This window comes from Diaporthe citri (genome assembly GCF_014595645.1).
Source record: "Diaporthe citri strain NFHF-8-4 chromosome Unknown scaffold_3, whole genome shotgun sequence".
Lineage (NCBI taxonomy): Eukaryota > Fungi > Ascomycota > Sordariomycetes > Diaporthales > Diaporthaceae > Diaporthe > Diaporthe citri.
This window is the reverse complement of record NW_025064848.1, coordinates 3210144-3261287: the sequence shown is the minus strand read 5'-3', so window position 1 is coordinate 3261287 and position 51144 is coordinate 3210144. Positions and strand designations below refer to the sequence as shown.

The window sequence follows — 51144 nt, the reverse complement described above, 5'->3', positions numbered from 1 at the left end:
GGTAATATTTGATCCAGATCAGCCAGGCCCCAATTTTTGGTGCTCCGACTGTCCTCATGGACCTCAACCGCCACATGTAACCCCCCCATTTTTTTTTTGAACTTGTGCTGTGTGAGTGAGCCGTCTCTGGTCACTTCTCGTGGCGCCGGCAGGAAACGACAAGGTCGGCGCCTCGTTCCCTCCAACTCTCACTCTCTCACTCTCCCATCCTGCTTTGGACCACGGCACCCTGGCCACAGCCGTCATCATGGCTCCCAAATCCCAACCACATCTCGCCGGCACAGAAAGTCCTTCACTTCCCACCGCTGCAACATCATCCAAAGAGGGCTCCGAGGCACCCATCTCCAGTAAGCAATCAGAAACGCCTCGCCCTCGTCAGCTACCGGCGTGCCGCCCAAGAGAGCAGGCTCTGAGACAGCATCTGGCAAAGCCGCATCCACCTCTCAGCCGATGACCAAATCTTCTTCCTCGTCGTCAGGGTCAAATCCCCCGGACGCCAAGGACGCAGCCACTGGACCATCGCCATACGGCACACGCTCCCGCAACAGGACCGGCCGGGCACGCCCTAATTACGCAGAGGACAAGGACATCGACTCAGACCTCTATGATGCAGCTCCGGAGCGAAAGGATGATGGCGATGCCAAAAGATCCACGCGACAGGCAAACCCCTCCTCCACCACGGCCCAGGACGCCCCACAGCCTGGACCTTCATCAGCCTCATCATCATCGTCGCGGAAGCCTCTGCCGTCCTCTGACGACGGGAAGCACGGTGGCTCCGCGGCCGCCGCCACCAACCCCATCACCACAACCACCACATCAGCAGCCAACAAAGAATCACAACAGCAACAGCAGAATCAAGCTAGTGCAACACCAACACCCGCACCCACTACCAATCCCGCCACTGCTACCCAAACATCCAAGAAGCGCAAAGCAGGAAACCAAGGCAGCTCATCCGTCCTGAACCAGCAGAATGGTGCGGGGCACTCATCGGCATCGTCGAGTGCCGCCCACAGAAAGTCGCTCGGTGGTGGCGGCGGTGTTGGTAGCGCCAGCGGTTATGCCGAGACAAACATGATGAGTTTCGAGGACTGCCAAGGCAGGCCCAAGAACAAGACACTCACAGCGGATGATGGGACCATCCTGGCTGTAAATGGTAAGTGAAATAAATTATGCCATCCGTTATTGAAGCAGCACAGGCTGATGCACCCGTCCAGACCACGTCTACCTGATCTGTGAACCGCCTGGTGAGCCATACTACATTGCACGGATCATGGAGTTTCTGCACTCCAAGAACGATGCATCGCGGCCGGTAGACTCCATCCGAGTCAATTGGTTTTACCGACCCAAGGACATTGGGCGCAAAGCACAGGATACGCGGATGTTGTTTGCTACGATGCATTCCGACATTTGCCCTCTGAACTCGCTGCGCGGCAAGTGCACGGTGAGGCACAAGGCAGAGATCCCCAATGCGGAAGCTTACCGCAGGAACCCAGACTGTTTCTGGTGGGACAAGATGTACGACCGCTACATCCAAAAGAACTACGACGCCATCCCCACCTCGCAAATCATCAACGTGCCGGAGCGGGTCAAGAAGGTGCTGGACGAGCGCTGGAAATACATCCTGGTTGAGCAGGGTCGTGGAAAGGAGCTTACCAGCGCTGTGAAGTCATGCAAGCGATGCAGCGGCTACTGTGCCAGGTACGTACCCTCTCCCAACCAACAGCCAGGCTGTCGGTGGACAGAGTCACCACAGTCACCATCCCCCCCCCCCTAATTCCTCCTTCACCCTCCTCTTCCCTTTCCCCGGAAGCCCTGGTTTAGCAACAGGCAGTCCTTGAGCAATCAGTCAGACTAGCAGGCCCCAGCGGGCCCGAAAAAAACCCAGGTGTCACTCCCCTTCCCTGCTGGCAGACACATGAATCCACGCTAGGACCCTTTTGGGCCTGCCCGTCCGCCCCCACCACAGGCGCTAACCACTTTGGGTAGTGCTGATTCGGTTGACTGCGGGTTCTGTAAGAACACCTACCACATGCAATGCGTGCGGCCGCCGTTGCAAAAGAAGCCCGCTCGCGGCTTTGGGTGGGCTTGCGGCCCCTGCAACCTGGCCCAGGAGAGGAAGCTTGAGGCTCTCAACGCACCACATCTCCATGACTCTGGTATCAGCGCCGAGGATGAAGAGCTGCTCGAGGAGGAGGAGGAGGAGGATCCTGCGCAGGCAAATACGAACCGCACCAGTCCTATTGTGGAACACGAACACCCACCACCGACCCCCGAGCAGATATACCAGGCCAGCCTTTGGCCCTATAGGTATCTCGGCATGCACTGCGATATCGAAGATGCGCTGGACTACGACGACCGCATCTACCCTCGCGCCAGTTCCAGGCTGGGTCCTCGGCATCAGGCCACTGTCGGCGACTGGCCAGGTCGGCCCGTGCGGTTCGTGAAACCCCTGGAAATCAAGAAGACCGGCCGCAAGGACGGTCGTCACTCCAAGGAAATCCAAGCCCTGCTTGAGAAAGACAAGCGGGAGCGCGAGAAGCGCCCCAAATGGGTACAGGATGAGCCATTCTCCGGCTACGTTCCGCGAGGGCTGGACCTCGCCGAGGACGACCCGAACTCGACATCAGCATGTCTGTGGAAGCCTGCCGAGGGCGCAGATGGAGAGCCCGTCAAAGATGCTGATAACGATCTGGTTATCTCCGAAGCCGGAATCGACGACTACATGGACAGGGCCAGATCTATGACCAAGGAACTTGGACTCCCCGACCGGAGTACAAACTTGGAGGATATTGCTCGGGATCTCTTATACAAGAACCATTATGACGCGGAGGAATCACTGAGACAACTTGCCAAGACTGACAAATCACTGTTCAAAGAACCCGAATTGACCGTGGCGGAACAGAAGAAATTCGAGGAAGCTGTGGCCAAGTTCGGTTCTGAGCTCCAGAGTGTCAAGAGACACGTCAAATCGGTTCCCCACAAGTGGATCGTTCGCCATTACTACAAATGGAAGAAAACGACACAGGGGAAGAAGATCTGGGGAAACCACCCACAGCGGAAGGGCAAGAAGGAGATCAAGCGTGCGCAAGCAGAGGCTAGCAAGGCTGCGGACGAGGTAGCGGATGATCATGATGATTCGGCTTTTGACACTGGCAAGGCCCGAGACAAGAAGAAGAACTTCATGTGCAAGTTCTGCAACACCAAATCATCACGACAGTGGCGTCGCGCGCCAAATGTTTCCTCCGCGGTTGTTACTGAAAATGGCGGCAAAACCAAGGACAAAGGCACACAATACGTCGTGGCTCTCTGTCGAAGGTGTGCTGAGCTCTGGCGGCGCTATGCCATCCAGTGGGAGGATCTCGACGAGGCGGCCAAGAAGCTCACTTCATCCGGCAATCGATCGCTGAAGAAGAAGATTGACGAGGAGCTGTTCAAGGAGCTGCAAGCAGCAGACGAAAGGATGATGGCGACCAAGTACAGCACGCCCGAACCCTCAGTCGTTCCACCAAATGCAGCAGCAGTCGCCACATCCCAAACGACGGGGCCCCAGGAGCCGCCTCGCAAGAAGCTCAAGTCCGAGCGAGACTCGGAGCCCGCGTTACTGGAGACGGGAGGCGTGGGTAGCGTTGCCGCGGCCAAAAAGAAGGAGAAGGAGAAGGAGAAACCTGTCGAGAAGCCCGCTCCTCCGCCTCCACCGCCGATGCCCAAGCCGAAGACGATGCCTTGCAGTATCTGTCGCCAATTGGAGCCTCTAGGAGATCAGCACCTGCAATGCAGAGAGTGTCGGATGACGGTGCACCGCAACTGCTACGGCGTGATTGACAACAGGCAAAACGGAAGATGGATGCGACATGTGTTCTAACGACAAGAACCCGCAAATCTCACTGGTAAGAAGACGTGTCCATTCCCTTCCATCGAACGGAAAGCTGATTAATTTGTGCAGCACTACAAATGTGTATTGTGCCCGGTCGAAAGAACTGAGCATGACTTTGTGGAGCCTCCGAAGATCTCTCACAAGAAGAAGTCGGAGAAAGAGCGCGAGCGAGAACGGCTGGAGAAGGAGTCCGCTCAGAAGGCGGCCGATTTCTATCGAAAGCTCCAGGAGGAGCTCGGCAGACCGTTAGACCCCAGGGAACCATTGAAGAGGACAGCAGACAACAACTGGGTCCACGTAACCTGCGCCGTCTTCACTCCCGAGGTCAAATTCGCAAACGCGAAGTCCCTCGAGCCCAGCGAAGGCATTCCATCCATTCCTCGGTCGCGTTATCAAGAGGTATGCAAAGTCTGCAAGCAGCAGGGCGGCGCTTGTGTACCATGTCACAACCCAACCTGTCGAACGACATTCCATGTCGAGTGTGCGTACCAACAGGGCTATGCTGTCGGGTTCGACATCACTCCCGTCAAGGGCTCACGTCGGGACCAGCACAACATTGTCAGCATCGGCGGCGAAAGTGGGACCATGACAGCAGCGATCTGGTGTAAAGATCACGTGCCAAAGAGTGTCATTCATCACATCGAAGACGTGGTCGACGAGTCCGGCTTGAATGCGCTGCAGCTCTATGTGCGGAACTTCAAACAGGCTGATCTGGCACTGACAGGCTGTGCTCGCAAGGCCAACCTCATCCCGGCAGCTGCAAGGCCTGTCACTGCTACGACCACGACGCCAATCAACCGCAGGGCTTCTACCACCACGCTTGTCCCTGTGACATCGCCAGTTCAGGTCAACGGAGCAATCAAGGAGGAGGTGCCGTACATCATGCAGCCAGTTGGCAAGGTTTGCATTACTTGCGGCACGGACGTCAGCCCTAAATGGCATTCAATCGACGAGTCGCAAGGCCTTCTACTCGTGAACGGCCATGGTGGCAGCTTGGGCGAGGAGGCTCAGAAGTTCGTGGCACAGCGCAACTATCAGTGTCACAAGTGCAGGAAGGCCAACCGGCGTGTCGAGCCCCAGCCAGTCGTCAAACAAGAGGCATCCCCACCGCCCGTCGAGGCCACGAGGTCGCCCCCTCCTGCAATTCAGGCTACTGCGAGCCCACAAAACTTGATGAGTGTCAGAAATATTGCGCCGCAGCCGTGGGATCACCCTCCCCGCCAGTCTTCCTTGGATGCTCCGGCAACGCAACCGCCGCCGATGGCTGCATCAAGCCACGGACCTGCTTTCGGGCCGCCTCCTGGATCGCTTTCTGTGCAAGCCCCGGCTCCCATCGCGCCCCCTATCGCGGCCCCTATGGTCCAGGCTCCGCAACAACAGCCACAGCCGCCGCCGTTGGCCCAACCCATCGCGGCCCCGTCCCTGCAGTCCGCCATGCCACCGCGAGGCCCTCCGTCTCACCAGTACCCACCACCCCATACACCGCCCTATGGTGAATGGCGTCGACCATCCTCACAGCATGGTTCTCATCCTGCTCCTCCGCCGCCACCGTCCCAGTCACACCACATGAATGGAGCACATCCGCAAATGCCGCCCAGCACTGTGCCACCGCTGGCCCCGCCTAATCATCTGCGCCCACCACCGCTGTCGAGCATCCCTCCGCCCCCACCTCCTTTGCAGAACGGCCATGGGCTTGGACACCATTACGGTTCTCAGCCGGCATCCAACGGTATGCCGCCATCCCCGAGAGGCGTAGGAGGGCCACCGCCTTTACCGAATGGAGGTCCCTACCTGCCTCAGCACCATCAGTCCCACTCGATCCATCATCAGCCTCCTCCGCCTCCTCATCACCTTACAAACGGTGGGCCTCCGCCGCGTGCAGCAGAACACCCCTTCTCTCACGGTCTGCATCCTCAGAGGTCTCCGTTTTCAACCCCTCACGGCAGTCCTCCCGTGACGAGGGATACCGTCATGGTGGGTCGGGAGACAAGTATGCCACCACGCGCACCTGATAACCGACAACCCAGTGGTGCCTCCGCAAGCCCGTCATTGCGAAACCTGCTACATTAGGAGTCGACTGGGTCGAGTGAGTCGTGCTGAGGCTGCCTTGGCAGGCTAGCCGCCGCCTGGTCAAAGAAGAAGAAGAAGAGAAAGAAAGAAAAAAAAAAGAAACAACATTTGAGCCGCGTCTTTAGAAGGAGTGCGACGTCGGCCAACTGCGGGCCTAGCGTCTTGATCACAATTAGCGCTGCTTTATTGTCACCCTGTATTTCAAAAGAGGTCACACAGGTCACTTGTAGAATTATTGCGTCCCAATGAGGTATTCTTAGATACTGGCCATGCTCCCCAGTCGACGGAGGAGCTGGCATCCAGACGAGCATGGAATGGAAACGAGGCTCTCGTGCCACCAGGGGAGGTGACTTCAAGAGGGCTAAGTCAGGCATTGTCTAAAAGAGCCATAGAAGGGTGCCGCCAGTGTTTGGGGCCCAAAGAATGGCAGAGAATCAGGAAAACCTTTACAAATAGGTTGTATCATGCATCAAACCGTGACATGTTAGCTCATACCCGACACCAACACTGAGCCCGTGAATCACTCCTTAGAGTACACCCTTTCCTCCACGCCAATATCCTCGTTCCTACAGCGGACGCTCGATCAGCTCACTACAACGTCATCTGAAAATAGCACGAGAAAGGCGAAACACAGCGCAGCCAGTTCAGGTGAAAGGTTGGTCCAAGGGGAGTGGGAGGGGGGCGGAATGGGTGTCGAGATAAACGCACCACAGCTCAGGCTTCTCGGCGATGAACTTGTCCATCAGCTCCCTGCAGCGCGCGTCGCCGACGACGACGACCTCGACGCCGCGAGAGCGCAGGTAGGCCTCGCCGCCGAGGAAGGTCTCGTTCTCGCCTATCACGACGCGGGAGATGCCGTACAAGAGGCAGGCACCTGTGCACATGTCGCAGGGCGAGAGGGTCGTGTACATGGTGCTGCCCTGGTAGGCCTTCGCGGGCAGGCGGCCTGAGTTGTAGAGGGCGGACGTCTCGCCCTTTTATTGACAGGTGGGTAAGTGGATTGTTGACCAGATGTTTGTTGCGAAGTCTGGGCCCAGCGGAGCGGGACGTCACTTTCTGGGCTGACTTACATGGTGGACTACAGCTTAGTTAGTATACTCTTACTTCTGTGGCTTTCGCGTAATAAGAGAGAAGGGGTGGCTACAGGGAGTGTTGGGAGTGGTACATGGATACGCTCATTTCCTATGCTCCTACTTGTACATAGACATCCCCGTTGCGTCAAGGAATGGGGGGAGTTTTCTCAGGGTGAGCCAGACTTACTTGCCGAGCCCAGTTGGACTCTCTGGTTGTGGCCGCGCCCCAGCAGCTTGCCGTCCTTTGACACCAGCGCCGCACCGATCTGTGTATTGGTTTAACAGTCAGTCAGAATTGTATTAGGCCTGTGAGACTGCCGCCATGCAAAGGTATATCCAAGAATGGCGGCCGTCAGTTCACCAGGCGTGCGACGCCCCGTCTTACCGGGATTCCGCCTTCCGAGTAGGACTGCTTGGCCTCCTCAAAAGCTACGTCCATGCCCTTAGAGTCATCCATTATAACGATGATGCTGGAGTAATACAATTTCAGTGAACCCTAAGAGTTGAAGAGGTTAACATGTCCATGGAAAGATTCTGTCGGCCTCAGGGAAAGCCCCTCTCTAGGTCTTCCCCACCATTGCCCGATGTTATCGTCCTTGTGCTGATAAGAGGCAGATGGCCATGTTGACATTAATTGATAAACGGGCATACACTATGATTTAGATCATCATATATGTATTTGAGAGTGGAATCGTTGGTCCTTTCTACATATTCCAGTCTGATAAGTGGCAGATCTTTGAAGTGCCTGCGAGCAGCACTGCGCTCTAGAAGCCCAAGACGATCCTAGTCCGTGACGGCAGGAAGCGTCGTTCTATGTCGAAGTCGCCCAGCTCACTGGACCAGCAGCAATCCTCTCGTTCCGCATCGTGTGCCACCACCTTGCCGCCCTCCACATGTCGTCGTCCCACCCACCCACCAGGAAATGATATTTTCTCAAAAACCACGGCTTCGGCTCCCAGCTGCGCATATCCCAAGGCCTGCACGCCTCCATGCCCTGGTTGTTCCCCTGCGAGCCCCAGACGATCAGCCCCTCCCTGCTGCAGATGTCGCAGCACAGCTCGTCCTCGTCGAACAGGGGCGGGTCGTGGGCGATGGCCTTGAGCGCCCTCTCCCGGAACGAGGGGAAGGGGATGACGTCCAGGTAGACGTGGTGCTCGACGGTGATCTGGACGTCAACGGGCTGTAAGTCCCTGGGTGCGCCCGAGAACTTGGATCTGATGTCCGCGAGCTGCATCGACCCCTTGCTCTCGATCCAGTCCCTGTTGAACGGGCTTCCCGCCTCGTCGTCGAAGATCGCCTGTGAGCCGTTCATGACGCCGATGGCGAGGGTGTTGTCCATTACCGCGGCGAAGAGGGCGTTCTGCTGCACGAATATCACCCGTTTCACATCCGGGAGCCGCAGGTTCATTAGGTGCTGCATGAACTCCCCGAGGCTGTCCTCACCTGGCAGTGTGCACGGGGTGGTGACTGCTGATCTTGTTGAGTGTGCCAAAGTTGTTGATAGTCTCGACGAGGATGAAGGCGATTCAGCCCTTGAGGCTTTTCCTTTGCCCTTGCTGCTCTCCTGGGGGCTCGAAGGCCCGAGGAGGTACATGGATAGGTGCTGCCCTGGAGTGGTAAAGAAGATATCGGCCTGGCCCATTGTCGTTGCCGTAGGGGAATACCTCGCCTGCGGTCTTTGTATGAGTTCTGGGATCTCCTCATTGCTGGAGCTCTGATCATTGGCGGTATAGCCAAGCACGGATGGAGGACTTCGGGCTAGAGTTGGCAGGCCTGGGTGCGGCTGTGCCATACCAGAAGCGCCATCTTGGTCGACCGAAAAGTTCCACATCGGATCAGTGCTTGGCAGTTGCCATGAGGTATCTAAGGACAGGCCATCTAGGGCCGATGGCTCCACGGCGCCCACGCCTTCACTCAGGGGCTCCGAGGAAGAGGGCTGGACAAGGGTCTTTTCGCCTGGCTCGGCAGAGGTCGCCAAGCCGGAGGGAGGTTGCACGTTTTCCAGCTGAGATGAAGCCGGGCCCGTTGAATTGCTCTCCTGTGATGATGCTGGAAGTGTTTGGTCCTGGTCCTTCTCGAGGAGACGATCCAGTAAGGCCAGCCTCTGCTTCCTCCGTTCTCCTATGATGAGACAATCAGCCCCTTGCCGGGCTTGACTTGCTTGACGAGAAGTTCAAGGTGACAAACTGTATATGCGAGAAGCATTCCTGTTTTGCTCCTTTCTGATGGCGCTGTTCCTCTTGGTCGCCCGAGCTGCTGGGCGGGTCTCACTGCCCCCGGTTGCGTCCGGCCCCATTTCGTATAGATGACCTTGTTGATGATAGTGAAGCCCAAGTATTATACATCAGCTCCTTCGTCACCTGAGATCGATGGTAGACTAGAACATCTTGACAGAATCAATGGGAGAACCGGTCAACCAGAGAGTGGGATCATTTCAGACGTCCCGTCTCGCGGCACATTAGAAGGAAGGCAGCCAGTTGGTGAGCCGTATGTCAGCAAGCGAGCTAGGCGGAGCAAGGTGTTAAGTCCGACGGGAGGATTCGCCTGCTGACTGCGTAGTAGCATGGACAAAACCCGATGCTGAAAGTGTTGCACTGCTTGAACTCACCTTCAGTATCGAGAATTGTTGACAGGTTCATTGTCAATAATGATTCTTGGCTTGGTGAAGACTTCCAAAGTGCCTGCTTGCCTTCCACCCGGGAGTTTGACTTTTGCCTTCCGGGCACCTACTTACTGTACACATACATGTTCACTTGATACCGATAGGTAGGTATTCTACCTTGTGTAGAAACATGTTGGTGTTACAGGCAGACTGCGCCTGCTTGCGTTGGCATCATGGCCGCATGCAGGCCACAATCAGGCTGGCATGGCAGGCTGGCAGGCTGGCACAGAGAGAGGCTTACAGGCCTGCCTTGCTGGTCCCCTGATCTGGAACATGGGAAATAGTGGATCCAGGGTCCTGGCTTGGTGTGTGTCCAGATGCAATGCCACTGGGCAGGTACATAGGAAGTAGGTACCTAGGTACTACCCAGGTAGCTGTGATTTTTATGAGCCTGCATGAGACCAGGGTAGTAGCTTGAAGCGATGCCATTATCTGGCGAGACATTTGGGAGTAATGGCGAGACAAGACATGGCTAGGTGCCTGGTGCCAGGTTGGAGCTCATCCTGCCAGAAAAAGACGAACTGTGCAAAGTTTATCTGCACCTAGGCAGGAGATCAACCCAGAGGAAGGAGCATGTTCTGGTCAAGTCCGGCCCCGGGAAAGTTCAGGACCCCTGCGAGCTGTGCAGTACCTGGGTACAGTAATCTGCAGTTTCCGGAAACGACGTAATGGGTGCAGGGCAGCCAGCCGGGCGGGACTTAGCACCCTGCAGCCTGGCAACAGTGAACTCTTGAGGAGAAACCCCGAGGGCTGCGGGGCATCCCTGCCTGTTAGCAGTGACTGAGGCTATTTTCAAGTTTGCCCAATTCACCAGTCCACCACACACTGCCAAGGCAGGCACGGCCCGGTGGCGGAAGTCACCCACTAACAGATCGAGCAGCTTCTATGCTCTTCCATAGAATGGATTTTCGATGGGCGGGCTGACAATCCGGTTGGTCCTGCGACCTGCCTGCCTGCCTCTGCACCCGGTTCTCCATCTCAGCCTCCTCTTACCGTTGCCGTGCTGCGAGTCTGTGTGTTGCGTGCAAGCTAAATTCATTTCAGCGTCGCCACGGCCGCCTCGTCCATTGTCCACTGCCTGACCAACTACTACCGACACTTTTTTTTTTTGCACAACACCAGCAGCAAGTCAGTCTTCCCAGGGATTCATTCCCCTCGTTATCTCACATCCATCTCCCCTCAACTCCTGCTCTTGATACCCTTCTCTGCGTCCTTGGCCTTGTCTAGCCAGCCTGGTCATCGTCCCTCCGCTCCAGCGGCACCCGCTAGCCCGCCCAGGCCCTCATCTTTTCCTGTATGTCCAAACGTCTCCTTTTCGCTCTTGCACGACGACCATCGGCCGTGGATGTGCCCTTTACTCCTTACCTTTTTGGAGTTGCGCGAAACTTGGCTAACCGTCTGTTGAATCCATAGCCGTCTTCGAGCGAGAAATCTTTCCGATCGCCCAACAGATACCCCCACATTTCCGTTCTATCACAAACCGACACAATGGTCCGCGAGACTGCTTTCTACGATCAACTTGGGGTATGTTGACCACGTGCAAACACTTCTGCTTCGCTTGGGCTTTTGCGCCGGGGCACAGGCTGACAGAATTCTCCAGGTCAAACCCACTGCCACTGAGGCAGAGCTCAAGAAGGCCTACAAGGTCAACGCCCTGAAGTACCACCCTGGTACGTGATATCCCCTTCGCTCACGGCCTCCACCTCGGCTCCCCCATCCTAATAGCAGAACAGACAAGAACGCCCACAACCCAGCCGCTGAGGATAAGTTCAAGGAGATTTCCCACGCTTATGAAGTCCTGTCGGACCCCCAGAAGCGCCAGGTCTACGACCAATATGGTGAGGCTGGTCTCGAGGGCGGCGCAGGCGGCGGCGGCGGAATGGCGGCCGAGGACCTGTTCGCCCAGTTCTTCGGCGGCGGCGGTGGCTTCGGCGGCGGCTTGGGCGGAATGTTCGGCGGCGGCGGTATGCCCAACCGCGGCCCACCCAAGGCCCGCACAATTCACCACACCCACAAGGTCTCCCTCGAGGACATCTACCGCGGCAAGGTCTCCAAGCTCGCCCTCCAGCGCTCCATCATCTGCCCGAAGTGTGAGGGCCGTGGAGGCAAGGAGGGTGCTGTGCGTAAGTGCGCCGGCTGTGACGGGCACGGTATGAAGACCATGATGCGACAGATGGGTCCCATGATCCAGCGTTTCCAGACAGCCTGCCCGGATTGTAACGGCGAAGGCGAGATCATCAAGGACAAGGATCGATGCAAGCAGTGCAACGGCAAGAAGACGGTCGTTGACAGGAAGGTCCTGCACGTCAACGTCGACCGCGGTGTCAAGAGCGGTGCCCGCGTCGAGTTCCGAGGCGAGGGTGACCAAGCACCAGGCATCCTGGCCGGTGACGTCGTATTCGAGATCGAGCAGAAGCCCCACCCTCGTTTCACTCGTAGGGACGACGACCTGCTGTACAACTGCGAGATCGAGCTGGTGACTGCGCTGGCTGGAGGCACCATCTACATCGAGCATCTTGACGACAGGTGGTTGAGCGTCGACATCCTGCCCGGCGAGGCCATCGCACCAAGTAAGTGCTCGCCCAAGCTGCTAGTTCCTAGCCCGATCACAGGTTGCTAATCATGCTTGCAGATGCTGTCAAGATGCTCCGTGGCCAGGGTATGCCGTCGTACCGCCACCACGACCACGGAAACCTTTACATCCAATTCAACGTCAAGTTCCCCGAGAAGGGATGGACCGCCGATGAGGCTGCCTTCGACCAGCTCCGCAAGATTCTTCCTTCGCCATCTGTTCAGAACGTCCCCCCTGCTGAGGCCATGACTGAGCCAGCCGACCTGGAGGACCCAGACACCAACGCCGGAGCCAGGGCGTTTGGCGGTGGCGAGGGCATGGACGAGGACGACGAGGATGGTCACCCACAGGCTGAGCGCGTCCAGTGCGCATCTCAGTAAAAGGAGGTGAACGATTTTGTCAACGCGGACACACACTTCCCTTCTCCTTCCCAGCCATTTAGGCTGGGACAGAACTCATGCCGGGGCGTGGAATCACGCGACGACGGAGCATCTTCTCAGGGGTCTTCCTTTGTGCAAAAGACCTTGTTGTTTGTGAGATAGAGAGGCGTGTTAGTAGAAGGGGGAGTGCAGACCGAACTCCTGCTTTGGTGCGTCATGGCTTGCCTTCTACTTGCATACTGGAAGGAAGCGCTTTGATTGGGATCTAGCGCTTCAACACACGCTACGGAAAGATTTGATACATCGGGTGCGGGTCTTGCCAGGTGGACGTAATGAGGAACGCTTAGGGAGGATAGATCACATTGTTTGTGTTCTGTCTTTCCTTGGCTACGTCGTGATGAAGCAAATTGTGGGCGTTTAGAGGGGCATAGACAGGCATTTGGGAGCTGATCAGCTCCCAGTGAACTCCGTGTTAGGCTTTTGCAATGGATGGTTCGCTTTGAACAGAGTTTCATGACTTGCTTTCCCGCTACAAGTGCCTACTACTCTACCTCTGCTAGACCCTCCTCAGAGTCTGTCTTACGCAGGTTTTCCGCGTTGAACAGCAACGTTTGCAACTCATCTTCCGCGAGGTCTGTTTCGTGCTCGCCGAGGTCTGGGACATGACCGACCAGCCCGTCAGTGACTTGGTACTGTTCTCCCATGTGTTCGACCTTCAGTAGAGACTTGCTCAAATCGTACTCTCCACTTTCTGACCTGGTAGGTTCAACTGCAACCACTAGCTTGTCGCCATCTACAACTTCAACCTCAAGCGGGTTGCCAGGGAGGCTGATATTGCGCGCGTAGTCCAGGGTGCCAGTTGCTTTCAGGGTGAACAGGAATATCGCAGGCACACTTCGCAGGTTAGTTAGTCTGCTTCTCGCAACGACACTCGCATCAAATATGGGGGATGGTCACACATACCGCTCGCAAACAACCAGAATAGTCGCGCCCTGCTCCGCTCCCTCGGCTGGCCTCCCCTTCCAATGCGCCAGCCCCGTCACGGCGACCTTGCCCGCCCCGGGGAGCACCCCCCTGACAGCGCTCAGCAGCGGCGCCCTGGTCAGTAGCTTTCCCTCCGCCCAGCCCCAGACGAACAGGTCCGGGTCGCCGCCGCCGCTGACCAGCAGGTGGCCCAGACCCTCGGCGCCGTCGGGAATGCAGAGCCGGTTGACGAACTCGCTGTGGCCCATGCAGAACGCCTCGGTGACGTGCGCCTGCTCCGCGGTGCCCCTGCTGACGCGGATGTGCTCGTCGCGGTCCGCCGTGATGATGTACGGCCTTTCCTGCGCGTCGTGGCCCAGCGCCACCGCCGTCAGCAGGGAGACGTGGCCCAGCAGGAGCGTGCGCTCGAAGGCGGGGACCTCGGCCTTCTGCGCGCCGCCGCCGCGCTTGGCGGCTTTGGCGCTGATGTGCTGGTCCAGGAGGGCCTGGCGGTTGCGCTTCGTGTGGACCGTCAGCTCGTTGGCCTGCGACTTGAAGGGCTTCTCCTCTGGTGGTGCCAGGCTGGGAGACGCTGCCGCCGGGGAGTCCTCCTTAGGTTGCTCTGGGTCCTGTGATGGGATCAAAGGCACAGAGTAGACGTCGCCGAACTTGTCTGCCGACAGGATGGTCTGGTTGTCGGGCGTGATCACGAGGGAGCATGGGCGCTTGGGCATGATCCTACGAGTGTGTGTGAGCTCCATGCTTGTTTACATTTGCCGGTTTTGCTTATGTGGTCTGAAGCTACGTACCTACGGCTGAGCTGCTTTAAGTTTCCGAGTCCATCGTGCTCGAACACCCAGATAGACTTGCATTGGGTGACGGCGACGATGTGTTTTCCGTCGGCTGCAGCAGTCAAGATGATGACCATGGGCCGCTCTGACGGCTGCGACCTGGGTCCGGGGCGAGGATTGGCGACCTTTCCCCTCTTCCCGTTGGGTGTGTCTTTGCTCTGGTTTCCTTGCTTGTTCCTGTTGTCGTCCCCGGCTGATGGTACACCTGCCTGCTTCCCGTTCTCCCCAGCGCCTGAGATGGCTGCGTCGAGCTTCACACGCTTTGCAGGTGGTCCGTCATAGCCGTCTTGCGAGGGGTTGGGAGTTGACTCCTCGGAAACACTGATGACCAGCCGGTCCTCTGGTCTGAGAACGCCAGACTTCTTCTCCAACGGGTATTTCCAGCTCGAGATGTGAGAGCCGTCCGTGAGCTTGAATGAGTGCAGGTTTCCGCCCCTTGCGGCGAACAGGACGTCGCCACAGACCTGCACGCTGTGGAACGGCAGTTTCATTTTGAACTGAAATGCTCACAGATTCGCGAGCTACTCCTCAATTCGACACATGTGCTTCTGGGACCCTCCCCAAGCGACAAAACAGTTGGTCAAGGCTGATGAGCCAAATGTAGGCGATGAATATAGGCAATGCTAAGAAAAAGTCCAGGCTGCCTTATCGATAAAACTTTTGGAGGGCAAGCCACAGTCTTGCACGGCCACATTCTCTTAGCGCCCCACCCCGAAAATCACAATTGCTGCAACAAAATCAAAAACGGCCCGCCGCTGTCTGAACCTTCGCCTTACCATCTACAGACACACGTCAAGTCAATCTCGACGACTTAACAACCCTCAATTCCTCAACCCGTTTAATTTGCCCTTAAACTCCTATCTTCAAGCTTCGACAGCAAAAGAAGAAATGGGGGGCAAATCCGCTAACAAGGCCGGCTACTTCGACAAGCTCAAGGGCTTGCTCGAGGAGTACAAGTCCATCTTCATCGTCGGCGTCGACAATGTCTCGTCTCAGCAGATGCACGAGATTCGCCACGCCCTCCGTGGCGAGGCCGTCGTCCTGATGGGCAAGAACACCATGGTATGTGATGCGATGCGATGCGATCCGTTCAGTCGGATAAATGGCTAATACAGCTCGATTCGATCAGGTTCGCCGTGCCCTCAAGACCTTCATCCCCGACTCTCCCGAGTACGAGCGTCTCCTGCCTTACGTCAAGGGCAACGTTGGATTCGTCTTCACCAACAGCGACCTGAAGTCCATCCGTGACAAGATCCTGGAGAACAAGGTCGCCGCCCCTGCCCGTGCCGGTGCCCTCGCCCCCGCCGATGTGTGGGTCCCCGCTGGCAACACCGGTATGGAGCCCGGCAAGACCTCTTTCTTCCAGGCTCTCGGTGTCCCCACCAAGATCGCCCGTGGTACCATTGAAATCACGGCCGACCTGAAGCTCGTCGAGGCCGGCACCAAGGTCGGTCCCTCTGAGGCCACCCTGCTCAACTTGCTCAACATCTCCCCCTTCACCTACGGTCTGGGCATCGAGCAGGTCTACGACCAGGGCAACACCTTCCCCCCGGAGGTCCTGGACGTCGGCGAGGAGCAGCTCCTGAAGGCCTTCGGCAGCGCCATCAGCACCGTTGCCTCGGTCTCCCTGGCCATCGGTTACCCCACCCTGCCCTCCGTTGTGCACTCTTTCGTCAACGGCTACAAGAAGGTCATCTCCGTCGCCATCGAGACCGACTTCTCCTGGCCCGAGATCGACGAGCTCAAGGACCGCATCGCCAACCCCGATGCTTATGCCGCCGCCGCCCCTGCCGCTGGCGCCGCCGACTCTGGTGCCGCCGCTCCCGCTGCTGAGGAGAAGAAGGAGGAGGAAGAGGAGGAGGAGGATGACGACATGGGCTTCGGTCTCTTCGACTAAGCGGTGTCTTCGCACCTCACGACTTGTTGATGACACGTACGATCGATGAAATTCGGTTTTCCACGACGGGAAACGACTTCAACCGGTTCTTTGCGGAAAATTTGAAAACGGGTAAATTGGTTCGTCGGAATAGGGACCATATTATGGGATAATACCCTCTTGGTAGCGAACAACTACGGATCATTTGCTCCCAGCCATGTGGTTCATTGGACTGCACCGTGACAGGCATCGCATGTTTTTGCGCATTGTCGACCCAAATGGTAAGCCTAAACTTTTCTCTTTTCTTCAAGCGAAGGTGTGTCGAAGATTAAAAAAACTGATCAAGAGCTTTTTAACCCTGAATCTTTCTGATGACCTCATCACCACCCAATGAGACACACCTTTATGCTTCGGCCTGTCTTGTACAGATATCTATTTGTTTACACAGTGGGGTATCTTTGCTAACTGAACCAAAGATTTACAGATGGTTCCACATGCTCGACGTGACGCGATAATTCTCAGGCTTCCCGTGAACTCTGAGCGTCAGTCTGCCTAGATCCGTGTGTGCCCATGCTCATGAGACCTTTTCACTCACCGCCCTCCCCTGCTGAGGTATGAGTATCTCCCTCGCCGTCTGTAGAGCCGCCTCCGGCAGACCCGCCAGCCGTGCGACCTTGAGCGCATGGCTCTGGCGGTTGACACCCTTCCGTAGCTTGTGGATGTAGACAAACCCTCCCTGCTCATCCTCCGCCACATCCGTGCAGTACATCTCCACCGCGCCCTTGTCCCTGCCGTCCTCGACACGCATCGCATGCTCGGCCACCAGGTCCGCGACGCCGTGGAAGTGCGTCGCGAACAGTGCCCTGCACTTGTTGACGTGCACGAGGTGGTGTAGGCACGCGAAGGCCACGGCGCACCCGTCCTCGGGCGTCGTGCCCCTGCCGATCTCGTCCATGATCACAAAGGACCGCGGCGTCGCCTGCCGGAGTATGGTCGCCGTCTCGAGCATCTCCACCATGAAGGTGCTCTGGTCCCCGTAGAGGTTGTCGGCCGACCCCACGCGGCTGAACATGGCGTCCACGACGCCGACCTCGGCGTACGAGGCCGGCACGTAGCAGCCTATCTGCGCGAGGATGGTGATGAGCGCGTTCTGGCGGAGGAAGGTGGACTTGCCCGCCATGTTGGGCCCCGTGATGAGCCAGACCCGGCCGTGGTGGCCGGAGCCCTTGCTGCTGCCGCCACCGCCGGCCCCGACGAAGCAGTCATTGCTCGCGAACGTCCTGCCCGCCTCCCGCAGCCCGCCCTCGACAGTGGGGTGCCGACCGCCGACGATGACGTGCCCGGTGCCGCTGTTCAAGACCGGCCGGACGAGGTTCTGCTCGGCCGCCAGGCGCGCAAACGATGTCGCGATGTCCAGCTCGTCCAGAACAAGGGCGTTGCGCCGTAGCTTGACAATGTTGAGCACCGTCTGCTGCCTGAGCTCCTGGAACACGCGCTGCTCCTCGGCGCGGATGTGGAACCGCGCCTGGTCCAGCCGCCGGCCGAGCTCGGTCCACTCAGGCAGGTGGAAGGAGCGCGACGACTGCGTCTGTCGGCCCAGCAGCCCGGGGATGTCAGCGATGGCGGACGACGCTGATTTCAGGTCCTTCTTCCCCTTGATGTGACAAATGTGGCCGAGGCCAGGGGTCCACTTCAGCGTGAGCGACTGCGCGCTGAGGCGTTCGCGCAGGCTTGTCGTGAGGCTTTCCTTTTCGTCGAGGAGGGTGTCGAGTTGGGAATGGAGTTTCTTGAGATGCCGGCTGGCGTCTGGCTTCATGACCCAGACTTCGTTGTCCTCGCCGTAGTAATTTTGAAGAGAGACAGGCTTGCGCTTTTTGGCCGACTTCGGGAGTAGTGTTGAGTCTTCAGCCGAACCTTCATTGTCCACAATTTCTTGGGCCAGGGCAATCATGTTCCCGGCCTCACTATCTTCGATCTGGTGCTGCTGCACGATCCCCTCCTCGTCTATCGCCTCGCGGATGCGACGGGCCAGCTTGCAGGGGCTTTCAAGGTCTATCCGGTCTGTCATGACTTTTAGAGATTCTTTCGCTGCGGCCGATTCAATATCAGTAGTAGAAACAGCTCCCAGGAGCATAGAGATAATGTCTTCCGTAGCTTTAATTGTGCTCGCGAGGTCAAGGAGATCATCGGCATCTCCCCTACCGAGCGCAAACTTCTGGACAAGCCTCTGGGAGTCATGGCTTCTTCGTAATAATAGAGTGATACCTTCTCGGAGTGTCTCGTCGGCAATAAAGCAAGCTACAAGGTCTTGACGAAATCTAATGACCTCCAAGGACGTCGAGGGGGCGCTGAGCCACTCATTAAGAAGCCTGGCACCGCTCTTTGTGACCGTCCGCCTGATTGCGTGAAGCAGGCTGCCACGGAACGCACCGTCCCGTATGGTCTGCTTGATCTCAAGTGACCGCATGCTGTTCCTGTCGATGTTCATCACCTGCATGGTCTCGTGACGTAACGGGGGCTGAAGCTTCATGCTGATGCCCTGCAGGCGATCCTTGACGTAGTGGAGCAACAAGCCACCCGCTTTGATCTCACCATCTGTGAACGACTCCAGAGTGTGGGGTGGTATTTCGGACTCAAGCATTGGTGCCCAGTCAGAAAGGGCCACCAGCTCGCCCTGGGGAGCATATGTGATGAGCTGTCTCTCCTCTTCGAGGATCGAGAAAATAGCATGACCCGTGCGTGATTGGAAGCCTTCATCCAACACGACCTCTCTCGGGCATATACGCGAGAGCATGGAGCCTAGCAAAGGCAGGGTGGCGGCCTGGGTGAAGAAGTGGCCTGTCGACAGGTCCAACCACGCCAGCCCAATGTGGATGTGGGCATTTCCGGGAGCATCAGCAGACAAAACACCTGGGCCCGCGTCGGGAGACATTGTTTCAAGAGCCGCAGGTGCCGAAGCTCCAGAGACATGCTCCCCAGGCAGGTGAATGGCCATGACGTAGTTATTGGCATAAGGATCCATGAACTGCTCGTCGATGAGAGTGCCAGGGGTGATGATGCGGGCGACCCTACGATCGTGCATCAAACCACCCGACTTCGCCTGGTCTGGAGCGGTATTTGGGAACTCCTCAGCGACGGCCACATATCGATTCAAGTCCTGGACCAAGATCTTGAGGAATCGGTCTAGCTGGAAGAATGGAAACCCGGCCTAGTGTCCAAGAGACAACCATTAGAACCTGACGAGATGGTGCCAGCCCCGAGCAGAAACATACGACGTCTGGCCCGAACGGGCGGATGGGAGGGGAGGGGACATGGCCGGGCTGAGAGTTACCATTGGCACAGGGCCGGCAGCCGTCTTCTTCTGGGCGACCTTGAGGTTCAGGAGCGGGCCGTATTCGTCCGCATGCTCAAAGTACAGCTCGTAGAACCCACCGACACGTGTCAACAGCACGCAGTTGTCAAATCTCTGCATGTTGCGGCGCGCCTGTAGCACCACGGTCGGGTAGGATGGAGTAGCAGCAGCTGGGGCCTCCTGCTCGTCGGGAGGGCTGGCAGGCAGGGAGCCTGAGCCTGCGCGGACGAGCCCCTGGGGGAGATCATCGAGGCTGACAACGGTCTTGGTCCTCTTGCCCCGGATCTGGGTGGTGTGGGGGAGGTCACGCGGTACCAGATGCGCCCAGGTCGGCAAGCCGTGGTGTTGACGGCCGGACCTGCATCGTATGGTGGCCGTCGGAGCTGGCCATTTGCCCAACGGGTGAGAGTGAAATCTCCGTTTGTGGAATGTTACTCGTGAAGAGCGGACGGCTGAACCCAGGTATGAGGGCAGCATCAAGACTGATTGTCGTCGTTGAATGGCCTCGACGTGCCCCATGTCCAGTCCAAACTTAGTGTCTCAGTATTATCGTGTGGAACAGACGCAAGCGAAAAAAAGAGTGGCGATGGGTCAACACTTCGGCGTGAGGCGCGCAATCGAAAGTGGACTGATTCGTGTGGTGTTGTACGAACTGTGTTGGTGTTAGGGACCAGGGTCAGGGTCTGGAGCTCTGGCCAACCCACCCACCCCTAGGCGGCCAAGCATCCGGGACGGATGGATGGATCACAACCCTTGCCATCGCCTCTCCACTCATACAAACTCTGTAGTCATTGTTGAGTGCCCAACCTCAACACAGCCCGTCTAGCTCATCGGTAGAGCGCATCACTAGTAATGATGAGGTGACTGGTTCGATTCCAGTGATGGGCATGTTACATATTCTATCAGTGCATCGGCCCTTGTTTTTTTGTTCATTTTGGCAGACTCTGCTGGCCACACTCAGCTCGAAGATCAAATCGTCATGCACAGTGCTCTCGCTATCTTGGATCGGATCTGGTAGGCTGATTCAACGGTTGGGAAACACCCTCGTGGGGCCCAAGATCGGCGTGCACTGAGCAGTATGTATGGCTTTACAACACCACCTATATAATGGCCCTCGTATATGCTGAGTGATAACCTGCAGGATGTCGTGGAATGATCCTTTATGGTCCCTTATACTTTGTATACTGGCCGTTGTAACATCCAACACCCTACACGCCACGTCCAACTGCGATTATTGGCACACGGCAGATAAAAGCAGACCTGGCTGTTGCACGGTACATTCATAGTCCGCCATGCATGCATGTGTCGCATGAACCACGGACGGCTAGTCGTCAATTCGCACTCGGCGGAGTCGGCAGTCGGAAGTCAAAGTCTTTAATGTGGATCACCCACCCGCCTCGAGAATCGACAATCGAGAATCGCACATCACCGATCGCATGGGTGAAATTCCAGGAGTCAGGGCCAGGCGAACAGGACCCTGAATTCGGACACAAACTTCAAGTGCAAGTCCTCCACCCCGGGCCGCGGACCCGCACGACCCTGGGGTCGCAACACCACGGACAACGAGCCATGCCATGCCACAACCGCGGATGGGATTGATTGATCGAGATCACCGCAAGTAACACAACACCACGACGCCCACCCGGCTAGCCACTCTGGCAGTATGCCAGTCTGCCGGTCAACCTGCCCGGTCAGGAACAAGGGCAGATCGACAGCCTGTCCGACATGCCACGCATGATCTAGAATCTGGCAGTGGCCATCTCGCGTTCAATGCCGGACAATAAACAGCAGCCACGAAGTAAACCCGGCAACGCACCCTGCTGCTCGCCAGCTCTCCCCCCCCCCCCGGCTCTCCTCCCTCTCACGACGCTCTGTGTGCGCGTGTATTTGTGTGTGTGTGTGTGTGTGTGTGTGTGACCACGCCGCTGGGCCCAACGGGCGGAGGCTGTCGGGCCCGCGATTTTGAGTTTAGAGACGTGTGGTTTGTGCCCCGGACCACTTCCCAAAGAAATGAGCTGGAGTCAGGACTGGGCTGATGATGGCATAAGCTTGACCAAATCAAATCAAAGCAAATCAAAGCAGGTGCAGGCACAGCAGGGCAGGCCAACGGCACATGGGGCAGCTGGCAAGGGCTGGGTCGTGCAAGGCGTGCAAGGGCCCTTGCGCAGCAGCCGTCGGCATCGACCGATGCCCGCATTTATTTCATCACGTCTCGTTCGATGTTTATCAGCTTGGCCCGCTTCTTGCTCACAACTGCCCTAATGTTCACGACATAGTCGAAAGACGTCTGCCCGTCCTCTGCAGAGTCCTCCCCTTCCTCTGCCGTTTCCCCAGCGGGGTTCATCCGCCGTCAGCAGCTCCTCGACAATGCCATCGCCCTGTTGGCCGCCAATGCCGGCTGCCCTGGGCGCGCCCTGCGAGCCTCTCTTGCTCTCCCACCAGTCCGAGTCCCACCGTCCCATCTCACCCATCAGGCTGATGATCCCTTGCCGCCGTTGCCCCATGGGCCCATCGCGAGCTAGATTGGGACCAGCCCATCTTCTCCACGAAATACCAAACATCAGGTACTGACGTCTGCACGCTGCCTAGCGATCCCACGCTGGCTGATGCCCTGCCCATTCCCCAGCCTGACTGCTTGCAGCCGTAGGGCCGGTCCCCCCTGAGCGGCGAGGATGCGAGTGCATCTCATGTTTTGTCCCACCTGCTCACTCGCTTCTCTTTCTGCGTCTTGTATTTATTCAACCCGTCCCCTTGTCTCCACCGTCAGCCTCCGGGGTGCAGGAACTCCTGTCCCCCTTCTCTCTTGATATCTATCTATCCATCTCCTTGCTCTCGCATATTACTGCCCTGCCCTGCTGCTCAGGTCCTGTTACTTGCCCCCCTCAGCAGGTTTCACCGGAATCAAGAATTCTTTCTCATACAAGGCTGTGGACCGACAGGGAGTTAGTCACCTGCAAGTGTAAGCCCGCGAAATCGGCCGGTGCAGTGGCCCGAGAAACGTCGATTATCACGCCACCTCTGTCACCGAATTTCTCCTACTGCCTCGTGTAACCAGCAACCATGGACGCCTCAACCTTCCCCATCATGCTGAATCTTTCCTCCCAAATTCCGTTACCACTCCCTCCAGATCACAAGTTGCTCTTCAAACACGGTCCGAGTCACGCCCCTGCAGCAATCCCAGGCCTTGCTCACAACCTCACGAATCCCTCGCTTCTCAAAACATTTGCCAGGGAGATGAATGGACCAACGCTTAAGAAGGAACCCTCGCTCCTGGAGAAGCATTTCCTAGAGCAGCAACAGCAGCGCATGAACCTGAAGAGGAAGAACGAGGAGCAAACGGAGAAAGAACAACAGAAAGAGCCACAAACACAAACACAAACACAACAGCAACAACAGCCATCATCACAAGATTCTGCTAGGTCCTCGTCTACGCCATCTGCGAGCGAATCTAGCGCCGACACCAAAGTACCACCTCCCTCCGCGTCACCAGACGCTGCCAACCAACACCTATTTGACCTCGGCGGCGATCACCCAGCCTTCGCTGACCCCAAGTACGTCCAGATGGTCTCCCGGATGGCATCATTTTACCAGCAGAGGTGCCAGGCGATCCTCAACTATCAACAACAAAGATGCCAGACGTGGGCTACCGGTCACAGGCAGAAATGCCAGGAGATGATGCAGTCCGCCATGCTTGTCGTGGCATGGTACATTCGGGACCGGATAGGGCGGAGGAGGCGCAAGAGCAAGCGGGCTTTCCGCCGTGGTCTGCGCGAGAAGAACACCGCCGCTGCCATGAGACGAGTACCGAAGGGTGAGGTTGTCCGCAAGTGGGTTATGAACATTCCCGATGCTGCGCTGTCGCCCAACAATGGCATGAGGGATGATGCAAAACTTGACATGGAGGAGAGAGAATTCGACGTTGAGAAGGAGGTCACTCCCGACAAGGACAGTCAGCTATTCTCTGTCGCGGACCAGATGATCAAGTCCCAGCTGGCCAAGATCGACATCCCTCTATTGGGGGCGTTGAATCTAGACGACAGCGACAGTGAGACTGATGATGACGACGACATGGGGCGCTTCCGCTATGCGCCCGAGGACTACGAGCTAGAGGATGATGGTGAAGACGATGGGGACTACGACGACGACGACGACGACGATATCGACTATGAAGATGAGACCCAGGAGCCTGCTGAGGACGAGATCTCCCAGGAGGCACTCAACGGAACCGGAAAGGGGTCGCTGAAGAGGAAGCGCAGCGACAGTGATAGCGACATGGAACAGGTTGAGGTGACCGTACCAGAGCCAAAGCGCCGTCTCGCAATCTAAAGGAACGGACAGGTATGGGGCAGGACGATAGAGGAACACGCGCACGGCGTGTCTTCAATGGGCTTTACTTGTCAGGAGTTCAGGAGCTTTCATTCGTGTGTAATAATTCGGATACCCGTGTCGGCGCTTCGTTTTGGCGCGGATATACATCATATGGGAAGGGTATCTGAGTCGCCCTATTTTTGACGCTTGGGAAACCGGCATGGAAAGGGCAACGGATATAACCTGACATAGCTTTGGGAGTCTGGTTCGCAATGTACGGGCCTCTGGGTTGAATCATCTAGGCAAAGAGAATAAAACCGAATCATTCCATTAGTTTGACCGTGTAATTTGTGATTTCCTCCATGTATAAGCCACCCTAATCTCACGTCTTCGCTTGACTATGCAGTACTGCAGCTTTGCAAGGAAGACACGTGTTTGCAATCGCCACTATCTGGTCAACCCCTTCTATGTAGAAGTGTATTCGACCTCTACGAGCCCGACAAGACCACAGCCGGCATGTGAGCCTCGAGGCTGCCCTTGATTGCTCTACAAGCTGAGCCTGTATGATCAGTCATGGTCCTCCTCCGTCAACCCAGGGCAGCCCTCCATCTCCTCATCAGGGTAGGCGAGCTTGCACCAGAAGCAGTAACGGTGCCCCTCCCTCAGGTACGCCACGAGCCTCGCCAGCTTCTCGCCCACCTCGAGCTCCTCGAACTCCTCCAGCTCCGGGTCCTCCTCGTCCAGGTCGTCCGCCGGCATGTAGACCGTCTTCTTCTCGGTGCGGCCCCCGCCGGTGCCAAGCGCGATCTTGTCGTCCTCGTCCATGCCCTCGTCCTCGTACGCCGGCAGCCTCGCCGACAGCCCGCCGCTGCTCTGCTCGAGGTCGTACCGCATCCTGCGGTCGCGCTCGGCCTCCTCGCGGCGGCGCACGAGGCCGCGGTAGACGACGGGGACGGACTTGAGCGGGCGCGACGACGACGGCGCCTTCGCCTCACCGCCGCCACCACCACTGGCGGTACCCTCGGCAGCAGCTGCAGCAGGTGATGTTCCCCCGCCGTCCTCGTCCATCTTCTCGGCGACCTTCTGGGCGGCAAAGACCAGCTTCTCCTTGCGCGCCGCGTCCCGCTCCCGCGCCATGCGCACTCTGTAGTCCCCGAGCTCCTCGACGCGCGCGCGCTTGGCCAGCCCCGCCGCCTCGGCCGCCTCGGCGAGCTTCCTCTTCTTGTCCGCGTCGGCGCCGATCCCGCCTCTGTCCTCCTTGGTCTCGATGCGGAGCGGCTCGCTGCGCGCCGACGGGTTGTCGCGGCTGCCCAGCGCGGAGCCCGGCGTGAACCCCATCTTGGCCATCATCGCGAGCCCCTTGCTCTTGGTCTTCTTAGGGTTTGCTGCTGACGGTTCCTCCTCGGCCGCGGCCGTCGCTGCACCAGCCGCGGTCCCCGTGATTAGAGACCTCGACAGGCCCTCCTCTCGCCTCTGCCGCTCCTGCGCTGCGAGCTCGGCCTTGGACGGTATGATGCCGCGCTTCAGGCCCTCCTTCCGCAGGCGCTGGCTGCGCTGCAGGGAGGTCTCTGGTTGCTTGGCGGGCGCGTCATCAAAGGTCATGTTCATGTAGTCGTCCTCTTCATCTTCCTCGTCCCCTCCTGCTCCTGTGCCTCCATCATGATCTCTGTCGATATCTGGTGGTGACGCCGATGTGGTGGGGTCGGCATCATCCACCCTGTTTTGGCGGCCAAGGCTGCCAGCCCTCTCAGGTTTGCTGCCAAAATGTCGCATAGTGTCAATGCTCTGAACTTCCGTCGTAATTACAGCAATTATTCCTGTGTGGGGTTCAAAATATTGGAAGTCCGGTGGATTATAGTGTTTTCCTGAGTGTTTATGTTTGGTTTGCGTTACATGGTGGGACCCTGCCGTTCACTCGGAAAAGAAGCTGCGATTTTCATTTCATCTCATTTAGGTGATTCTCACACCTGAGGTATTTCATCAACAACCTTAAACGCCGGGCCCCGCCCAATTGATACAGAACAAAATCCCATGGATGTGCATAGCCAGTTGGTATTTCTGCATGCCCCCTTTGATTCTGAAAGTCTTTGCTGCATTACTACTCATTCTGAGCCATACGCAAAGTCCTGACGCCGGACATAACCAACCTAACCTTACAGTCCACCATCCGTAGGAGAGGTATGGATGGACATTGTCATTTATTCACAATTAAGGCCCACAGATCCACTGGAGCCCATGACCGCTCACGTTGAGTCATCCTCAGGAAGTTCGTCAACCACCGTCTCAACCATCCTAATCAACTCGTCTCTGGAGTGGCAAAGTCAGTGGGAATCTCAACCAGCATGATCAGATCAGCAAATGGGTACTCACATGTCCGGCCTCTCACTTGGCTCCACACTCAAACACTTCCTCACGACCTCCTTGATGGGGTCACTGATAACAAGGTCCTCTGCCGCACCATTCGCGCCACCGCCCTGGCCCATCCCGGTGTTGGTCCTCCTTACCGGCGCCTTCCTCTTCGTGCCACCAGGCCCCTCATCCGGGAACCGCCAGTCCCCACCCAGTACGCAGATACTCAACGAGCCGCCCGTCTCGTCGCTGCGCATCTCGAACGGCGATTTCCCCACAAGACAGGCGTACAATGTGCACCCCATCGACCAGATGTCTACCTTGGTGTCGATAACGGTCCCCGTCTTGACGTCGAAGAGCTCCGGTGCCCGATATGGCATCGTGCTGTGCTCTGCCGCCGTATCTTGCGTCGCGATGGCGAGGGACCGGGATGTGATGGGGATAGGAGAGACGGCGATAGAGCCCAGATCCATTAGTATTGGTGCCGATCCGGTGTCGTCAATCATGATGTTGCCTATCATATGTCAGCACCTTCAGACAGTTCCAGACTGGTTAGAAAGTGGAGGAAACCCTTACCAGGCTTGATGTCCCTGTGCGAATAGCTCTTGATCTCTCCCTCCGGCACGCCCTCATTTCCGTGCATCAGCGGCCTCTGCTGCTCTGTCTCGTCGTCCTCGTCCGCCCCGCCCGACTCCTGGTTCCTCTTTGACCTGCCCTGCGCCGCCTCGACGTTCTCATCCACGCCGTTGACGCGCATCTCCATCCTCTCGGGCCCCGAGCCGCCCCCGCCGCCGGGCCCCGTGTAGACGTGCATCTCCCTCAGGGCACGGCAGACCCCGAGGAACAGGTGCATGAGCTTCTTCTCCGGGAACTTGGTGTGGTTGACCAGGTTCGCGTTGATGAGGTCCTGCAGGTTGCCCCTCCTGTAGTAGGGCAGCAGGACGTAGACGGTCTTGGAGGTCTCGCCGCCGCCGCGCTCCGAGGCTATCGCGTAGTCGACGCTGTGGATTATGCCGGTCGTGTTGGCGAAGAGCTTGTATGCGTCGACCTCCTTCATGGCCTGGGCGACCGACTCGGCGCCGAAGGGGCATCGGATCTTTTTCAGGGCGAACAGCTCGGAGGTCGATGTGTCTTGGACGAGGTAGACGTAGGAGAAGCCACCCTGTAGGTGCACATGCCCGTCAGCCCGGTGTTCTGAATTGCACAGGCGTAATGAAAGTGAAGGGAAGTGGAAAGGTGGCTTACCTCGCCGAGTAATCTCAGGATCTTGAAGTTGCGACTGTTGATCTTGAGCGACGGAGAGCCGGGAAAGCAGTTCAGGCAGTTCCCGAAGGAGGTGATGAGGTCGAGGAATACTTGCGCCATGGCGACTGCTGGGTCGGCGCAATGCCTGAAGCTAGGACCTTGGACTACCAGAAGAGGGTATCGTCAACGTGTGGGGTGGGCACGGCGCCTTGTCCACGATCACCTCTCTGGCGGCGTCACTGTCCAAGGTGAGACGACGTGGCGCGTGTTTCAACGGTGCTCGCCGGGGATGCTGGAACGCTGAGAGCTTCACGGACAGTGCGGCATCAATTGATCTAAAAGGCGTGGTTCTGACAGGGAGTATCACTCGGTATCATCTGCAACTGAAGAAGTAATAGCAAACAGATGGGTTGTATCTAAAGATGGACTCCAATAGTTGGAACAGACCATGTATCTACACTGTACTGCCCTGCCCCGGGTCATACGTAAGCTGCGCCTGCTTCCAGGGTTCTTTCCAATGTTCATCGGGAGCTTCATGCCGCCCGGGTTGGGCTTTGAGCAGGGGTCCCGGGTACCTAGGTACCTGCCTGATGACACTGGTCGAGGTTATTCCCAGTCTCCTCGAGTTTTGTGATCAATAAACAACTTGGGGGATACGGTTTTCTCCCAGAAGTACAACTTTGCAAATACTTATGCCTCGTCACACCCCCCCCCCGGCCCCCAACCCTTGAACAGCAGCAACTTCAGCCTCGTTAAGCCAGCAGGGCATTCAACACCCACCCCACCGGCAGGGCAAGACCAACACGCCTGGTAAGCCAGCACTCGCTCATCGCTACACCTTCCATAATGTGAATACCTGCTAACGAGCGCGTCTAGGCAGGATGGGTGGCTACTTCAGCAAGACAGCCCGCTCGGCTGGTGATGGCGAGGGGTGGAAACACTACCTAACAGTCCAAGAGCAAGAAAGCGTCCTGCAGGAGGCTCAGTTGATCCAGCAAGGCTAACAGCCTGCATGCCACGGGAAGAGGGAAGGCAGTGCAATTTTCTGGGCCTCTACCTCATGTTACGCTCTCCGATGCAAGCTTGCCGAGCTCTTGGCTGCCCTTGAAAACGGTGCGAATCCAAACGAGGAGGAAAACGTGCTACCGCTCCAGACGCGAAGCGGTCGCCCTCTGGACCTATGTCTGGATTATTCTAAAGCAGACCTCGCTGATGAATCATTACTCAACAACATCCCCGTTATCCAGATGCTGTTGGACTACGGTGCTGTAAGTTCAGGTCTTCTACCCTGACACTTACCTGTCTGTTGTGTTCTGGAAAAATGCATCACTTCAGACTCCGCGGCAGATGTTTAACACACACTAGGACCCGAGGCTTGATCCAATTCCACAATTCAAGCATGCCCTTGGGTGTCCGAAACCACCTGTCGAAACTGCACGGGTACTGGCCGAGATGTCGGAACCCGGTCCAATGAAGGAGTTCTGCCTCGAGGCATACCAAGTCCTGAAAAAGGCTACCGATCGACTCAACAGCAAGTGATGATACCTGAACACACATCTACCTCTTGAAATCAGGTTGTGGGTTTATTATCGCGATTCCGAGCGTGGTGCTGGGATTATGACAGAAGGTCAGTAATACGTATGGCCACGGACAGCAACTTGTTAGCAGATATTTGTCTCTTGAGGTTCCATGACTACACTCTGTTTACTTGAAAGGGATGTCGATCACCAGCCCCTGAGACTCTCGTCTTGGCTGTGCAACACTGATCTCGGCGAATCTTCCTCTGATGTGAACTCAGGGAGATAACGGTTGTCACAATCATAGAACAAGGCATCACGTCGACGTCTCGGTTGCAATTTCCTGGAAACGAGGCAAGCGCTTTGAAGCATCCTTCTCAAAGACACACGGATCGAAAAAGAAAAGAAAAAATATGGGAAGTTTCTGGTGCACGACTTTGATGTTGCAGGACAAACGGTGCAAATGGCCCTAGGACGGTCCTAGGAAAGCTTGAGTTGAAGTTGGTACTTCCTCAAATGGCCCCGGATATTCCAGAGTGCGCATGCAGTCAACAGTCTCGACTGTGAACAGGTTGGTCGGATAGCAGTTTGTATCCAACAAGGCCCAGGACTGCTTGGGGCAGCGGATAGGTACTTCTCAAAACACTTCACCACTGCCAGACGACACCATCAACACCTAACAGGAGCTTGATACTTGAGTTTTCGGTCGGGACTCCAACAAGGAACCCAGCTCGCAAGAATCCCAACCGTCTGCGTCTAAATTGACATCCAATGGACAAAAAACCCTTCAGAGGGGTATCTCTCCTTCCCTCTTGATAAACTCTACTTTGTGGGGTGAATCCTTCTATGATATCATGCTCGTTCCTATGTTTCGGTCAATTTACCTGGCAAATCTTTCGGACTCTGTGAGCTGTACAGGTTGGCTACGCACTTGCTTTGTGGTGTCATCTCACGAATCACCGACAAGGCGGCAGCATTTAGAGCCTACGGGCTTGGACCAAGACTGCGGCCAAGACACGATGAAGTGAGCATGCCAACAGACGAAGAAGGACACTGTCAGCAGACCTATCGATCAACCCCTCTTTGAGGCCCTGTACCAACGACACCACCATTACAGACCAATAACTCTTACAAGCCGAGTGAACATGATCGAGACTCCGTCTGCTCTATGCTTCCGCTAGATGCCTTGATTTCTTGAGGGCGTTCAGGCTGCGTGATCTGAACTCGCACTTGTCTTCTTCGTCGCGCCTCCAAGACTCGCGCATCCTGCGGCATCATGGCGTTGTATACCAAGCTTCCAGACACGATTGATGAGGCCGATGTGATCATCGCCGGAGGTCAGTATTCTGCATACCCACAGGAAACTTCTCAACTTTCTCACAATATTGGGATTGACTTAGGTGGAACGGCCGGCTGTGTTGTCGCATCAAGGCTCGCTGATGCAGATCCCGGGCTGTCCATCTTGGCGATCGAGGGCGGTCCAAATAGTGACTTACCCACTGTCGAGATTCCGGCCAGCTTTTTAGCCCATCTTTCCCCAGAAAGCAAGACCAACCGGTTCTACCTGACGAAGAAGTCGCCTGAGGTTGCTGACAGATCCCTTATTATCCCCACGGGGGGCTTTCTGGGAGGCGGCTCATCGACCAACTTCATGATGTACAGTCGAGCTCAGCGTTCCGATTGGGGTTCGTGGAATACCCCAGGATGGTCCGCCGATGAGATGTTGCCATTTCTAAAGAAGGTCAGTCGTGCGCCCAAATTCAGAGCGGCCTGCAAAGTTCCTCACGCTGACGACCGGTCGCAGCTGGAGACGTATCACGGCGATGATGCGAAAGGTATCCACGGACACGAGGGGCCAATTCATATATCCCGTGGTACATATAACTCCCCCAGAATCCAGGACGAGTTCATAGCGGCAGCAAAGAACGTGGGCTGGCTCGAAGTCCCGGACTTATCTGACCTCGACTCGATCAATGCCATATGCCGGGCCAAACGCTTTATCTCGCCCAGTGGAAAGCGTCAGGACGTAGTGTCAACCTACCTCCACCCGCGTCTTCGCGACGGAAAGCACCCGAATCTGCAGTCCTTGTGGAATCTCAAGTGTCCCGGATTCTGATCGATGATAGCAAGAAAGCCTATGGGTCCGACTTCAGGCCCAACCCAGTCTTTCACACTGATGGAATGGAGCAGCCCCCTCGCAGAGTTGGGGCGAGGAAGCTTGTCATCGCATCCGGTGGCGCCTGCGGGACGCTGCCACTTTTGGAGCGGTCTGGAGTCGGTGACAGTGAGATCCTCACCCGAGCTGGTGTCCCGGTCTTAGTTGACTTGCCCGGAGCCGGCAACGGCTACGAGGACCATCATCTTCTTGTTTATCCATATTTTAGCAATTTAGTACCCGCAGACACGCTCGACAAATTCATCTACGGATCTCAGGAAACCCAAAAGGAGCTGATTGAGACCAAGCACAAGATGCTAGGGTGGAATGCCCAGGAAGTTCAGGGCAAAGTTCGGCCGACCGAAACTGAGGTTATCGCCCTTGGACCTGAGTTCCAGGCCGCCTGGGATCGAGAGTTCAAGCCGAACCCAGATAAGCCGTTAGCAATTATCACTGCAATTGCTGGGTAAGAACTCTAGGTACTAGAACCGAGGCTCTCCTCACCACCGTGCTCAAGTGATACATAGTTTTCCCGGGGACCCGCGCCTTACCACTGGCGACCCCTGCCTCTCTACGACGGTATTCACCGTACACCCGTTCTCTCGCGGGCACATTCACATCACGTGCCCAGGGGTAGACGACCCGGTCGACTTCGAGACGGGGTTCTTCGCCGACCCCGGGCAGCTCGACGTGAGGAAGCATATGTGGATGTACAAGAAGCAGCGCGAGATCATCGCCGCATGCCGTGCTACCGCGGCGAGATGGCCGCGTGCCACCCGCCCTTCGCGGCCGACTCCGGCGCCGCCTTGGTCCGGCTCACCGACGGACCGCTGCACGCCGGCGTGCCCGACATCGAGTACTCGGCCGAGGACGACGCCGTGCTCGAGCGGTGGCTGCGCGAGAACGTGGGCACGACGTGGCACTCGGTCGGGACGTGCAAGATGCTGCCGCGCGACGAGATGGGTGTCGTCGACCCTAGCCTCGGCGCGTGCGGGGTGCGGAACCTCAAGATTGCGGATCTGAGCATCCCCCCGCGCAACGTGGCTGCGAATACTAACAGCACGGCGCTGGCTATCGGCGAAAAGGCGGCTGATATTTTCATCAGGGAGCTGGGCTTGGGGTCTGTGTAGCCTGAGAGTTGCCCAAGGGGGGCCGTGTTCTGGAGCTTGAGTCTAAGAGCCCGAAAAATGTACACGGTGTCAAAACTTTTGGCAGATTGTCATTTGTTCTGTATTCCTGTGCTACGCTGCTGCTTGTTGGAGGAGCTTGCTTTTCATCCTCAGCCGCGGGCCATAAATCCTGAATGCAAAAGGGATCGGGATCATGACTACCGCCAGGCAACCGAGCAGAGTACAGGCCCACTGTACACCCAGGTTCTTGAACATCTGCCTGGAAAAGAGCGGGAACCCTGCTGCAATCGCCGAGCGGAGCATAATGTTGGCAGCAACTGCTGATGCGGCCCTGTGACAAGTCAGCCGGGTTTTCTTCAAACAGACAAGGGAGTAGATGGTTGGCAACTCACAGGGGCAGATACGCGTCGACCAGATAGTTGAAGCAAGGTAGGAAGACACATAGAATGCCAAACCCAGTGAACAAGCCTGCGAGGGTGGGCGCAGCCCAATGAATGTCAGGGTCGAATCCAGTCCAACCGAACCTAATGGAATGGAAAATGTCAGTATCAGACTAGTAAACTCTCATTAAAGTAAGGATCTACCGACCAGAAAATACCCGCCGCAAATATGGGCGCCCCTATCAGACTAGGTGTCAAGCGCCACTCAGGAACTGGCACGTTCCCGTTCCCCGCCAGCTTCTTGACGTAGTTCGAGTGTTTCGAAAGAATGAAGGCGAGGGCTAGCACTTGTCCTATAAGGAGGCCAAGGAACGGAAGACCGCTCACTCCTGGGGCAATGCCATGGACATCCTCGAAGACGATGGGGTAGGCAGTGAGAAGAGAGTAGACGAGCCCGTAGATGAACGACATGTACATCGACACAAAAAGAATGACGGGCTCCGTCACCAGCATGACCAACGGCCGAGTAAAATACTTCTCGACCAACGCCCTCGCGTCCGCGTCAACCCTCTCGTGCTGGGCCTGGATCCCCCAGTTCCCAGTCTGCCGGCGGAGCGCAGCGGCCTTCTCGACAAGAATGCACGGCGCGTACGTCTCCCGCAGGAATAAGAGCGAGATGCCCCCATTGGCAAAACTCAATATCGCGGGGATGTAGAGGGTCCACCGCCAGCCCAGGTGGCTGGACGTGACGAAGCCGCCGACGAAGGGCGCCGTGAAGGGCCCGCCAAAGACGCACAGGGCGTACAGCGAGATGGCGACGCCGCGGTAGGTGTTGTCGAAGACGTCGGCCAGCACCCCCGGGACGACGGTGAGCTGGCCCGCGCCGCAGGCGCCCGCGAAGAAGCGGCACACGGCCAGCGTCTGGATGTCGCGCGCCACGGCCGACCCGACGGTGAAGACGCCGCCGGCGAGCATCGAGATGGTCAGCGGCCACCTGCGGCCCCAGAGCTCCGACGAGGGCGCCCAGACCACCGGCCCGGCCGCGAAGCCCAGCACGTACAGGGTCGTCCCCAGGGTCGCGACCTCCCTCGAGACGCCGAGGTCGTTGCTGGCCGTCTGGGTGGCGGGCGCGAAGACGGCGCTGGCGAAGGACACGATGTACGTCCCGAGGCAGACCAGGATAGAGGCGAAGAGTCTGTGGAAGAAGAAGAGTTGTGAGCTTTATTTCTCCTTGTTGAATCGCAGTCAGGGCGTGTCATACTTGGCGGCGCGGCTCCAGTTGTAGGGATGCAGCGGATCATTTGTTTCTTCGAACTCGGCTGTATATATGTCTTGGTCGGGAAGCGTTGGTGGGATTGGCTTTCCCATCCCCATGGACAATTTCTCCATCATCTTTGCTCAGCCAGTTCCTTTGACACCTCTTCTTAACGTGGTCCTAAGTTTGCAGTATGCATAACCGACTCGATTCTTATATGGAATGTGACAGCCTCGTGTGAGTTTGCATGTAGACCTTAACTCCTGGTGCGAGTTGATTACGACAGGCATATGTTCATAAGTAAAACCCAGGATACAAGGTACAAGGAGTAGTAAGAGCATATCGAGATCTTTTCCAAGGGCTGATGGAGTCCTTGAATCTTGATCTTTATTTGTCGTTGGACTGCTCTCGGGTGTTGCGGCTCCTTCATGGTTCCAAACATTAGCTTCGGTATTAACGAGGGCGCGAGTGAGAAGCCGCAATATCCGCACCGCTCATGCCATCGCTGAATCCTACTTTTGTACGATGGCCTGAGAGCATAAAGGTGATCTGGCTCAAAGTGTTTCTTGTTTTTTTTTTTTGATCCTAGTTTTTCTGTCTTTTCGCAACCAGTGAATCACCCAGATCCGCCCATAAAGGAAGAGCCAGCAATTGTTGGATCCGCATGCAGGAACTGTTCAAGGTCAATCCGCTGAAGTCCGGGGAGGTCAGCAACCAGCGCGCCAAGCCATGAATAGTCTTCGGCGCTGGGACTTATTTGCTGTGGTGGCGGTGCCGTCTGCCGCTCTTGGTGGTGGATGTTGAGAGCTTCACCGAGGATTGCTATGTCGTCTTTCCTGCGTTGCTGGTGCAGGAGAACCAAAAGACACGCAGCACTATGCGCCTCTCTCATTGCTTCCGTGTCGTAGGTTGAGGCGACGAGGCTCAGGGTCTGCATCGCCTCTGGGAGCATCGCAAGAGATGACCGCGTGTCCATTACGAGGAGGACGCAGAGTACGTGGAAAGGCACGTTCGCGACCTGGTGCCACGGGCAGCATTCCGTCACCATCTTCCGAGCGCAACAAAGTCCTTTCTTTAACAAGGCCAGTACCTGCTCTGCTAGGCTTGGTGAAATGTCGAGATTCTGTGTATGGATGCGCCGGAGAATACAGAGCACCAGATTGCACTGCGCGAGAACCGATGGCGGTCTGGTATGGACGCCTCCCACAACATCAGAAAGTGTCGACGTGAGGTCTGTCTCATCCTTGAGCCTCCCCGGGTCCAGGCTGACAGACACCGGCAGGAGGCCCAGAACCTCAGCGGTGTAGTCCCCTGGCTTTGGCTCCGGCAACCGGGGCAGTTCGTCGGTTCGAAAAGAAACGCGGCAGAGTCCCAGATCGAACGAGGTCCACGCGTTCAGATGGTGGGCAACCCCGACCAGCCTTCTTTTGATATCTGGGTCGCATTGTGCGGTGGGCAGTAGGACCGACGTCGACTCTGGGTGAAGGCCCGAGGCCTCGACAAGGTGCATCAACGTGGAGCTGGCCAGCCAGGTGGAATGAGGCGAGTCCGTCATCCGGAGATAGCTTGCACGGAGGGTCCAACCGGTCAGGAGATCAGTGGGCGGAGGACCGCGTAGATGGTAGTTGTCTAGACAGGCACGAGCCGAGCGGACCAGATGTAGCTCGGTGATTGTGGCGTTGCGTTGAGAGAATAGACACCCAATGGCAGCAACGCCGCCCAAGACACTATCATATACGCTCGATGTCTGAGGCGATTCCCATCTTGTGGTCAGATTAGCAAAGAAGTGCTCTTGGTCGATGAACCCGTAGCATGGATCCACCTTGTCGAAGTAGACCTGGGCCAGGAATTTCATATGTTCCAGTGAGGTGATCTCAACAACAGACAGCGGAGAAGCAGTGGTACTCATCTGAGAAGAGACCTGTCTTGCTCCAATATTCCACCCAAAGAGGTTAAGCTTAGGCGCTTTGGTGGGATCGATCTTGAGGCCGAGATTCCGGACGAAGGCCGCTCCGGAATTGGCCTCGAGGCGCCGGACCAGGCCAATGTGGTTGGACTCGGCGGCACCGGGCTCCGAGGCATTCTGATGTAGGGACTGTGATCCGACTGAGGGTGGTCCTGGAGTGACCTGCCCGACAGCTTGAGAGGTCCTCCGCCGGTGTCCAGGCTCGTAGTAACAGGAGTAGCCCCAATCCGTGCATGTGAGGCACGGCTCGTCCCCGTCGCATCGTCTCTTGCGCTCTCGGCAAGGCCCACAGGCCTGACGCGCACGCTTCCGCTTCAGGGAGCTCATGGAGCCAAGCAACGTGGGTAAGAATTCAGGACTGATGTCTCGTCAAGACGCCGCTCGGCAGGGAGTGGGTGAAGTGGGATGTGCGGAATTGGCGCCTCGACGCTTTTACGCCTCTGGCGGGTGCTGCGGCTCGGTCGGCCATTGCGGAGAGGACGGCACATGGCAGGGAGCATGACGTCGACGCCTGGGTATGACTCGTCTACAGTAGTTGAGTCCCTGAGACCATCTCATTTTCCCTCCAGCCCAAGTGCGGCTTCTTTTCCGTTTCATGTTCGTTCGTCGGTCGGCTCTCCATTTTTCGAATCCGGGCGTGTTCGTGTTCGATGGGCTGTGCCTGTACCCAGGTACCCATGTGTCCTAGTCCCACTGCTTGGACGAGAGTTTGACCGAGAAGCTGCAAGAGTCCGTCCCCCTGGCACATCCTCGGGCCAACTGGCAAGTTAGAGACCCCGAAACCTTGGGTGCAAAAGGGACACCAGTAGCGACACTTTTCATCTCGCAATAACTGTTCATCTGGTCGTGAACCATCTGATTGCCCACGAGCAGTGAGTGTATCTACCTTCCGGTCCTCTGCCGCTTTAGTGATGGCCCGATGTCGTTTTTCGCCCTCTTCCGCTTTGCTGGCCTGCCGTCATGCTGTGACTGAACGAGCCATGCACGCACAGCAACCTCTCCGCCGTGAGGAAAACTTGATGAGGGCAGTCCACTCTAAACCAGGTTGTGCCGATCCCTTGTCATTACCTAGGCATACCTCACAAGCGACATCCTGAACACGTCTAAGCTGCGCATGCAGGGGGCCCGGTGAAGATGACAGTCAACCATGTATTGGAGGATCGGACGCCTATCACTCCATCTCTGGCAACTGATGGTTGCCCCGCGTTCGTCTCTTCTGGATTGTTCTTCAGCCGGAAGCATGCCAGTGTGTCTTGGCGGGCCCATGAGCCGCGTTGCATCCATACACGACAGCAATCCCTCTTTTACAGCCTTGGTGGATGAGCAACAGAAGCTCTCGGCAATTCTGACATCTAACTGTGCTTATCCACGGAACTTAATCACGGCCTGCCTAGACTACAACACCGACCTGGTCTGGAACAACCCCATCTTCATACAATGGGACTTCTGCGTGACAGTCGAAAGCACCCAGGTTTGCAGCCTTCAACCAGGACATTTTAATTTACCACCTCCCTCACAAACTGCAACTCTGCAATAAACGTAAACTCGGTTCGCGGGCAGCGAACGCCACCGTCGTACAAGCCCCTGCTCAAAAGAATGGTAGAAAGTCAGGCCCTGTCCAAGATCAGCATGTATGCTCTCGAGACAAATAAAATACGCTGCTGAACTACCGGCTGCACCTCGCAAACTCTTCGGATGCCCTTCTCCCAACAATCCCTTGGCCGAAACGATGTCACTTAGCTAAACAACATCTTGAAAGATGGCGACAACAACTAGCGACGCCAAGCCGACGCCTGTGCTGATACCCCCTCCGGGCACAACGTCTAACTTTGACCACCCAGCAACGTCGAAGGGACCAATGACTATCGCCATTAGCGTCGTTATACCGCTAACCACTATATGTTTCCTCCTACGCACATATGTCAGGATCTGGATTAGGCGACAATGGATCTGTGAAGATTGTGAGCGGGTTCCAGCCGATGAGCATTTGCCAGAGTAAAAGACAGACCCAGCTAACGACCAGAATAGGGCTCGTTCTGACTGCTTGGGTAAGTCTCGACCAAGTCGTGATAATAGGATGTCTCCGGGCTAACGGCGCAGGTTGGGACAATCACTTATTGTGGCACTGGAGCAGCCACGATGGCGCACCACGGCGGAGAGCACAAGTGGGACTTGACCCATGCCCAGGTCAAAGAGGCATATTACGTACGTACTCACGCCCCTTCCATTCCCTGCGCACGCCTGGGTCCCGTGCCGGAGAGGCACAGGAGAACAAAAGCTTCGAGGGCAAACAGAGACTGACATGAGACTTGAACGACGGGAAGTGGTTATATGTAGCCAGGATCCACTACGGCGTTGCCATCTGCATGGCCAAGCTCGCGATCCTTTGCCTATACCGGCGCATATTCTCGGGGCACCCACGAAGCCCCTTCAACGTCGCCGTCGTTATGCTCAGCGTCGTCCTCGTGCTCTACTACGTCGCCACAGTCATTACCAAGATATGGGAGTGTATCCCACGGGCCCGGGCTTGGGACCAACTCATCCCTGGCCACTGTGTTAATGTGCTGATGCTGGTTAACGTTGACGGCATCTTTAACGCACTAACCGATTTCATTATGGTTATAATGCCACTCCAGGTGGTCTGGAACCTCAACATGAAGGTTGTGAAAAAGGTTTATGTTGTGTTGGCTTTCACGTTTGGCATGTGGTGAGTATCTCTCTGTGGCTTAGATCTTGGCTTTTGCGAGCAAAGACTTCCTACATGACTTCAGGACTTCCAACTGACTATGTATCAGCGCCCCTGCGTTCAGCCTGGTGGGTTGTGTTGTGCGACTGCGAGGCCACGAGAACCCAGACAAGACCTGGGTCCAGCCTCAGGTAATAATGTGGGCGTAAGTCGATCGGCCTTCATCTCTGTCCCCAATTTCTTCCACTTGCAATAAGACGCTGCCGTCTTCTGATGTAGGCGAGAAGAAGCACACATATATTTACAATATCAATTGTTGTACGATCTCTAACACACGGCACTCGCTTCATCAGGCTGGCCGAGATAACGACAGGAGTTCTCCGCGTGAGCTTCCCGGAGCTTGGGTTGCTCCTCAGGGGGCGGTATGCGCAGGCCAAGCATGGAGGCGAGCACGGGCATCCGGGAGGGTCGGTACCGCGAACAGAACGCCGCATTCCACGGCGTGCGCCATAGCCTGTGGACCTCGGGCAAGAGGGGCAGCGGCGGCGGTGGGGAATATGAACACGTCGAGCTGGATGAGGTCGGGCTTATCAATCGCCCTGCAAATGTTGTGAGCGTCGAGAGCAGCCAGCCGGGGCACCAGACGCCTGGAAGCTCGCATGGGGACGTCGAGGTTACGAGAGGGGTCAGGGTGGATTCAGCTAGTATTGTGTAGTGCTGGTAACGTGGTCCAGGGTTGTCTCCAGGTTGCAGATAATGTGGGAGGAAAATGTCTTGGCATTGGCATCTGGAGACGGGCCTCTGGTGTTGACACCTGGGCAGAGGTGGAATTGCTATCAGTCTCAAGCGAAGTGACACCCCTCCCTTTCCCAACGGGCCCGTCCGCCGGTCGTCTGTGGCGAAGGTTATAGAAGAGTAAAGCTGTAAATAAGGCGCTTTGTAGTTGTAAGTTAAAGTGTCTGAATGTTGTCGCATGAAGGTCCCCAGGTGTTGACCAAAGTTCGAGAAGTAACCATTCTTCATGTTCAAAGAGCTTGATAATGAGGGACTTCCAAAGGAAACAATTTGATTCACTTGGTGAGGACACAATTGCTCTCATGTAAGCCACAGCACTCTCAGCTGCCTCCTTGACAGCCTCACCCTGTGCTTCCTTTCCAAACGTGAGGAGGCGCTTTTCCCAGAATGTCTAACATGTACATGAACCATCAAAAGCTACAGGTGAGACTGGGGCGTCCCGCGGATTCCACGAAGTAATCTCGTGCCCACGTAGGATGTCGTGTAAGTTAAATCCTAGATCTACCAGCAGGAAAAGTACATTACAGCATCCCTGTATTGCATCGCATGGAGCAGAGTATCGAAGAACTCCAAATTCAAGCAAAGTACATGGCTATTCAAGGTCACAATTGCTGAACCCACTTGAATATTTCAAAGCATCTCTCCGTCGGTACTGACGTATGTATTAATCTTCAATTTAGTACGTTCTGACCTGAATGTTGACAACATGCCGGACTTCATTTACTTCAGGTGGCGGATTAAAGTTGTCTAGGTCAGTGTAGTCATGTGAATTAATTCTGTGTTTCGACAGCGTGAAGATGAATCCTTGGCATCTCGACTCCACGTCCATCTTCGGAACTTCCAGTTGGATGTATTTAAATTGGGGCAAGACGGATGCCTAATTTTCTGCTGACAGCTACTGCAAAAGGAGTTAAGGCTACATCCAGTATGCTACCGAGATGTGTCCTCTTGAGAATAAAAACGGACAAGGCAGGGATCGCTCAAGATTTGGTCCCAACAGGATTTGGTGGAGCGCATTTATTGACCAGCGACTCGCCTGCTTAGAAAACCTCGCCAAATACATCCCCCGGCCCCAAACAATGACGGAAATATATCTATAACCTTCCAACAACATCAAAGACACTAGGGCAGAGGCTATCACAATGTCGTTTATATCATCCGTGCTCACCCGCTACCTGGCATGGTTAAATTCTGTTGCACGTACATCCCTAACCCTGGTTTGCAACCACTTTCTAAAATGCTTAAATAGCTAAATTTCTTTTATTTCCTCCTTTTAAACTACTCTTAAGAAATAAACGCTTTTATAATTATACTTTTAAACCTTTATAATACTTATAGCTTTTTATAATTATAAGCCCGGTTTATATAAAATAATTTTTTCTTTTTATAAATTATAAATAAGTTAACATAGTTTACCAAGAAATAGCGAATATCAAGAAATAGCGGATTTTTGCAACTTTAGCCAACTTTAGCTAGCTATAGCACCTACTTAATGTAAATAATTTAATTAAATTTAATATTAATTAATGCCAATTATTTTAATAACCTTATTTTTAATTAATTTAATTAATTTAAAGGGATTAATATAATTATATTTAAATTTAAAATAATTAACTTTTAATAAAGAAAACCTATTTTAATATAAATTACATCTTAATTTTTTGCATTAATCTTACTTTAATCTGCCTAATTAAATATTTAATATATTAAAAATTAATAACTATTAATATATCCTTTATTTAAAGAAAATAAAATCCTTTTAGCTATATAAGTAATTAAAAACTTAAAAAAAAATAATGCAAAACCTATGCTTATAACTTAAGCTATTAGCATTTTTAATATCCTTAAAACTATATTATACTATAAAATAAATTAATAATGCTTATATAAAAAATTATATATTAATAAGCATAAACTTAATTAAATTAAAAAGTAAATACTTATTTAATATATTATTAATTAAAATATTTAAGGATTTCTCTTATAACTTTTTAATATAAAGAATATAGCTAATCTTTTATTAATATTATAAAATGCTAAATTTATTAATAAGCATTAAGCTTAATGCTTTATAAATTAATAACTTAGCCTTAAAATTAAGTTTAATTATTTTTATAATTATTAAAAAGCTCTTTATAAAGATTTAAAAATTATTAAAAATTAATTTAAATTACTTTATAATATAATAATTAAATATTAAATTATTAATAATAATCTTTATAACTTTAATAAAATTAGCTTTATAATAAGTATAATTATTATATTAATAATTATTATATATATTAATAAATATAAAAAGGCTAAATTAATTTAGCTTAATAATTAAAAATAAGTAATTATTATTAAATATATTAATATAAGCAAGTTATAAATCTTATTATTTATAATTATTTAAAACGCTTATTATTTTATTAGCTAAGCAATAAAGTTAAGTTTTTTAAATAATTAAGTTATTAAGCCTATTTTTAATAAATAAATAAATAATAAAATTAATTTAAAATAAATTTAATACTTTAATAAATATATTAAATTAAAGAAAAATATTAATTATTAAATATTAATTATAAATAGTTATAAAAGCTATATATTAATTAAATTTAATTAATATTATAAGAATAATAAGATTATTATTATTAATATATTGCTATATTTATTTTACTTACTTTAGCTATTAAATATTATATTATATTTACCTTTAAAGCATATATATAGCGATTAAATTAACCTTTTTATTTAAGCTTTTATTAACTATATTATTAAGTTTAAGTTTTTTTTATATTTAAAGCAGCTTATAATAAAACTTTTATAATAAAAAATATTAAATTTATATTTAAAGAAGTTAAAATTTCTCCTTAAAACCTTAATTTTATAATTTTTAAGCTTAATATTTGCTTATAAACTTTTATATAATCCCTTTTTATTTTCCCTTAAAAATAAAAGTTTTAAATATTATTAAATGCTTAATAAACTATTTAATAATTAAGTTTTATTAAAGATAAAATCTTTGCTTATTAAAAAAGCTTCCTTATATTAATTATAAATGCCATTAATTAATTAGCAAAAAGTATATAAATAATAATGCATTTATTTATTATAATAAATAAATAAATTTATATATTTTAAAAAGCTAATATAATGCTTATAAAACATTAAAGGGCTAAAAAAATCTAAATATAGCTTAAAAAAGCACTTATTATTAAGAAATCCTATATTTTTATTTAAAAAAAATAAAAGGGGAAGCGGCTAATTAATAAAATTAATAATAATGCTAAGAAGTTAATTTATAATAAATTAACTAAAAAATAATATAGTAATTATGATAAAATTAAGCATAATATAAAAACTTATAAAAAAAATAAAGAAAGATTTATTTAATTAAATTTTAATTATATTATAGTAAATCTAACTTAATTAGCATTAATTAATATAAATATATAAATATTAATAATTTGCAGTAAACTAACTTTTTAAGGGTATAATTAGCATTAAATAATGCTAAATATATATTTCTTATTAAAAGTTAATTAATTTAAATTAATATTATAACTATGTTAATACCTTTAAATTAATAAAATTAATTAAAAATAAGAGTTTAATTATAATTAGCATTAATTAATGCTAAATCTTATAAATCTTTTTACATTAAGTAAATGCTATGGCTAGCTAAAATTAGCTAAAGTTATAAAAATCCGCCACTTCCTAATATCCACTACTTCTTAATAAACCACGTTATATAAAATATATCTTAATTATATTTATTTTATATTATTTATTTCCTTTTATTTTTAAGTATATATTTATATAATAAATATAAATGCTTTTTTAAATCTTATTAATTAAGTAATTTATTTAAATATTTATTTCTTTTTTATTTAATTTATTATATTATAATCTTATTATTAAATTAAAGGGTATTAAAAATTTATAAATCTTAATATATAAAATATAGCCCTTATTAAGCAGTTAAATATAATCTTAAAATTAAATTCCTAGTTTATATAATATAAAAAAAAGAAAAGAAATATTTAAAAAGCTTTATATAATAAATATTAAAAGTATTTAAGTAATAATAAGCTTTTAAAAGATAAAATAATACTTACTTTATTCTTTTCCTTATTCTTTAATAAATTAAAAAAGGGATATAATTAATATTTTTAATAATAAGTTGCCTTAGCTTTTAATAATCAGGGCTGGCGGCTGGGGCAAGGCGGTTGGGCCCGTGCAAGGCCCTGCACGGGCCCCCTTATCAATAAGCCCCTCCTGCCCTACAGCTGCGCCCAAAGGGCTCCTCTAGAGCCTTCCTTCCTTTCTTCCTCTTTTTTCCTTTTTAGGCCAGCATACTTTTTAAATCCACATAATTTGGTGTACATTTCAAGCCCTTGTGCCGTGAAGCCTAAGTAACGTCTCATTAATAGGGTAATTAAATTTAGCAAAAAATAAAAAATTTAAAAATAAATATAAAAAACAGTATTTAGCTTAATTTTCACTTTATACTTAATTAAAATAATAAATATAAGATAGTTCTTTATTTAATAAATAATTTAAAATATTAAAAATAACCTTATATTCTTTAAATTAAGTATAATAAATACTCTTTAAACTTAATATTAATAATACTTAAAAAAAGTAAAGAAATTAAATATTAAATTGTAATAATAATATTGAAACTTTATAAATTTATATTTATAAGTTTATATTTATAAATTACTTAAAATTAAGGGATTTATTAATGTTAATAACTTTTTATAAGCAATTATAATATATATTACCCTTAATTAAGTAATTTTTAAGCATTAAAAACTTATTAAATAAAATATATTAAGAAATTTAATTTATTCCTTAAAAACCTTATTTAAAAAATTATTAATACTTTTATATTATAATAAGCTTATATTAGCTTTTAAAAATATTATAATATTTATTATATTAAAATTAAAAGTATTTTTTAAAATAAGAAATAATTAATTAAAAAAGCAATTAAGGAATGAAAATATATTATCTTAATTATATTAATAAAATAAAATATATAAATATTTTTATTAAAAAACTAATTAATAAAAGAAATATACTTAGCTTTTTATTAATTATTATTGCCTTTATTTTATATTTTTAAGGAAATAAATCTTAAAATTAAAAATACTTTTAAGGAAACTTAAATATAATAAAATTAAAATATAATTATAAAAAAACTATTATAAAAACTTAATTTAAAAACTTTTTTAAAAAAACCTTTTACTTAAAAATTAAATATAAAGCTTATTAAAAATATTAAAAACCCCTTTAAATATATTTTTAAAAGCTATTAAGGGATAAAATCTTAATTTCCTTTTTTTTTATAAAGCAAACTTATATTTTTTTAAATCTTAATTTTAAAAACTTAATTAATTAATAATACTTTTATTATATATTTATCAACTTTTTATTAATTTATTTATACTTTAATTAATTTATTATAATTATTAATTATAATTAATTTCTTAAAAATATATATAACCTTAAAGTTTATATTATATCTTTTATCCTTAAATATAATCTTAAATAATTATAATATTATTTACTTTATTAACTTTATTAATTATTTAATTTTAAATATCTTTAAAAAAGTTATTAAAATAAATATTATTAAAGTAAAAACTTTATTTTTAAAGATTTTAAGCTATAAAATAAAGCGCTTTAAAAATATATTATATAAAATAAATAAAAAAAAATTAAAAATTTAATTTTAAAAAATATAATAATTATAAATAAATTTTATATTAATATAATATTAAAAGCACTTTTATAAAAATTAAGTATTTAATATTATAAAATTAATTTAATATTATACTTTAAATTATTTAAATAAAGTATTATTTTTTTAAACTTATTTAATAATATAATTTAAATTTCCTTAAATATATATTATTATAATTTCTTTATTTTTACTTTTTATTATAAATACTTATAAGTATTATAAGTATATATAAATTTATAATTTTTTTAATAAATTTAATAAAATATTTTAAGCCTTTTTAAAATATAAATAAGGATTAAAAGGATTTAATAAACCTTTAGCATTTTTAATTTAAATACTTAAGAATTAATATTTTTAAATTATTAATTTAATATACTTAAGGCATATAAATTAAGGAAATTAAATAAATTAATTATAAGAATTGCTTTAAAATCTTTATTAAAAAGATAATTTAATATTAGCTATTAAAAAATAAAAGCTTAAAACCCTTTTTTTAAATTTTATAAAACCTTTTTTATTATTTATAAGTATTAAATAAGTTAAATTATAAGCTTATAATAATAAATAAGTTCTTAAGATTTATTTATATTTTCTTCTTTATATTAAAAACTTAAGAATAAGTATTTAATATTTTTTATGCTTATAAAAGCTAAATAAAATAATAATATAATTTAAATATTTATAAAATTAAATAAAATATTAAGGCTATAATAATTAATTAATTTATAAATATTAAATATATTAAATAAGTAAAATAAAAAAGTATTAATTTAAAACTTATTTTTTCTTAAATCTTAAAAGTAAATAATATTATAAAAAGGGTTAATAAAGCAATAATTAAATATATTTTAATTATATTATTAAGGGTTAATTTACTTTTTAATTTTTAATTAAAAAAAATATAAGTTATAACTTAATTATATAATATTTTACTTATTTTAAAGAAAAAAAAGCGCGCTTTAAATACTTTTTTATATATATAGTTTTCTTATTATTTTTAATAATTTAAATTAACTTAAATTTACCATTTTATAACTTATTTATTACTTTATTAAAATAATATTTATATTTATAAATATAAAATATATATATTTAAAAAAATAAAAATAATATAAAGAAATGCTTTATAAAAAGAGAATTAAAGGCTTATATTAAATATTTAATTAATTATATAATATTTAATATCTTTTAAATTTAAATTTTTTTATTTAAGTAAATAATTTTTATAAGAAATATATAGGTTAATAAGGATATATTTTATAAATTAATAATAAATAAAATAAAGATAGCTTTTTAAATTTTAAAGTAAAATTATTAAATATTAAAATTATTAATGCTAAAAAAATTTAAAATTATATTTATATTATATTCTTAATATTTTATATAAAAAATAACTTAATTAATTTAAATAATAAATTTAATACTTATTTTATATTAAAAGAAAATAAAATTAATATTTTTAATTAAAATTTAAAAATAAGGATTTTTAAATTTAAAAAGTAAAGTTTATTATATATTGCTTTTTTAAAAAGTTTAAAAAATTAAAAATAAAATCTTTTAACTCTTAAAAAAACCTTAAATATATTAAAATAAAGCTTTTATAAAAAAAATATATATTTATTAATAAAAAAAGGGTTAATAAACTTAAATCTTTCTTTTAAAAATTATATATATTTAAAGCTATAAAAAATTAAAAATTCTTTTAATTAATAAAAATAAGGAAAATATAAAAATAAATTTAAAGGTTTAAACTTATAAAATAATCTTTTTAAATATATAATTAAAATAAACGCTTTTAAAAATCCTTTAATTAATTATTATATTTATTAAATATAATTATATTTTATTTTAATATAATCTTTTAAAATAACTTTATAATTATATTTTTACTTAATTAACTTAAAAATTAAAAATAAAAAATACTTAAAAATTTATATTTTTTAACCTTAAATAATATAATAATAATTATTATTTAAGCTTTTAAAGTTAAGTTTAAGCTTTATTTAATATAATAATATTATAAAAATTTTCCTTTAACATTAATTATATAAAAAAAGGCTTAAAAAAGCTTTTTTAAAAATAAATAACTTTAAGTAATATATTAAAAAATATAAAGCCTTATTAAGCTTAATATTTAAAGAATTATTAAGCATTAAAAAGTAAAATTAATATTATTATTATAGTTTAAGCTTTGCTTATTATAATTAATTAATAAGCTTTAACCTTATAAGAATAAGCTTTAACATAAGTATAAATAAAAAGTAAATCTTTTTCTTTATACTTTAAATATAAACTTTATTTAAATACTTTATAATAAATAACTTAAGATTAACTTATAATATATATTTAAAATTCTTTTATATTATAAACTTATAATATAATTATATAAAACTTAATATAATAAAACTTAAAAAAATAATAATAATTTATTAAGTTTTTCCTTATTTTAAGAAACTTTTATTTTAAAAATATTTAATAAATTAATTAATAAAGATAAAAGCTAAGTTTATAATAAATAAAGAAGTAATTAATATTAAAAGGGCTTAATTATTTTATATATTTTATTTAATTAAAAACTTTTTATAATTAATTTTTACCTTATATTAATTTTATAAAAATATTTAAAGGGTAGTTAAAAAGCTTTTTAAAAAAGATTTATATTATATTTAAAAAGATTTTTAAATAAAAATATATTAAGTTTAACTTAATTATATTATAATAACATTATAAAAAGAAAATAATAAAATTTCTTACTTAATTTAATTAATTAACTTATATAATAAAGGTTTAAAATTAATTAAATAAATATAAAATATTATTAATAATTAATAGCTTAATCTTTATAATAAAAGCTTAACTTAATTATAAAAAATAGTTAAATATTAATTAAGTTAATATATATTAATTAATAATAAATTAATTATATTTAAATTAATTATAAAAGAAAAAAGGGTTATAATTATAAGTTGCAAAACTTTTCTTTAATTATAAATTATTTAAGGGTAATTATATATTGCTATATATAATCCTTGCTTATTAATATTTTAATATTAATTATTTATAATCCTTATTATATTTAATGTTATTATTTCTTTATAATATATTTATAATTATATTAATAATCCTTAATTAAGTAATTAATATATATTTTAAAAAGTATATAAGAAAAAAAAGTTAAATTAAACTTAAAATCGCTAAATTTAAATTTATTAATTAATTAAATTAATTAAAGATATATATTTATTTAATTATATTAAATATTTATAAAAAATAAATATATAAAAAGGCTTAAGTTATTATTAAAAGGTTAAAGATTAATTATTTTATTAAAGTATATAATTAATAAATAAAAGTTATTTTAATAATTATATATAATAAATTATTTTAATTATATTAATTAATAAAATATAAATTATTATTTTTATTATATAAATATTTTATTTATAATGCATTTTATAAATTTATATTTTTATTATTTATAATATTTAAGTTAAATAAGGATTAAATTAAATTCTTAAATTAATAATATTATTATTTAATTTTTAACTTATAATATACTTTAATTTAATTTAACTTAAGCTTAATTATATTTAATTCTTATAATTAAATAAAGATTAATTAATTATAAAAAAATAATACGTAAAATAAATTATAAAAGTTAATAAATAAAGTATTTAAATAAAGAAGAAAAATTAAATATAAGGAATTATTAAAAAATTATTTAATATTAATTAAGTTAATAAATAAAAATATATATAAAATTAATATATAAATATTAAATTATAAAATTTAATTAAAAATATTTATTAAATATAAATTAATAATTTAAATACTTATAAAATAATAATAATCTTTATTATTTAAACTTTTAATATATAAGCATTATTATAAAAATCTTAATTATAAGATTTACATTTAAAAGGAAAGTAATTTTAAATATAAATTATATTATATTATTTCTTAAGGTAATTTATAATTAATTAATAAAAAAAGAATTTAAACTTTTATTGATTTTATATATTTTTATTAAATAAAAGTAAAAATTAAGTTACTTTAATAATTTTAGTTTTATAATTTTATTATAATTAACTTAACTTATTAACTTTTATTAACTTTTATTTAAATATTTTCCTTAATAATAAATAATATATTAAGTTTTAATATATCTTTTCTTTTTATTTAAATAAATAATTATTCTTAATTAATATATTTTTATATCTTAATTATAATTTTATTAATAATTATAAATTATTTAAGAGTTTTATTTAATATATTTTTTATAAAAGCATTAGCTAAGTTATAATTATTAATAATTTATTAAATCTTAAAAATCTTATATTTTTTATATAATTATTAAAGTATTATTAAGTTAATTATAAGGCATTTTTTAATTATATTAAGCTTAATTAAATATTTATATAAAGAATATAAATTTATATAAATTATAAAAAAAATAATATTAATATTAAAATAATATTTATATTAAATTTATAAATTATATTATAAATTTTAAAAGCTAAAATACTTTTAACAATTTTTTTATATTTAATAAAACATTAATAAATAATATTATTATAAATATTTAATCTTATTAAATTATTATTTTAAGTTTTATTAATAAAAATAATAATAAAGCTTATTTAAAAGCTAAAATCTTAATTATTAATAAAAAAATTATTAATAAAAATAAGTAATTTAATTATAATTAAGTTAAATAATATATATTATATATTATATTTAAAATAATTAACTTATTATTAAAGCTTTTTATTAAGCTTAATATAATCTTTTTTATTTAAATTAATAATTTAAGCAGCTATAAATAAGTTAAATATAGCTTTTAATTAATAAATAAAAGCTAAATAAGCATTATAAGCTTATTATTTAATATATTATTATCTTTAATTAAGAAAAATAATTTAAATAAAAGTAATCTTTATATCTTAATTTTTTTAATATATATTAATAATACCGTTTTTTATAATAATAATTTTTATATTATTAAAATTAAGTATTATTTTAAAAATAAATATTATTTTTAATTTATATTAAATATTTATTTTTTTAATCTTTTTTTTTATTATTAAAAATATTAAAGTAATAATAAAAAAAGTATTATTTATTTATATAATTATAATAATATAGTTTACTAAAAAATAGTAAATATCAGGAAATAGCGGATTTTTGCAACTTTAGCCAACTTTAGCCAGCCATAGCACCTACTTAATGTAAATAATTTAATTAAATTTAGCATTAATTAATGCTAATTATTTTAATAATCTTATTTTTAATTAATTTAATTAATTTAAAGGAATTAATATAATTGCATTTAAGTTTAAAATAATTAACTTTTAATAAAAAAGATTTATTTTAATATAAATTATATCTTAGTTTTTTATATTAATCTTATTTTAATTTACTTAATTAAATATTTAATATATTAAAAATTAATAATTATTAATATATTCTTTATTTAAAGAAAATAAAATTTTTTTAATTATATAAGTAATTAAAAACTTAAAGAAAAATAATGCAAAATCTATGCTTATAATTTAAATTATTAGCATTTTTAATATCCTTAAAATTATACTATATTATAAGATAAATTAATAACGCTTATATAAAGAATTATGCATTAATAAATATAAATTTAATTAAATTAAAAAGCAAACGCTTATTTAATATATTATTAATTAAGATATTTAAGGATTTTCCTTATAACTTTTTAATATAAAGAATATAATTAATTTCTTATTAATATTATAAAATGCTAAATTTATTAATAAGCATTAAGCTTAATGCTTTATAAATTAATAACTTAGCCTTAAAATTAAGTTTAATTATTTTTATAATTATTAAAAAGCTCTTTATAAAGATTTAAAAATTATTAAAAATTAATTTAAATTACTTTATAATATAATAATTAAATATTAAATTATTATTAATAATAA

At 47.2% G+C, this 51144-nt stretch overlaps 13 protein-coding genes and 1 non-coding gene across 14 annotated transcripts; 8 read left to right on the top strand and 6 right to left on the bottom strand.

Annotated features, from left to right (window-relative positions):
- Positions 1-247: 247 nt before the first annotated feature.
- On the top strand, positions 248-5964 carry INS49_008465 (uncharacterized protein; the record flags this gene model as incomplete). Its single annotated transcript, XM_043169207.1, has 7 exons — positions 248-347; positions 380-1153; positions 1215-1698; positions 1987-3728; positions 3829-3887; positions 3944-5848; positions 5902-5964. 7 exons carry the CDS (start codon positions 248-250, stop codon positions 5962-5964), a joined length of 5127 nt encoding a protein of 1708 aa, XP_043026887.1.
- A 500-nt stretch (positions 5965-6464) lies between these two features.
- Positions 6465-9313, bottom strand: INS49_008464 (uncharacterized protein; the record flags this gene model as incomplete). Its single annotated transcript, XM_043169206.1, has 7 exons — positions 6465-6510; positions 6653-6918; positions 7015-7022; positions 7205-7283; positions 7403-7513; positions 7853-9138; positions 9205-9313. The coding sequence occupies 7 exons, from the start codon at positions 9311-9313 to the stop codon at positions 6465-6467; spliced, it is 1905 nt and encodes a 634-aa protein (XP_043026886.1).
- Positions 9314-11167: 1854 nt separating this feature from the next.
- INS49_008463 (uncharacterized protein) lies at positions 11168-12631 on the top strand (the record flags this gene model as incomplete). Its single annotated transcript, XM_043169205.1, has 4 exons — positions 11168-11203; positions 11280-11349; positions 11413-12249; positions 12312-12631. 4 exons carry the CDS (start codon positions 11168-11170, stop codon positions 12629-12631), a joined length of 1263 nt encoding a protein of 420 aa, XP_043026885.1.
- Positions 12632-13173: 542 nt separating this feature from the next.
- INS49_008462 (uncharacterized protein) lies at positions 13174-14936 on the bottom strand (the record flags this gene model as incomplete). The annotated part of the gene is made up of 3 exons (XM_043169204.1): positions 13174-13525; positions 13595-14332; positions 14404-14936. 3 exons carry the CDS (start codon positions 14934-14936, stop codon positions 13174-13176), a joined length of 1623 nt encoding a protein of 540 aa, XP_043026884.1.
- A 397-nt stretch (positions 14937-15333) lies between these two features.
- On the top strand, positions 15334-16342 carry INS49_008461 (uncharacterized protein; the record flags this gene model as incomplete). Its single annotated transcript, XM_043169203.1, has 2 exons — positions 15334-15507; positions 15575-16342. 2 exons carry the CDS (start codon positions 15334-15336, stop codon positions 16340-16342), a joined length of 942 nt encoding a protein of 313 aa, XP_043026883.1.
- A 457-nt stretch (positions 16343-16799) lies between these two features.
- INS49_008460 (uncharacterized protein) lies at positions 16800-20064 on the bottom strand (the record flags this gene model as incomplete). Its single annotated transcript, XM_043169202.1, has 4 exons — positions 16800-16844; positions 16917-19529; positions 19653-19958; positions 20032-20064. 4 exons carry the CDS (start codon positions 20062-20064, stop codon positions 16800-16802), a joined length of 2997 nt encoding a protein of 998 aa, XP_043026882.1.
- A 425-nt stretch (positions 20065-20489) lies between these two features.
- On the top strand, positions 20490-20561 carry INS49_008459. The gene has a single exon. It is a non-coding gene; the product is annotated as a tRNA-Thr (tRNA).
- A 2172-nt stretch (positions 20562-22733) lies between these two features.
- Positions 22734-23999, top strand: INS49_008458 (uncharacterized protein; the record flags this gene model as incomplete). The annotated part of the gene is made up of 1 exon (XM_043169201.1): positions 22734-23999. One exon carries the CDS (start codon positions 22734-22736, stop codon positions 23997-23999), a length of 1266 nt encoding a protein of 421 aa, XP_043026881.1.
- A 549-nt stretch (positions 24000-24548) lies between these two features.
- INS49_008457 (uncharacterized protein) lies at positions 24549-27695 on the bottom strand (the record flags this gene model as incomplete). Its single annotated transcript, XM_043169200.1, has 5 exons — positions 24549-25737; positions 26229-26288; positions 26352-26844; positions 26907-27492; positions 27576-27695. The coding sequence occupies 5 exons, from the start codon at positions 27693-27695 to the stop codon at positions 24549-24551; spliced, it is 2448 nt and encodes an 815-aa protein (XP_043026880.1).
- A 2673-nt stretch (positions 27696-30368) lies between these two features.
- INS49_008456 (uncharacterized protein) lies at positions 30369-32377 on the top strand (the record flags this gene model as incomplete). The annotated part of the gene is made up of 6 exons (XM_043169199.1): positions 30369-30429; positions 30493-30833; positions 30897-31180; positions 31219-31713; positions 31775-31937; positions 32009-32377. The coding sequence occupies 6 exons, from the start codon at positions 30369-30371 to the stop codon at positions 32375-32377; spliced, it is 1713 nt and encodes a 570-aa protein (XP_043026879.1).
- A 111-nt stretch (positions 32378-32488) lies between these two features.
- On the bottom strand, positions 32489-34149 carry INS49_008455 (uncharacterized protein; the record flags this gene model as incomplete). The annotated part of the gene is made up of 4 exons (XM_043169198.1): positions 32489-32708; positions 32770-32901; positions 32966-33952; positions 34019-34149. 4 exons carry the CDS (start codon positions 34147-34149, stop codon positions 32489-32491), a joined length of 1470 nt encoding a protein of 489 aa, XP_043026878.1.
- Positions 34150-34628: 479 nt separating this feature from the next.
- Positions 34629-36305, bottom strand: INS49_008454 (uncharacterized protein; the record flags this gene model as incomplete). The annotated part of the gene is made up of 1 exon (XM_043169197.1): positions 34629-36305. One exon carries the CDS (start codon positions 36303-36305, stop codon positions 34629-34631), a length of 1677 nt encoding a protein of 558 aa, XP_043026877.1.
- Positions 36306-37737: 1432 nt separating this feature from the next.
- INS49_008453 (uncharacterized protein) lies at positions 37738-38873 on the top strand (the record flags this gene model as incomplete). Its single annotated transcript, XM_043169196.1, has 5 exons — positions 37738-37939; positions 38007-38026; positions 38079-38183; positions 38303-38685; positions 38774-38873. The coding sequence occupies 5 exons, from the start codon at positions 37738-37740 to the stop codon at positions 38871-38873; spliced, it is 810 nt and encodes a 269-aa protein (XP_043026876.1).
- A 230-nt stretch (positions 38874-39103) lies between these two features.
- INS49_008452 (uncharacterized protein) lies at positions 39104-39583 on the top strand (the record flags this gene model as incomplete). The annotated part of the gene is made up of 2 exons (XM_043169195.1): positions 39104-39375; positions 39487-39583. 2 exons carry the CDS (start codon positions 39104-39106, stop codon positions 39581-39583), a joined length of 369 nt encoding a protein of 122 aa, XP_043026875.1.
- Positions 39584-51144: the final 11561 nt, after the last annotated feature.